Source organism: Rhamphochromis longiceps, linkage group LG8 (genome assembly GCF_057381845.1).
Source record: "Rhamphochromis longiceps isolate RC_006_pf linkage group LG8, R_longiceps_female_GT1.1, whole genome shotgun sequence".
NCBI lineage: Eukaryota > Metazoa > Chordata > Actinopteri > Cichliformes > Cichlidae > Rhamphochromis > Rhamphochromis longiceps.
Genome location: NC_140564.1, coordinates 19,912,407 through 19,973,354, shown reverse-complemented (window position 1 = coordinate 19,973,354; position 60,948 = coordinate 19,912,407). Strand labels below are relative to the sequence as shown.

The 60,948-nt window shown below is 40.3% G+C and overlaps 1 protein-coding gene and 1 pseudogene across 2 annotated transcripts; both read right to left on the bottom strand.

Annotated features, from left to right (window-relative positions):
- Nucleotides 1-1,086: 1,086 nt before the first annotated feature.
- On the bottom strand, nt 1,087-30,307 carry LOC146663573 (alpha-tectorin-like; annotated as a pseudogene). Its single transcript, XR_014913115.1, has 25 exons — nt 30,286-30,307; nt 29,979-30,094; nt 29,526-29,801; nt 29,003-29,098; nt 28,738-28,903; nt 26,277-26,677; nt 25,612-26,191; nt 24,929-25,512; nt 24,267-24,811; nt 23,576-24,174; nt 23,276-23,433; nt 22,725-23,125; nt 22,371-22,567; nt 19,950-20,345; nt 19,569-19,852; nt 19,219-19,493; nt 19,012-19,131; nt 18,658-18,842; nt 18,409-18,569; nt 17,634-17,885; nt 17,360-17,519; nt 17,166-17,259; nt 15,502-15,673; nt 15,331-15,390; nt 1,087-1,426 (listed from the first exon to the last, which is right to left on the bottom strand). The product of XR_014913115.1 is annotated as an alpha-tectorin-like (transcript).
- Nucleotides 30,308-38,859: 8,552 nt separating this feature from the next.
- On the bottom strand, nt 38,860-54,802 carry LOC146663572 (alpha-tectorin-like). Its single transcript, XM_085416412.1, has 24 exons — nt 54,757-54,802; nt 54,616-54,639; nt 53,827-53,942; nt 48,846-49,124; nt 48,650-48,745; nt 48,341-48,506; nt 47,690-48,090; nt 47,024-47,600; nt 46,349-46,932; nt 44,978-45,530; nt 44,287-44,885; nt 43,707-43,864; nt 43,079-43,479; nt 42,716-42,912; nt 42,142-42,537; nt 41,771-42,054; nt 41,236-41,513; nt 40,998-41,117; nt 40,677-40,861; nt 40,391-40,551; nt 39,852-40,103; nt 39,521-39,680; nt 39,316-39,418; nt 38,860-39,218 (listed from the first exon to the last, which is right to left on the bottom strand). Exons 1-24 carry the CDS (start codon nt 54,800-54,802, stop codon nt 39,088-39,090), a joined length of 6,267 nt encoding a protein of 2,088 aa, XP_085272538.1. The 3' UTR covers nt 38,860-39,087.
- Nucleotides 54,803-60,948: the final 6,146 nt, after the last annotated feature.

The following is a 60,948-nucleotide window of genomic DNA, read 5'->3' as shown; positions in this document are numbered from 1 at the left end:
TGACAGATGGTCTACAATGGAGTTCATGGTCAACTCAGAGAGTACAAGGTGTCCAAGTCATGTGGCTGCAAAACAAGCCCAAATCATCACCCCCACCACTACTGTGCTTGTATTTTGGTTAGTGCTGTCAGCGTTAATCTCGTTAAAATGACGTTAACGCCACAACTGCATTGACGCGGCAAATCTCCGTTAGCGAGTTAACTCAGATCACCCCGTGTGTGGGGCTGCACGGCGTCTACGCGTAGATTTGCTGCATTAATGCGGTTATGGCGTTAACGCCATTTTGTTAAATGTGGCACTGTTGATTATGGCCAAACATGGCCTTTTTTCATTTTTCTTGCCAACCAGAAAAGTCATACTTGTTCCGTGTTTCTCTAATTCTACTTTAACTTTATGAAGTTTCTAATTTAACATAATTTATTAAGTTGATCATTTAACATACTAACTAAGGCCTATAGTGTCTGGTGTTTGGGATTTTTGCAGTGTACCTGAGCACACACAGTCTGACCTTGGGATGAATTTGCTGGCACGTCTACTTCTGAATAGATTGTTGCATTGTGTTAACACACACCTGAATCCTCCATACCAGCAAACAGCCACAACCTCTGCTTTTACAGTGGTGCTCACTCTTGCAGATGATCATTTAATCAAGTGCATTTCATTAGCAGCACCTGGCTGCCCCTTACCATTTAACTGCTGTGGAAAGAGACTGCACAGAGTTCTGTGTAAAATGTTCTTTTTCCCTTGACTGCACAACAGACGTGAGCTACAGGGAAATTTTCGGCCATTTTTCACTGGACACCTTTTAGCAGTCCCAGTTTAAAGTTACTAGTGTTGAACTCCTATTTATCAAATGCTGTGTTACAAGTTCTAGAGCTGTATATTTGTACATTTAAGCCATCATCTAAATGGTAATGGGATGAAATAGAATAGTATAGTAAACACATCTGTTAGCCACAAGGCATTGACAAGACTGTGAGGGAAGAAGCAGCCCTATCTCATCTTTTATTGGTTTGATTTTAACGTTAGATATAGACACTTTTTTTTCTTCAAAATAATAGATCTGAATTCACTTGTAGTTAACTTTTAATAATATGTAACTTTTTGAGTAGTAAGTAGGAAGTAGTGGAGCCAGTTTTCAAGGTGCAAAGCATACAAGCCAATCCGAATGGCGTTCCAGGACATGTCAGCGATTCCCAGGCTCTGATTCCTGAAGGCCAGGTCCTGGAAGCTCCGCAGGTCCGGCGTTTTGGATAACGTCTGAGTGTAGTCCGATATTGCTCGAGTGACGGGGTCTCGCACCACCTCTATGAGCTTGGTGTCTTGGGACATGGTAGAAATCCGGTGTGGTGTCTCTTTTGTCACAAAGTAGCTCGGTGTCTTCTCCATTGTGATTTGGCTTTCAAGAGTTCTTGGCATTAAACCTCTGAATGAAAGATGAAAACACAGAATAGACGTTTCTCATTTACATTCATGTTTTTTTTTTGTTTTTTTTTAATGGACACTTTCTCAGTGTCCATTAAAAATTATATTGAAATAATGTTGTTAAAGCCTTAAATGAATGTTAAGACATCCTCTCCTCCATATCATAGTTTGATAATCAGGATGCTGATACAAATTTATATAGATTTACAGAGGACTGTGACAAAAAAATGACATAATAAAAATGCAGAGACATTTGTTTACCCTCTGGGCTTTTCTCTTGTTCAGTACGAGCCTTGACCTTTTCAGCTGAGTTTAACCAAGAGGGTCATTGCGTCTGTCTGGCACACAAAACAGCAGATACACTGGCTTTTAGGCCCATTCCTCTCAATCCCATTCTCCGCTTTCCATTCCAGATTTCTACAGAGGCAACAGTTGAGTGTCAAGTTCATCTGCGGTATCAGCTGTCTTGAATTGGAGTCAGATCAAAGTGGGACGGTGAAAAGAGTGAGATCCACACCTTATCTCCCAAACATACAATGCAGCTAAGGAGCAAACCTCTCTCTCCCGGGAGCTGTAATGGGAGCGGGAGTTTACCCCCGTGTGCCGCAGCCATTTGGGCCCATCCAATGGCACTACAGGAGAGGACAGCATGCAGTGAGGGCAAAGGCAACCAATCACTAATCCTGGTAGCAGGGTCACACGCATGACTTTAAGTGACCTCAAAACTCTGAATCTTTGCATGCATATGTTCTGTCTTATCCAAATACATGGACTGATTAATTGCACCACACCTTAAAAGAACTGCATTCACTCAGTCTTTGTCAGTGTCAGACTAGTGTTCTTATCAAGTCTACAATGGAGAACTGCCCCCACCCCCCGAAACCTAGAGCAAATCGAATTTGGACCGATCCGCTGCCCAATTTATCTCAAATCCTCGCTGATGCAGATCTAATTTCATCCTCTTAGTACCACAAACAGGAAGAAGAAGCAAGTCGATAAACAGCCCATGGTCACTGTTGGAGGGAGTGAAGTGTGTTGGAGTGGGGCGAGACGGAGGAAAGCAAACATGGTGACACAGTGGAAAAAGAAAGCAGGAGCGTTGTCATTATCCTTCATCAAGTCCATCACTCACTCCATGAGCTTCTGGCCTAATTCCTGCTGTAAACTTAATTATCAAAGTATGTAGGCAAATTAGCTAAAAGCATTTTAAATAAATGGAAAATGCCCAGAAAACTGTATATAATGTGTTTAAATGACTTGAAATTTTGAAAGAGTATTTTAATTTTTAACACCACACACATATTCTTAAAGTTAAATTGACTGTGATTAACTGTTTTTACATTTAGATATATTTCAATATTTTACACCTATTAAAACCTATTCACCTATTAAACCTAATTAAGGTTTTTAATGAAATTTTTTTTTATGACAAATCAGAAAGATTTCATTGCCTAGGAACAATTTGATTTATGGCGAGAGAATGATAAAGGTAAACTTTAAATATTTACACATATGGAAACCTAATTTATATACATTTGAAAGACGTAGAAATACATATAAATATGTTCTCTCTTTTTAGTTCCTGTCAGTATTCTTGCTGCAGCATTTCAAATCAGCTCAAGGCTTTTCAGGGAGCTTTCAGGACAGCCTGAAAATAACGAATTATGATAGTCCAGCCTAGAAGTAATAAATGCATGAACTAGTTTTTCGCCGTGATTCTGAGACAGGATGTTTCTAATTTTAGAGAATTTTTTGAGATAAAAGAAAGTAGTCTTTTCTATTTCTTAAATTTGCGTATTGAAGGACATATTCTGGTCAAAAACAACTCCAGGATTCCTCACAGTGTTACCTGTGTCATACCATCCATCGGACTAGATAACATATTTGTAAGATCTTTGTGGCCGATTACAATAACATCAGTTTTATCTGAATTTAGAAGTAGAAAATTAGAGGTGATGTGGGTCTTTATGCCTTTAGGATGTTCCTGCAGTTTGGCTAATTGGTGTGTGTTATCCGGCTTTATGGATAGATAACATTAGGTATCATCTGCATAGCAGTGAAAATGTATGCTATGCCTTCTAATGATGCTGCCTAGGGAAGCATGTATAATGTAAACAGAACTGGCCCTAGTACATAACCATGTGGGACTCCATAATTAATCTTAATGTGTGAAGAGAACTCTCCATTTACATGAACAAATTGGAGACTAATAGGTAGATATGATTCAAACCACTGTAGTGCGGTACCTGTAATACCTACAGCATGCACTAATCGCTTTAATAATCGCTGTAATAAAATATAATGGTCAGCAGAATCGAACACTGCACTGAGGTCTAACAGGACAAGCACAGAGATGAGTCCACTGTCAGAGGCCATAAGATCATTTCTAACCTTCACTAAAGCTGTTTTTGCACCTTGATGAGCTCTGAAATCTGACTGAAGCTCTTTAAATTAGCCATTCCTCTGCAGATGATCTGTTAGCTGTTTTACAACTACTCTTTCAAGGATTTTTGAGATAAAAGGAAGATGAGAAATATGCCTATAATTAGCTAACATAGCAGCATCAAGCTTGTGCCGGTTTAGCATGTACATTTTATAAGCTAAACCTAACTGCTACTCACCCTCTTAGTTTCTGTGGAAGCAGTAGGAGTGTACTTAGTTTTTGACATTATTGTAGCTGCTTTCCCCCCCAAGTAGCTAATGTTAGAATGCTTGTTGTCTAATAGAATTAATACTAATGATCTTAACTAACTATAAAAAGTACAACAAACTCTCTGACAAATGAAGTCAGTTAGTTCACTTTGTTGGAGAGCAGGTGGGGTTTCTGACCTGCACTGCAGCTAGTCACATGACTTAATCAAAATATTTTGCCTTCACTTTTGGGAAGCTGTCATACAAATAAGCTATTCATACTGCTTTTACCCACTAAGGATACAATTCCAGCAGCCAGATGCAATGATGTAGAACTGCTGTCCAAGTACTGAACATTACTGGGATATAGAACACTGAGGTGCATCAAAAAGCAAGATGTGAGAAGATGTGGGAGTAGGTAGGAGTTTCTCAAAGAAAAAAAAATAGAAATTTTACACTAAAAGATTTAATTTATTACTATTGGTGACACCGAAAGGTAATGCCCTATAAAAAATGTTTAAATCTTTAGCAAGACACAAATTGGTACAGGTTTAAACTGTAAAGGACGCAGTCATGAGTTGACAGCAAAACCAGATGGTAAGTGGAAGCCCTCTGGTAAACCCCTGATCTAATATTTCAAATGAAAGCCTGGTGGAAACGGCTTGTCATAGACAAAATAATTTACAGTCATTACATTTTCTGTCTAATGGATTTTTGTAACATTCATCAGTAGATGAACATGACATGATGTAATAGTGGAACAACAGTAGGAAAGACCGGGCCTCGGGGGCTTGGGTCCTGGTTGGTGTGTTGCCGGGGTTGTGGGCGGGTGGGTGCATGGGGGCCCAGCCCTGGAGCAGGGTGCCGCCGGCGCGTCGAGCCACCTGGGGGGCTCTTCAACTGGTGGGGGAGATTGTCACATCTTGCAGGAGCTTTCCTCTCCTCAGGAGCTCCCTCTGCAGGAGGGGGAGATACAGGAGAGGTGGAGGAAGATCTCAGCCTGGGTGTTTATTGTCTTATGTAGTCTGGAAGATGAGTGGATGGTGGGGTGGGTGCAGTTTTCTCTGTGGTGGGGTTGGGTGGACTGTCCCGGGCTCTGTGGGGCCGGGCGGCGCTGCTGCACTGGGCCCGGTCTGGATGGGCCTGGGCCCCCTTTCCCTGGCGGGTCGCGGAGTATGGGGGTGCCTACTGGGGTCAGCGGGGGAGCTGGCCCCAGGGAGGGGTCACTTGCCCCTCCCTTCCTTCCCTCCCCATCTCCAGCTGCCTCCCTCTTCCCGCTCCACCACAACCACCCACACATGCAGGGCCTTGGAGTAGGGGTATGTCACCAGGGTGCAGAGGAGGCTACCCCCCCTCTGTCCCCTTCTGGCTGCCTCTGCCTCAATTTTATCCCACAACTTAGACATTCACATTACTCACACTCTCATTACACATACATATAGGATCTTGGGGGTGGGCACGATACACGGAGTCCAAAGTACCATCAGGGTGTACACCCCACCCCTGGCATCGTTGCCCACCTCTCAATTTTAAATACACGTAGACATTGAGGGCTAGCAGGAGGGACCATGCGCTTACCTGCTGCTCTCTGGCAGGTAGCTCCAAGCCCTCCTGGGTTTTAAATGCACCTTAGAACACACATGCATCAACATTACAATGAGCGGGTGGAGGGAGGTTCGGAGTCTTCTCTCACCCCCGTTCTCTGCGACCTGCTGGAGCAGGGGGGCTAGGACTAGGAGGAGGAGTTGGCCGTCCGACTGCGGTCTGGAGTGTGGAGCCTTCCTGCTGCTGCGGAGTCGGGGCGGTCTGCCTCCCCCCACCGCAGGGAAAAGGGAAACACCACCTGGGTCTGGGTGCAGTTCCCCCCTCCAGGGGCGGGGGCACCTAGACCCGGTTTGTAGAGTACGCTTGGGGAGTGTGATCGTGTGTACAACGTCTCTTTATGTCTGTCTCCACGTTGGTTGAGTGTGGAGTAAGTGCATATGAGAGCATGAGGGTGGGAATGGATGTTTGTATCTGTGTGTGCCTGTATGTCTGTGTCTATATGTCAGGTTGGGTGTCAGGCGCCACCTCTCTGGGGACACCTCAGGCCCTCCAAGGTTTGGAGGCCTATCTCCCCCTACCACCACTTCCCCTGCCAGTGGCGGACCCCCTCAGACATCGGTGCGTTGGTGGTTCTTTGTGTCCGGGGATGGGCGTCCAGGTACACACCGGCTCACTCCTTGGCGGCCGCTTATCGGGGCCTGGAGCCTGGGGCTCGCTCGGGCCACTTCGGAGGTGGGGTGCCCCCGGCCTCTCGGCCTGGGGCTCGGTCACTCAGGCGCAGCTGGCTGCCGGCGGAGCTCACGGGCGCGTCACTGCAACTCCCCCTGGCTTCTGCTCCGCGGCTGCTGAGTGAGCCCTCATCTGGGACTCTCCTCAGCTCTTACTGGGACAGTGGCGCAGCTGCCCCTCTGTTGGTCTTCCTTGGTCTCTTGTGTTCTGGGGGCCTCTGGATGTCTGGAGTTTTGATCTCCTCCACACCTGCTTCACGCCCTGGAGGACGGGGCTGTGGCCCCCCCACACCCTCTAGCAGATTATTACATGAAGGAACCTTTTAAAAAAACAAAAAACAAGCGCGTCCATGCTCACAGGTGTACACACGGGTGATCACACCCACAAACTACACCCTTTTTGGCTCCTACCTCAAAGCACACTGTGTTCTGTTGATCTTATGTGCTGCACAATAATGTTTAACATTTAGTATTTACTGTCATATTCCCATATATCATTGTGATGTTGTTTATTCTATTACTCTTGTTCTCTTCTGCTTGCTTTCTTTTTTCTTTCTCAGCAGGTGATCCAGGTGATTGATATATGCATTTTTTTTCTCTGCCCGTTCTGTTGGTTTTTGTCTTTTGCCCTTCTCCCCCGTCCCTCTTCTCAGCTGTTTCTCTTTCCCTCTTTCTTTCTCCCCTTCTTTCCCCCAGTCAAGTCTGTCCCGTATTCATTAAGTGAAAATAAAATAAACAATAAAAGGTGAATCAAATGGACCATTACGGCAAGGCTGGGATGGTCAGTTTGGTAAAGTAAATCCGTTGGGCATCTTTCTTTGCCTTTAGACAACAATTCTGATGGCAAAAGAGCCAAACGGGACAGGCCAAAAAGAAAAAAAAAAAAAAAAAAAAAAAAAAGGAAAGAAAGGCAAGTAAACAATGACTAGTTTGCGTTTTGGTGATATTTGCTTTTTTATGTTTGAGTTATATTTGGACATGATATTGTTAATAAAGAAGAGTGCTGGGAAATACTATAAAAATATCATTACACACTTGTGACTAATTTTCAGGACAGTAAAGATGTCATAGTAAATCTACAGATAACACAGCATGGATAAAGTCACGGTATATATATTTTACTTTACAAAGCGTTGATTTTTCACACATGGTTTGCTCCATCGAGTTTCATGACTTCAGTCCCAGGACTGTCCAGCCTTCTCAGGAGTATAGAGTTCACCGGCGAAACCTAATTACTCTGGGTAGAAACAGGCGGATATTTCTTTTACAAGAAAGGTTTTTCCAAAACAAAAAGTTTCTAAACAAGAAGAAAACTACAACTTCCTCTAATTTCTGATTGGACAGAAGCATGCACAGAGCTTCCAAATGAAATATTTTTGTTTATTTATCTGGAACACGTTAACAACAAATTGGAATATTTATTCAGAATCAAACAAATTGATAAAAAGTTAAGAGCCATATGAGCATACTTGTTGCAAGAATTTTGGAAACTACAAATATGAAAACCAAAAATGGGTCAAAGTGCCCAAACAGACTCCAGAACAGATGTAATTATTCTGTGAGCTACGGTGCATGAGTTGTCACTGCTAGTGCCATGAAAGGAGGTCAAACATCAGATGAGACCCTAGCCGACCCCTCCAACACACCACGCAGGGGATTTAACAAGGGAATCCAATTTACTCCCACTGAGCCCACTGCAACTTGTAAAAGTCAACAAGCTGTCACTCATATTTTCCTTCATCTCTCATCCACGGGCTCTTTTCCTCTCACCATCTCACTTGCACTTCACTTGCATTTCCTGCAGGAAGTCTTAATTGGTTTAAATACAGAAATAAATGCACACTCCTCTGTTTTAGCAAAGTCCAACAGCTTCCTTTGTGTGTGTGTGTAGGAACTCTCAAAATCAGGATTGTCAGACTCATCTTACATTGTCAATAACATACAGCCCTCTATGAATTTACGTAGGCCAGATCAGTGAAGCTTCTCTGTGTGTCAGTGTGAAGAAGTAAATTGCACATGTAATCTCTTAGACATATTAATAAATAAAAAAATTTTCAACGGTACGCCTCAGTTTTTCACATGATAAAGAAATGTTGCTGTAGTAAATGTATCTGTTAGTGTAACTCTTCTTAAGTTGTAAGAAATGAATGTGTAAAATTACAGAAAAAGTTGGTGTAGTATTAATAACCATGGGGGAGGTCATTATCAGCACGAAAAACTGTAAAGCCTATTAAAAATATAGTTAAAAGCCCAAAATCTATGCCCTTTTTCAAATGTTCTAAAACTCTGATTGGGGTCTTTCTGCCTGGTCGCTTCTGGCTCACAGGCCTTATGTATGACACCCATGCCCTAGATCAAGGAGAGCCCTTTAAAGTGATTGTATGACAGTTTGCAAATCAAAGATAAGATATGACTCACCACACATGGATGTTGTTAAGTTTGACATATGTAGGTGGGGCTTAATCTGTTCCAAAAACTGCATTTGGTTAATTCGGTTAGGTACAGGGCAGATTGCATAAAGAAAAAGAGGGATAAATGGGCTGCAAAAGAAGATATGAGAACAACCAGGAAAGGATTAAAGAGATTCAAGCATACCAGCAGGATGCATTTTGAGGGCCTGAGACTTAGATATTTAGATTGAGACTGGACTTTTAGCCACTGTCGCCAGCTCTATGCAATATTCTTTTTGAAGGATCACACACATCACCTCAGCCCCACTCATAACCCTTTCTTTCTAATTTTGCTTTAATCACAGCTGCCAGCATGACTTTAAGTTATATTTCAAACTGTGTGTTCTCATTGCCTTCAGATATTTGTAGATACCTGAAATGTAATGCACTTTCAAACCTGTCTTGTTATCCCATAGAAAGTTACATGGTCTGAATAGCCAACGCATTACATTACATTTTATAATACTGAGAGAAAAGAAGAGATGTCTGCCAAATAATGACTGCAGGATATCAGTTCCAGTGCGACCTTTACATTGTTTGTTGTGATTCTTTGTTTTACTCTCTCATTCATGTTCGCTCATTGACTTTAATACCACATAAGCCACACAATTAACCTCCCAGTACTCACTGTCAAAGAAGGAAAGTAGTTATATGAGAAATACAGTTCTTAAGTACCAATCACATGGGCATACTTTTGGTCTATGAGAAGTAATTAACAACATTAGAATTAACAGACATGAAATATGAGCTATAACAGCTCTACACATCTTACCAGGTATTTGACATAATGCTCTTCTTTGAGCACTTGTACCACAACACCAATAATAAATTAAATGTTGTGCATATGTGTTAACCGGTGTTATGTCTGCTGTAGGTGTCATCCCACAACGCTGACGACATATCGGCTAACAATGATACATTTCACCCCCCCCCCCCCATCAAAGCCAGAGGAAGCTTACTGAATCTTCACACTCAGAACAACAAAAGAGGTTCAGCACAAAAGAGAAACCTGACCTCTTGTATCACGGATAGTTTCTTTGATGTGAAACGGAAACCTTCTTGTAGTGACCGTTTGGATTGGATTGTGGTTATTGTTTACTTGTTCCGTGCAAAATTTATTGTGATTCTATAATGGAGTTTCCCTCCTTTGTTACAGTTATATGAAGATGCTTCTTTGTAAATTCAAAAAGTGATTCAAAAGCAGTTTTTATTTTAAAAAAGAAAAGAAGGGCCTGGTTTTTCCAAAGCAAAACTGTCAGTCAACCCAGACTGTATTCTGATCCAGTGTACAAGACATATTTCACACATACATTTCTAAGTCATTATTTCAGTCCTTGCTAATGATGAATAACACAAGATAAATCATTATGTAATGGTATTAAAACGACCCTGAATGACCTGAAGGTAAAACTCATGAACTGGAAACAGAAACATATGTTTTTGATCAGGTGCTGCCCTCCAGTGTTGCAAAGACAAATGGCAGCTATTACAAACGAGTGCTCAGAGCAAATAAGAAGCATTTTCACAGATGTCAGATATTCAGTAACTTCCACTTTTCAAACCATCACTATTTCTCTGTGTATTTAAAAAAAGTCTTCTGATTCTATTTTTGGTTCTTTTACTTATCAAATTTATACTAAGTTATTATATGACTGCTGAGTTTGTTGTGTGTGCATTAACTTGATTTCTCTAGATCAGAATATTTGCAGTCAGCAAGCAGACTATCAGGGTCACCAGAGATGTCAAGAGTCCTGGAGAGCTGCTTGCTTTCATTCTTCTTTCTGTAAGAAAACAACCAAGATCGACAGTGAATTCAAATTTGGTTCATGAATCCAATTATCACAATCCCCTGATTACGCAGCTGTATTATCTACAAGACTGCCAGTGTTGTAAACATGTTACCTGTGTTCAATACTAGCAGTCCTAATGTGAATGCCTTCACTGTCATGGTAGGAAATAGCCCTCACAACTCTTGCTTGGTAACCTGGGTAGCAATGCTGTGGAAACTGATTTCAGCAGATGAAGGAATCCAGTAAAGTAATGTAAGGGATTACTATTGCAAAATAGTAATTGGATTACTGATACTTTCCCATAAGCACAGTGTGTTACTAAACTGTGAATTTGTTTGTGAGACTTTTTCATTTGATTTAATTTAATATGATTGATTATGCAGAAAATATTGAAATGGGCTGAAAGATCTATTGCTTTATTGTGTAACTAAGTAATAAGTAAGTAACTAATGACTTTAAAAAATAAGTAATCAGTAAAGTAATGGGATTACTTTGCTGAGAACTAATCAGCAATTGGTAACTAATTACTTTTTCCACAGTGTGAATGCAAATACTTACAGGTGGCAGTGCAGACAGATGGATGACACGTTGGTGTTAGTGATGTTGTCATGCGTTGTGTGGAGGCGAGGAAGAAGGAACCCAAACGCAGGACTCGCAGGTAGGTGAAGACTGGTGAAGGTTTATTATAAGGAGTGGATGAACAGAACAGAGGTAGGAAATGGCTGGCTGGCTGGACGACTGACTGAAGGACTGACTGAAAGACTGAATGGCTGGCTGACTGAATGCAGGCGGAAACAACAACATAACATCAATGACACGACAACGATCGGATGGAACTGAGGACTTAAATACACGCTGGGTGATGAATGATTAGAAACTGGTGATTACGCAGCTGAACTTAGTCTGACTAATGATACATGGAAATAACTGGAACACAATACGCAGGCGGTATGCTGGCACAGAAAACATAGATGTGAAAATAAACTGAACATGACAAAACGGAAAACACTGGGTCAACGACCCAGGAACCCTGACAGATGTCTGATCAGAGCTACAGCATCTTGCACTTGCTCAATAATAAAAAATAAAAAAAAAATTCCAGGTAAGATATCAGATTTAGACATAATATTTACACTGTTCAAACAACAAAGAGTGCTGGGGGATGAGGCGGGATTAATTCCAGTATTGTGTCAATATGGTAATGGTACCCTAATATATTAAAGAACCAAACTGACAAGCAAAAATCAAACACGCAGCCATTGAAATATGGTGCCGGGCCTATCTCCTTAGCAGAAACTGAAGGGCCCACCAAATCATCATTTGGATTTCCATTGGAATTTCCACAAAGTCCACATATTTTTTCTCAGTGTTGATGACAACAGTTAACAACGATCGTTGTGTTAGTTTCATAAGGATAAATAGTAAATAAATGGGTTACGTAGATTTGATTATCCTGGTTTTTAAAGCATGTCAAATAAAAATGAGTGTAGCTTTGATGGGTGGGAAGTGTACCTGTCATTTGGTGGTACACAAATAAACACTGCACTGTATCCATTATAAGTGACACTGTAGCTGAAAATAGTGCTGACAAGTATTCGAGGTCCTGTTGAATAGATAGACACATTGCCTTCATTCAAGACCATAGGTAAATTTCTAGTTACTCCATTCACGAAGAGAAAAGAAAAAAAGAAAGAAAAGAAAATCAGAGGTTAGTTTTTGCGCTTAATTGTTATTTTTTTCTTTCACAGCAGTAAAAAATATCCCTAAAATATATGTAGCTGCCATTTACTTGATAAATCTGAAATTAAATTATTCATAACAATGATCTAATGAGCAATATCATTAACTAATACTACTACCAAACAGTCATCTGAGTTTATTGTTAGTTAAATAACAATAAGTCCTTTGTGAATCCACTCAGGACTACAGTGATAATCTCATAAAGTAGCAATCGTGACAACTACATTTAATATTATTGCACACTGTGTATCAGTATGAAATGTGACAATTATATAACATGACAGTTGTTGTGCATCCTTTCAAACAGAAGCTACATTTTTGTCATGTCACAAATGTTGTATTGTTTTATTACTTATATTTTATAGTTTTATGTTATTTTATTTTTTTTAGATTTCTTCTTAGTTTTATGGGCGTATTATTTTCAGGGTTTATGATACAATAACTTCTTGTTATTGTTCAGGAAGAGAAGGAAAACACCCTGGACCTGTAAAAGCTGGACATTTTATCAAAATGCAAGCGCTATCTTCCTTGTCTTGTTCTCAGATAAAGTCATTATGTCATAAAGGTTCCAGTTTTCCTGTAAATGAATTGGTGCAGGGGTGGCTGACATTTCATTGTGATAAGTTATTGCACACTGTGTATCATACTCAACTGTGACTCTAGCAGTTATCACTGATATGTAGAGTTTCTTCTTAAACAGAAGATATAGTTTATCATGTCACCAATGTTGCATTTCTTAACTGTTATGTTTAGAAGCTTCTGCTGATTTAACTGTTTCTAATTTATAACATAAGAATTAAAAACAATAATGCTGTGCAATTGTTGTGTCTCAAAAGACCCAGGTGGGTCCGTCAGTGAAGGTAAATGGATGAATAGTTGGTAAAAGTGAACATCCTGAAGGAGAATCGGGCCTCAGTGGAGATGCCGTTCTGAATCAGCTCTACTGTTCCATCAGCTTCATTGGGACCCCTGGAAGACATTTAAATATCCCAGATTATAAAGCAAAGTAGCAAAATTCATTATGAGGAAGAATTGGTGGAAAACCGAGGAGAGGTCTGTCTGGGTCTGACTCTTTCAAGTTTTTAATAAAGAATGCTAAGACAAGGTGAAGTTGCAAAAATTCTCTTACTCTGCAGTAATAAGATGGGCGGACAAGGTAATTTGGCATGTTGACTGGCGTGGCCCAGCAGGAGTCCAGAACAGTGGAGATCAGATGCTGATCCACTCTTCCTGTTCGCACCTCGACATATAACCTCTGATCTATTTCCATTTCTATGTTTGTGCCACAGCTGAAGGGGAAACAGAAGCCAGGGTCATGGAAGGGGATCATTCAAATGTGCTACTGTCCATGGCAGTTGTAATCTTCTTCCTAATGATGCTACAAAAAACAACAATAATAATAACAATACTACAAGTGAGTTGATTACCAAATGATTGTAAATAAGTTTCACCTCAAGAGCTTCTCAATAATAAAAATGTAACATTTTAACACTGAATCCAGTTCACTTCCTTTTCTACAGGTGTAAACTACGAGCTTACAATGTAGTGCGTTATCTCAGACGGAGCATGGCACGTTGTACTTTTAGTGAGGATGAGAACAGCAGCATTTAGCTGTGAATGCTGTGATAGCTGCAGATATTTACAATTTCTTATTTATGTACTTTATCTTTTAGCTATATCTGTTCTTAGTAACTTTGTTCTTATATTCCCTTTTATTGTTGTATAATTAGTGCCCTTAACCTGATGACATATGTGGTACTTTGTTAATAGTCTTTTATTTATTGTCTTAATTTTCCTGTTTTTATTGTAAAGCACTTTGGTGTACCACTGGTCTTTTAAATGTGCTATACAAATAAAGTTGTATTGTATTGTATTGTATTTAACATGCATGAACATCATAATATGTAGCACTGATGTCTGACAACCCCCACCCCTCTCAGAAAACTGCAGCTTTTTTAACAAATAGTAAATGGACCGGTAGTTGCATCTTTTACTCAGTTAGGCACTCAAATCTGTTTCTGTTTCATTCACCCAATCACCCACACATTAATTCATTCATACAGCACATTTTATCGATGCCTATGTGCTTTCAAACATTCACAGGCTCAGACAACAGTGGATGCATGAGGAGTAACTTGGGATTTAGTATCTTGCCCAAGGATACTTTGGGATGTGGAGTGGAGGAATCTGGGATTCAATAGCCTTCCAACTGTTGGAAAACCCATGCAACCACTTGAGCCACACCCTCCCTAAAAACTCCTTGCTGGTGGTCTCTCCCCTTCTGCTATGTAGTCTAGCAACCATACAGTGTTCCACACATTTTACCCACTTTGAGTTACTCGTATAGTACTCCATGAGACATTGACATTGTAAACAAAAATATGCATTCAAACTAGAAAGAGCTAAAATAATGTATGTTTGAAGTAGTGTATGTGTAAGTGTAAAGAGCTTCAAAGTGACGTGTCACTGTAATAATAATTGCAATTTTTAGTAATGCCCTAATGTAAAGTGTTACTGTACAGTTACAATTATGCCACTGCTTGTGTTGCAGAGGTTTTGCAATTACAGTTCAACCAAAAGCTGAAGACCACTTGAAAATGGCAAAAAAAAAAAAACTTTTAACAAGTCTTAACAAATGTGTTGTCTCATTCCCATTTCTTCTTGTTGCATGTTGAAGCTCAACTTGGAACCTTGTTAAGATCCAACCATGCAAAGTATGATTTTTTTTGTGCCATTTTTCAAGTAGTCTTAAGCTTTTGATTGTGGCTGTATCTTCGAGACAGACGGATAGAAACAAACAATTAAAACAATGTTTTGTTTCTTTGTTTCTTTGCTCCAGTTTGAGGATTTGTGTTTGTGTAGCAGAGGAGGAAAATGCTGAAGTTATTTATGAAATTTCAAAAGATAATTACTTTTATTTTTACTTTGTTTTTTAGTTTTTTTGTAACAACCCCAACACTGGTACTAAAAAAGCCAACTTGACAAAATATTGTATATAATACACAAGAGATGTTTTGTTACCTTTCTATGGGGTTGATGCCCACAGCCATAGACAGGGCCAGATTCAGGGGGTATTCACAGCTGAAACGCAAAATAGTACAAGTTGAATATGTTCAATAAGAGTGAATATCCATAATATTTTTGTCTGAGTGCTGTCCCACAAAGATGGTTGTCATTTTCAAAGTGGAAAACCAGTCGTCCATCCTCAGGAGTACTACGCCGATCATACTCTGTACTGTCCAGCTGTTAACAGGGGTTGGACTCCTCTGCAGAAGGACTCCTCTACTCCCGTTGCCTCCAGGAGGGGAAACGATGAAAAGAGAGTCCATTTTCCAGCTTCTTGCCTTCCCTGTCGTGTGATCTACTGTTGCAACCGACAACACAGCACGTACAAAGCATAGCTGACGCTTCCGTGTGCTTTGCTTGGCCTACTGTCATGGCGGGAGGGGGCGTGGAATCAAATCTGTTATAGAAATGATTCAGTTCATTTATGTATTGTGATTCTAAAATGGAGTTTTCCTCCTTTGTTACAGTTACATGAAGAGCCCTCTTTGTAAATTGAAAAAGTGACTGTCACGGATTCAAATATTGGAAAACCAAAATAACAACACTGGTCCGGCTGGGTTGAGTCAAACGATGATTTTAATGTACACGCGTGGGAGATGGACACCGTACGCAGACAGCATCAGATCTCAAAATGGTGGAGCATTGATCAAACTCTTATAGCCTCTAGTGGCCCCCACCTAATCATAAAAGCCTAAACATTCACATGCTTTCTCTCACACGGCGCCTAAGCTACGACCTTGGCTCCCTGTTTATCTGCTCCTGCTGAGATGGGGCAGAAAACCTCTCCGGTATGCTCTGTTCTCTTCTAATCAGACAAATAAGGCGATGACTTTCTGCGAACAGTATTTCTTATAACTCAGCAGTATAATGCATCATAAAACAATATGATTCATTCACAATAAATCAGCAGTCTAATGTAATGCAAATCAGTTTAACAAATGTAATAGTTATCACCTTCTTCTAATTCAGGAGAATAATGCAAACTAAAACTACATAATAATTCACAATCTTTAATTAGGGGTCTAACATGGCATAGGTAATATTATAATCCCACATGACTCAAAAGCAATGTAGTAACATTTTTATTTTTTAAAAAAAAGAAACAGAAAAAGAAAGCAAGACCATCAATCAACTCAGACTGTATTTTGACACAGTTTACAAGGCATTAATATTTCAAACATACATTTATTTTTCATTATTTTTATATTTGCTAATGAATGGATGAATACCACAAAATAAATCATGATGTAACGATGTTAAAACAATCCTGAATGACCTGAAGGTAAAACTCATGAACTGGAAACAGAAGCATACAAATATGTTTTTGATCAGATGCTGCCCTCCAGTGTTGCAAAGAAAAACTGCAGAAATTACAAATAGGAGTGCTCAGAGCAAATAAGAAGTATTTTAATAGATGTCAAATATTCAGTAACATCCACTTTTCAAACCATCACTATTCCTCTGTGCATATAAAAAAGTCTTCTGATTCTATTTTCAGTGCTTTTATTTATCAAATCTATACTAAGTTATTATATGATTGCTGAGTTTGCTGTAATTTGTGCATCAACTTGATTTCTCTAGATCAGAATATTTGCAGTCAGCAAACAGATTATCAGGGTCACCAGAGATGTCAAGAGGCCTGGAGAGCTGCTTGCTTTCATTCTTCTTTCTGTTAGAAAACAACCAAAATCTACAGTGAATTGAAACTTGGCTCATGAATCCAATTGTCACAATCCACTGATTATACAGCTGTATCATCTACAAGACTGCCAATGTTGTACAAATGTTACCTGTGTTCAATACTAGCGGTCCCAATGAGATGCCTTCACTGTCATGGTAGGAAATATCCCTCACCACTCTTGCATGGTAACCTGGGTAGCAATGCTGTGGAAAGCAGAGTGATTTCAGCAGATGAAGGAATCCAATAAGTGGTATGAAAGATTTTTTCCCAGTGTTAATACAAATCGTTATAAATAGTACGTACAGCTGTGCAGTTATTGTGTCTCAAAAGACACAGGTGGACCTGGCAGTGCAGGTAGATAGATGAAAAGTTGGTAAAGGTGAACATCCTGAATGAGAAACGGGCTACGGTGGAGACGCCGTTCTGAAGCAGCTCTACTGTGCCATCTGCTGGATTAGGACACCTAGGTAACAGCATAATGTGAAAGTTGCAGTGTTAATGTGCAAACAACTTAGTTATGATAAGAAGATGATTAAGTTCACCCATCAGAAAAGAAAAGTTAAGGCAATGTCTTTACTGTGTGGTGATCAGATCCCAGCGCACGGGGTAGCTGGCATCATTAACAGGCGTTGCCCAGCAAGAGTCCAGGATAGTGGAGATCTGCCGCTCATCGATTCCCTGCGTCTGAACCTCAATGTATAACCTCTCATCTAATTCCATTTCTAAATTTCTGTTTCTGGTCAAAGGGAAGTGGAAGCCAGGGTCCCGGTAGGGTATCATCCTCAAATGATAATGGCCCAGACCAGATGGAAGTCTCTTGTTCACAATGCTACAGGAAAACATGATAAAACAAGATGTTTTCAGGATTTGGAATTCATAAAGCGGTCAGGTGTGTGTGCAGTTTGTAGCAAAATATATACATAAATATGTAACACAAATGAGGGAAATACACAATTAATGCATTAATAGAAAAGCACTCTAACTCTTAAGTAAATTTATTATAAACAGCAGTACAAAGATAGGGTGATACAGCCTAGAAGAAATTACATATAAAAGTGTTCAACCACCAATTAGAACATATTGCAGATAGTAATTGGAAATGATCAAAACAAATTAAGGTGACAGAGTGGGTGTACAAAAAAATGAGCACATTAGAATAATGTTTTTATTAAACAAAGACAGGGTAAAATTATGGTGATTCACATGGTCATTTAGTCATGAAGACAATCAAACACTGAGATTTCTATAAAGCTCAGCGAGCTATGTACCTTTGAAAAAGTAGCAACCACAATGTCATATAACCAAAAAGAAAAAAAAAAAAAATGTAAGCCAGATGGTGTTGTGGTTATCACCTCTCTACAGGGTTGATGCCAACATCCATAGACAGTGCCTGGGTCAGAGCATAGTCACAGGAGAAGTGCAGGTGGATGCTCTTCTCACGACTTATGAGGCCATCATGAGGGTCCACATCCCCGCTGATGGTGTTCTCATAACTGAAGTGGGTCCCGTTGCTCTTAAGAGTAAGAAGACAAAACATTTTAAGCATATTTTCAAAAATTAAAAATGCTGCCCAGAAGATTCATTCAATGTACTAATTGTACCCTCAGCATTGTCCCACAAAGCTGGTCATCATTGTTGAAGTGGAAAACCAGTCGACCCTCCTCAAGAGTCCCGTTGCAGGATTCATCTCGAAGATGGAGGGCATCAGAGTGGAAGCCGGCCTCAAACAGCTGACAGCGGGACAGAGATATGGTGCCAGAACTACTGACACAAGTGATGGACGAGTCTAAGAAGGAGAGAGAAACACAATCTGACCCATTATGGCATGATTTTTTTAAAGCTGAGTCATCAATACTGATTTGAAAGACATTTGTTGACTTGACTGCTTAATATAAAGGCTGACTAATGCAATAAATACACTACAGATACTGCTGAAGGTTTTAGTTAGCCCGCACCGTAGCTCTCATTGTTTGGCCGATGGTGGTGCTCATCACAGAAGCAGCCATAGACACCGTCCTTCTCACCACACCACTCGTGCTCTGTGCAGTCCAGCTTTTCACAGGGGTCTGACTCATCTGCAGACACAGAGAAAGGATCATCAGTGATGAATGGCAATGATTTAAATTTTTATTAAATGTCTAATTTGAGCAGTGCAAACATACCACAATGCAAAGCAGAGCGCCAGTCAGGGATGTCTAGCCCTAGAACAGAGCAGGTTTTCTCATAGGCGGAGACAGCGGAACACAGCATGCCATTGGCTGGAGTGTAGAGGCAGAGGTCGTAGACACAGGAAGAGAAAAATGGCTGGGAGTCAGAGTGCAGGTGGCAGGTGCTGAATGGGCCGGTGGTGTTGGTGATGACACTGCAGAGTTGGGAATATTCTTCTCTAAAGGTACAGTCATTCAGTCCATCATCATCTTCATCAGTGGAGCCACATCTGGAAAAGACAAATCATACTGCCATCAGCTACTGCCTTGTTGAAGCATCAATAGTGATTTCCATTGCAACTCACCCTGGTTGGCTGGTGGGTGACTTCCAGCTGTGTCCAAAATAATTATCATTTTGTGCCAGTGTGCCATTGGGTAAGACTTTGTCATCTGAAGGATCATTGTTAGAGTTTCCACACATCCCTGTGACTCTGTCATGACGGTTTTGGCCCAGTCTGACCAGTAAAGTGCTCTGACCATCAAACTGGACTAGCAAGTCAGAGGCATCAACCACTATGTAGCTTCCCTGCCTTACCACCTGAGCTAAGATTCCCATTGTGGTGGGAAGAGAAGCATCATTTCCATTTACCTGAGAGGACAAGAGATGCAATAAGTGTGTGTTGTTACTTTTGTGCAGATTAGACAAAGTAGAATGCTGTTCATCTTAAAAGTGATAGATAGTTTACCGTTACTCTTTTATTGGGTCCGATCCTGATGTACACACTTTCTGGATGATTTGAGAGGTATATGTCCACTGCTGACACAAATGACACACGGTTGTTTCCACGGTGATTGTTGGTGGCTATCACCTGAAACTGTGTTTCATTGGTGCCATGGTTTGTGCTCTCAGCGATGATGTAGGAGCAAGTTCCCTGGAAATGAGCCACTGCTCCATCAAAGGTGATGTAGTGTGGATCCCCCCACACAGTGCAGGTGGACATGGCATCATAACAGCCCAGCTGGCCGTCTCTGATGGAGCACTGCTGTTCAGGAGTGCAAGACGAGGCAGAACATCGCAGGTCATTTGGAGCGTGACATTCACATCTCTGGGAGCAACCGTCTGTCCAGAAGGACTCGCCAGCCTGTGAACCACACCACACCAAATCATAGCCAAATTGATACAACAAATATAGTTCTTAAAATACCATTTTGAAGTTTTTTTTTCATTAATTGTAGGTGATTTAGTGCAGTAATTGCTAGATCACTGCAAACTGCAACTAATAATATAATAAATATTGCGACAGAGCAACTAGTCGTATCTTTTGATCTTTCTCCCACAGAAAGGACAGATGCTAAATGCTGCAACTTCAATAACTGTGTGGAAAAGAGCTGCATGGAAAAAAGTATTTAATTGTTCTGATGTAGCTGTATAATCTTCAACTGATTGTTTAATGCATTCATTTATTTAGGGACTGGTTTTTATTTTATTTTTTATTTTTAATCTTCAGTTTAAAGAGTTAGAGCATCATTCTGCCTGTATAGCTAAATATTAATTATTTTCTTGGTGTAATATAAAATAGTCATAATAGGTATGCTGAATATATGATACCCTTGTGATATTATTCTGTTATTATATGTTACCTTATATATGTAATCAAAGTAGTTGAATTAGAATACTGCTGTAGATCATATTATACCCTTTAAAATAGAGTGTGTGATCTGTATGTAGTTTAGTTCTCATTATACTTTTGAGTTAACAGAACATATTCACATATTAGTTCATTAGATAAATGTGCATCACTCTGTATCCTTGATCTGCTGGGAATGTGTTACACTGTTTTCTTGACATGCTTAATTGTTGAATCATGAAGAGAAGGTTGTAAGCAGGAGACTCTGTGTCTAAAGACAGGGGAGATAGATAGACCACATTCCACACCCCCACCTTACAGAAAGCAGAGAAACAACTGCCGAGGTCATAACTTAGGCGCTGTAACAGAGAAAAAATGTGATGTTTTGGCTTTTACGACTAGCTGGGGGCCACTAGAGACTATAAAAAGCTGAGCAACCCGTCACCATTTTGAGACATGTGCCTGACCCTCTGGTAGCATCTCTCCCGTCCGGACGTTGTAATGCTCTTATTGTTGAATTGTATGGAAATAAATGATTGTTGATTGAGCATTTATACACCGAGTATTGTCCTTCCTTCAGCCCAAAGATTCAAAGAATTGGGAGAATTCAACACCCTATAAAGACATTGTGGTCCTAAGATTTCAGTTATATGAAACTATAAATTGTAGTTTTGCATTTTGCAACCCCTATTATTTGCTATTTCACAGAAACTACGACGTTTCCAGGTATTCATCATGCTTCCTGAAATTTTTTATATGGTTTGGATTTTTTTGGTCATTAACATGGAACTAACATGTTTTATATTTTGCAACCCTGATTTCTGGTTATTAGACCTAAACTACCACATGTTTCCAAGTAATCATTAATTTTCTTAAAGATTATTCATATGGAATTAAAAAGAAACAGACAGTTTTGCATTTTTTCAGCTTGATTCTTGGTTATTGAACAGAAACCAACATTGATTCCTGGTAAGATAGCAGATTTAAACATAATATTTACAGTGTTACTGTTGTCTACCAAAAAAGAATGTTGGTGAATGAGGCAGGATTCATTCCAGCATTATGGTAATATGGTAATGGTATCCTAATACATTAAAACCTAAAATCCTATTAGTATCTTATTACCCAATTATTATGAGGTTAGCATATATGAAATGTGTTTTATTGCTAGTGATTGTGACTATACTATTACTGTACTTTTGACTCATGTACACACATTTATATCCATATTATCACTTATAATTTATTATCTGTTATTAATTAGAGTTAAACGTAATAGTGCTCAGTAGATCACAAATATTTGTTATGTCTCTATTTTTATCTTCTTATCTCCACCTTGTTACCTCAATATTACCACATTATTACTGAGCTGTAATAGACTCTGTTGTTTGTTTAATATATATTTCTGAATTTTAAGCTGTCACAGTCCAAACCACTTCACGAAACTTTCTAAATGTAAGAAGGGAAAGTCTGCTGATTCTGCTGATTTGAAGGGAATTACTTCAAAGAGTATTTACTATTGACTTTAATATGTCTTACATCATAGTAGAATCCATCATACTGGCAGCCACAGCTTTCCACTGGGACACACCTGGTCCCACTCTTGATGAAGCCTTCATCACAGAAACATCCCTCAGAGCAGAACTGCTCACAGGTTTCATCAATGCTACTGGCACAGGTGTGGCCACAGTCAGTACCGCACAGCTCATAATGGCTGTTGGCTGGACAGTCCAGTGCTTAATAAGTGAGAAACGTGACAAATGGCACTAGTCAGACATACCACTTTTAATGTAATACAATCTGGATATAATGAGTGTTGTCAAATTAGTTAAGTGGTGAGCAAATTTCTTGTAAATTTAAATATAAATATAATAAAACAACATGTTGACTCACTGCAGGTGGTGTTCTCTCTCCAGGGATAGATTCGAACATTAGCAGACTGACAGGCACTGACATATGATTCAATGGCACTGCACAAGAGATCGTGGCCTTGATTTCCTGACAAACATACATCAAACACGCAGTCGTTGAAATATGGCGCCGGGTCCACCTCCTCGTGGCAGAAACTGAAGGGCCCATCAGCTGCCTGTATCACCTCACACTGATCTCTAGCAGGCTGTTCATTGGCACACTGTGGACAGGAGGAGCCACAGCCATCATTGCACGTGTAGTTGCCTGGAACCTTCCAGGCTCTCCCAAACTCATCTGGAGATGTGACTATCGTTCCAGATGGTGTGTGAAAGTCATCATTTGGATTTCCATTGAAATTTCCACAAAGTCCACATATTTTTTCTCTGTTGATGACAACAGTTAGCAATAGTCCTTGTGTTAGTTTCATAAGGATAAATTATTAGTAAATAAATTATTTATATAGCTGGGATTATCCTGTTTTTTAAAGCATGTCAAACAATAATTACTGCAGCTTTGATGGGTGGGAATTGTACCTGTAATTTGGTGGTACGGAGATAAACACTGCACTATATCCATTATAGGTAACACTCAAGCCGAAATTAGTGCTGACAAGTATACGAGATCCTGTTGCATAGATAGACACATTACCTTCATTCAAGACAATAGGTAAATTTCTAGTTACTCCATTCACCTAGAAGAGATATGCAAAGAAAATCAGTGGGTAGTTTTTCTACTTTTTAATTGTTATTTTTTTCTTTCACATTTACATTTACTTCATACACCTGAAATTGTTCATAACAATCATTGAATGAGAACTATCACTAACTACTTACTTGTACCAAACCTCTTCTGTCCCTTGACATATGCACGTCGTAGCCCCAGACATTCACAAAAACTTCAGCTACTATTGAAAGTGGACGCCCATTCAATGCCTCATTCTTAGCTTCCACGGAAAACTGATTGAGCTCATCAGTGGCATTACAGAGGGTCACCAGAACATAGCGACAGGTTCCTTGAAAGTCATAGGCCCTACGATCAAAGGTTATGTAGTGAGGGTCTCCAGAGGCAGAGCAGGTGCCATGAGGGTTGGGATGGCAGCCAAACTCGCCCTCCACCACACGGCAGGACTCCTGGGGCCCACAGGAGTTGGGAGTACAGTGGACGTTCCCTGTAGTGCCGTTACAGGTACACAAGCTCTGACATTCTTCACCATCCCAGAACTGCTCACCACCTTGGTGATAGCGTCCTTGGTGATAGCATCCACAAGATGTTGGTGGAACGCACTGGTCACCATTGAGGATAAAACCATTGTTACACTGACAGCCCTCCTGGCACACAGTATCACAGGTGAAGGGGAAAGAGAGGCTGGGGCAAGCAGAAGGACAAGAGGTTCCACAGAGTTCATAATGGCTGTTTGATGGGCAGGTTAGTGCTGGAGAAAAACAAACAGCTTAACATATGAAAGCATTTTTAAACATTTGGAGATCATGGCTAGAATTAATTCAAAAGCAGTTGAATGCTTACCACAGCCAGTTGCATTTCTCCATTGTCCTAAGGCAACACCCTTCTGTTGACACATTAGTGCATAATCTCGTAGGACGCCACACAGAGTTGATGCTGGATTGTTAGAGCCCCCTATGATCTCCACACATACACCCACCTGCTGGCTCGGGTCAACCACAGACCAACAGGGTACAAATGGCCCATCTGGTGAGCTGAGAATGCCACAGTACTCAGTAGAATTGTAATTAGTTGTAGAATTTTGGTTCATGCTTTCCACACAGTGAGCAGCCAGAGAGCCAACTGTCTCCAAAATCCTGAGAACTGTTGATCAGGACACCGTTGGGTGTGCGGAAGTCATCATGTGGATGACCATTGTAATTACCACAGAGTCCACCCAGTGAACCGCTGTAGACACCAGGAGCAGTGACACGGACAAAGTGAGGCCAGACTGTCTGCACAGTTACACCAAAGGAGGTGCGAATGATGACACTGTAAATGCTGCTGTGGAAGATCTGGATTCGGTTGGATGTAGTGCTGAAAGGTAGCCTGATCAGCTGACCATTAACCTGCGGGATCATCCAGTTTTTTGCAGTTAACAAGACTTAAACAGTATTGTGTCCGTGTACACATAAATAAATATTAAAGGAAGAACATAATTTTAAGTAAGTGTTCCATTCACTTACCTTCACTTTACTGTTCCTTGCCATCTCAATAGATACGTGTATCCCCTCTGCTTCAAAATGCAGAATTCGTGCAAAACCTTGCTGGCCTCTTGGCACTTTTTCTGCTGTCACCATGAAGTGTGGGTGACTGGACAGTCCCATAACTTTGGCAAGTGTCAATCGACACGCCCCAGGATATTGGTATGTCAGTCCATCAAATGTCTGATATGACCCTGGGCCTCTGATCCAGCATGTTTCATAGCTATTTGGTCTGCATCCTCTTTCTCCATCCTCCACCCTGCATGATTCAAGTGGGCCACAACCATGAGATTGGCAAGTCATGGAGCCATAACTGCAGCTACAACGTCTCCCACAGTCTTCGTCTAGTATTACAGTTTGTCCAGAGCGGTAGTAACGGCCCTCAAAGCTGCAGCCACACTCAGCATGAGGGACGCAGACCCCACCACTGAGGATGTAGCCTGAATCACAGATGCAGCTTTCCTGGGGAGGTAGAGGGCAGTTATGGGTAGAGTTGGGATTAACACAGGTAGGTGGACATCCTGTGCCTTCAGACTCAAAGTGGCTGTTGGCTGGACATGGGATTTCTAGGAATAAGAGAACAACATCGATATTTACATCAGTGGAATTTTAATACAATGATATTTTGAAATAATGCAAAAAAAAAAAAAAAGTGATTAACATACCACAAAAGCCAGGTGTCCTCCAACTTGGTAGCTGAATACCACTTTGTTGACACTGACTTGCATACACGGTTAAAGCTTGACATAGAATAGGTCGGTACCCTCCTCCTACACACAGATCATACACACAACTGTCCACAAAGGACTGTGGAGGAAGTTGCTGATGGCAAGCAGTGAAAGGTCCAGAACTACTGCTGAGGATACCACAGTGGTCAGTGTTGCTGTACAATGCTGTCTCTTCTACAGTGCAAACAGTACAGTCCAGACCTCCGCACTGTGGCCCACAGCCAGGCTCATCATCCCCAGATGCTTGCCAGCTGTTAGCAAAAACCACATCAGAGCTCACAACCTCACCGTCACGAGTTTGAAAGTCATCTCTACGAATGCCATTGAAGTTTCCACAAACTTCCCTACACTTACCATTCTGGTAAGTGTAGGGCAAGCTGATCTGAACATGATGAATTGTGTCATAAGACACCACTAAACCAAAGTCAGTGCTGACAAACACAGAAAAACCTGACTCATAAACCTGCACGGTGCCACTGCTAAGGGAGAATGGAGTGGATGCAAAGTTCCCATTAACCTGTAAAAAACCAGCAAATATATCAAGTGAGAAAAGTATATCTGGTCATAAAGTGTAGAATTTATCCAGAATCAAAATGACCAACCTTAGCCTGACCACGGCGTCCTTTGACAAGCTCAATTGTGTCATTGTAGACATGCACTTTCACCAGTCGTGTCCAAGAGACTTGAGTACTGCCTCTGTGCTCATTTTTGCCTTCTACTCTGTAGTAGGGCCGTCCACTATTACATTGCTCAGAGAGAACATACGTGCAAGTGCCTTGAAAGTGAAACACTGTGTTATCAAAGGTGTAGTAATGGGGATCACCACTTATGGTGCAGGTTCCTCTTGGCACTGTCTGACAGGAGAACTGGAAGGAAGCTGGCTTGCAGATCTGTGAAAAGGAGCACGGCTCATTGCGGCACTGCAGGCCTGTTGAGGTACATGTGCACTTCTGTGCACAGGTCCTGTCACTCCAGAATGAAGCACCCAGCTGCACTAATTCACCTTAAAAAGAGTAAAAGGGAATGTCCCTTATTCCCAGTGTAAAATTTCCAGACATTTACATTCATAAAGCTTTAGGAAAAAACTTTCACACCTTAAATTTTTTCATATTGTGTCAAATAACAACAGTAATTGCCTCAAGGCACTTTATATGAGTAAAGTTCCCAAAATAACAGCAGGTAAATCCCAACTGTTTTACAGCCCCTACCAGCATTAAGATAAGATGGATCCTCATTATACACGAGGAGAAGGATTTTAAGTTTGATTCTGGATTTAACAGGGAGAATTATGTTCTGTCTTTTTACTCCCTATCCGTACTGCAGCATTTTGGATCAACTTAAAGCTTTTCAGTGAGTTTTGGGGACAACCTGATAATCACAGTAGTGCAGCCTTCAAGTAATAAATGCATGAACTAATTTTTTAGCATCACTCTGAAATAGGATGTTTATAATTTTAGAGATACTGCATAAATGCAAAAAAAAAAAAGAAAAAAAAAGCAATCCTGAATATGTGTTAAATATAAGCAGTGAAGGACATAACCTGGTCAAAAACAAAATTTCTGTTAGTGTTAAGGCCAAGGTAATCCCATCCAGAGTATGCATCTGGTTACACATCATGTTTGTAAGATTTTCATGGCTGAGTGCAATCAACTTAGTTTGATCTGAATTTAGAAGCAGGAAGTTGAAGGTTACCTGTGTTTTTATGTCTTTAAGACGTTCCCACAGTTTCGTCGTTTGGCTTCATTGACAGAGCTGGAGATCATCTGCATAGCAGTTAAAATATACGCAATGCCTTTGAAAGATACTGCCTAGGAGAACCATGTATAATGTACACAGAACTGGTCCTAGCACAGAATCCTGTGGAACTCCATAATTAACCTTAGTGTGAAGACAACTCCCGGTTTACATGAGCCAACTGGAGTCTATTAGATAGACATGATTCAAACAAGAGCTTAATTGCTATGGCCTGCTCTAATCTCTGCAATAAAATACTGTTGTTATTAATCACTCCGCTGAGGTCTAGCAGCACAAGTACAGATATGAGACCACTGTCAGAGGCCATCTGCAACTTTCACTAAAGCTGTTTCCGTACTGTGATGAGCTGTAAATCCTCGATGAAATATATGACAATGCACTGTGATTAAGCAGACTAAACACATGCAATAACAATAATATGTGTAAAATGGGGATGGGAAATACAAGTGTAAATTATTATTCTGTGAAATAATTATTCAAAAACAGTTCCAGGAGCAATGGTGTGTGATGTGCATGACAATTGTGTCTCTTCTGTATATAGGTCAGCTCTCATTGCACAACATCAACCTACTTAGATAAAGAACAGGTACTTAGCTTACTGGTGTAGTGCCAAGTCCATCTTTCTTGCTTCAACAACAAGTTGACCTTCACCTAACCCAGTGATTCCTGGCCACCAAAGTACAAATGGTGTAGGATTCATATTTACATATTTAAGGCTCCAGCTGTAATGTACTGAGAAACCTCATCCATTTCATTTTTCGTTGTCTGCTTTGCATGCATTGTTTATGCTGAAATATGGAACTTTTCAAACACCAGTGCAGACGCCACTAAATCAAATCCGTTATCAGTGGACATATCCTGAGCGAGGGAGATAGTTCCTTATGCAGTTAAGTACCAAAATGAAGAAGTTATAACTGTGATAAGTAATCTGTGTGTCCATGTGAATCTTGCCTTAGGATAAGTCACCTTGTTGGGAACAGCTTCTCTCTCTAGCATTTGTTATTCTTTGCATGCCATATGTTGCCATTCAAAATCTTTCAAAACCTCTGAATTCATGGGTTAAACATCCTTTAAGCAGGTAGGACGAATGTTTTTAAGCATCCAACTAACAATTTGAAATTCCTTCATTAGTTCTTGATTCCAACAACAGTCACTTTAACGTTAATAACCTCAACCTCATTGCTTTACTGTACTCTTAATGCACTGTGATTAGAATTCTTGCCTTGCCTTTCACAGATGCACATCACTATAATGTTATATAACACAAAGGCTGCAGAAGCAGTTGCCTCCTGTATCCTGCAGTCTTACCATTAAAAGTGCAGCCTGTTGATCCATGGTCTGTCCGGAAGGCCCAGCGACCTGGTTCATTGACGTTGCTGCCAAGGCGAAAATTTGAGTTACTCCCTGATGCAGCACTGGTGAATGATCCAGGGAGGACATAATAGTGAGTGGAGTCGATTGTATCATAACCAGCCTGCAAATGTGAGTCACAAAAATATGATTATTGCATTTAGAAATAATGAATGTTTTTTCATTAGTAAATATGCAGAGTATTGACTATAGTAGGTCTGACCTGAATTCTCAGTGTTGTTGAGGCTATTATACCGTAGTTCATCAGCACAAATGAATAGTGGCCTCCAGAGATCAGCACAGCTTGGACAGTAGTGCGCTGGAAAATATGAATTCAGTTATTATATGTTCTGTTTGATCAGTGTTCTGCTGGATTTACACCTAATTTTGTTATGATACACTTTTCATGTATCACTTTATCAAATGTATTAGTTCATAAGACATTAAGTTGTGCTTCGGTTAGAATGATCTAGATTTCAGATAAATACTATTAACTACCTTAGTTTGTTAGTATGAAATGCTTTATGTAATCTTCTGGTATCACTTTAAAAAAAAAAAAAAAGCTCAGTATTCAAAAATAATCTTTGTATGAAATATATCACATGAATTTATGTCTTTATGTCTGGAAGGTGACACTAGATTACACTAACCTACTGTTCCTGAGTTAGTAAAGTAGGCAACAGACTTTCACGTACACATCACACATAAGCACATAATTTGATTCCAAATTTTGGAAGCTGACTTACTGTTCCACTTGTGGGATAATAGGCCACCTCAAACCAAGTTGCAACAAAGACCCAGTTGGCATTAAAGTTCAGTCCTGGAAAGTATTGATTGATGTCTTGTGTAGCTTGCTGGAGAACACTGCCACTGGTGTATTGTTTGTAGTAGATCTGACCATTTCCTCTGTTGTCTAAATCTGTCCAGAATGGAGCAATGATGTCTCTGATATGTTGTGGGAACCTCTGACTTGTAAAGTCCCTTAGTGGACCAGTAAATGTTAGGTGTCCATTATGATTGACCTGAAAAAAATAGAAAAGAAAAAGATTTCCTGTCACAACATCTAGATGAACAGATTTGGATTTTGTTTTGCAAACCACATTTTATATTGTAATTAGTGGCAGGAAGTTTAATTAGACAGCTAAATATTTTTATGGTACAAATGTAGTAAATGAATTGTTCCTGTTAATTTTACATACATAAATGCTGTTATATGTCCTCCCAAAATAGAAAAAAGGTCTTAGCAGGGTAATCGGTGGAGAACTTCCATCATCTACCGCAGAGCTTACAGTTCCAGATGTTGGGTAAAGAGGTCCTAATAAGCAATTAGGTAGATCATGACAAAAAGATAGAAAAGGCCTGTATGGTTAATATTCTGCAAACATAAATATAAAACATATTCATCACAGGCTTTCAGTCTTTACTCCTCTGTGAAATGTGAGGCTGATATAAATTGAGGATAAAGCATTAAAAGTCAAATCTTTAGAGTTTTGAAAAGATACTTACTGACAGCCTGAGCAGTCACTACACCTGTTACGGTTGGAAGGAGGACTCAAGCGCAGGACTCCGGTACTGATGCTTACAAGAAGAGTTTATTTACAAGTCACCAGGTGTATATACAAGAATGTGCAGGGGGGTGTTATATACAGCTGAGTGGGGGAAGAAGGGGTCTCCAGGGAAGTCCAAGGGAAAGCATACGTTCTTCAGAATATCCACTCACACGATCACAGGTTCACACTCCAACACTGCCACACGGGAAACACACGGGGAAAAATCCAAGAGGTTCTGTAGACAGGGAGACAGGGTTAAGGACGATGCACAGAGGAAAACACTCTTCACTAAACTTGCTGTAGCTTTGACTTTACTAACGCGTGGTAGACAACGATCCAGCGACGAACAGCAGTCACCTCCTGGCTTAAATGCTGCTCCCCTTAATGAGACACCTGGGTCTCATCTCCCGAGGGCGTGGACCAAGGGCATGAACCCACAGTGAGTTCCGCCCCGGCGAGAGAGAAGAGGAAGAGAAACAGAGAGGGCTGATCAGCGTGCAGCTGATCCGCCTGGCCGTGACAACACCTGTACATGAAACAAAACACGGATAAATAAAATTATGACAAGTTTTTTAAGATTGTAAGATTTTATTTCTGATCCAAAAAATTCAAGTCATCACTTGGGCAAAAATAAACACACCATAAAATGGATTAAAGGAACATAAATACAATTACTAACCTGTCATTCCCAAAAACAGCACAAAAAACACGATTTGACCCGCCATTTTGTCAAATCAGATCTCTTCATTAAAAAGGGAAAAAAAAAAATTAATTTATAACCTAAGTGCAGAGCTAAATTCAGATGAATCTGTTGAATCTTGATGTAATATTAGTTGTGAGTCTCTCATGCTCATTTGAGACTGCAGGGGACACACAAGGCTTTATATAGTTGGGGATATTTACCTAGGAAATGTAATCAAATACTCCATCAAAGGATATTTAGAGAAGAATGATGTCAGTTACCGTCACCATGGTTAATAGTCAAGCAGTAACTTTAACAACGATAGATACAGATCTCAGACAAAGGGTTTACTGCTGACACAGTAAATCATTCTCAAACTATTAGTGATGATAAACACAGTGTTTACAGTCAGGAAGAGGGAGTGAAGGAAGAAAAAATGTTTTTTCCTCATTAAATTTGGTGCATGAAGAAAATCGAGAAGCTCTGGCATCTTCTTGTCCATGTTGACTATACAAAACAGAAACTCCAGCTGTAGTGTTTGTAACTGCAGCTATTCTGTAATGTCAGATATTTCTCATTTTACTTGAGGAAAATTTCATCCAAATAACAGCAGAGGCAAAAGCTGCTGCACCCAGGCAGTCAACACTTGCGGGTTACAAAAAATGAATGTTAACACTTATTAAATTCTTAGAATCAATTGTGGGTGGACTGATGTCTGATATCACCTCACATTTCTTCTTCTGCACCTCCTTATATAGAGATGACCCTTTTGCAGGCAAGACTCACACTGCCAATACCTGCCCTGTCAAGGATCTGGTTCATCAACCCAGCATTTTAAGTTATTCTGTATTTGGTTCTTTCTTTGGTTTATTGTTATGTTTAATAAGTTTATACAGTTTAGTCTTGAGTTTAGTTCTTTTTCATGTTTCTGAGGTCATTTGTATTTCTGGTTTATGTTTTCTTGTCTTTGTCTCCTATTTATGTGTCCTATGAGAGTCCATCATGTCCTCTGTGTATGTTTTCCGGTTTGTGTCTCTCGCCCTTTGTGTCGTAGTGGTCTGTCTGTGTTTCATTTCCCTCTCTGTCGCTCTCCATGTCTTAGTCATGTCTTTGTGTTTTGTCTCTATCTGTTCCCATGTTCCCCTCCTTATGTTTTTTGTCTCTGCAGTCTGGTGTGGACTCTCGTTCTCCTTTCCTCGTGTCAAGTTCCTACATCTTAGTCATGGTCTCAGTGTTACTTCCTGTTTTTGTTTTTTTACAGTCTCGTCCTGCGTTCAGTGTATTCAGTTTTACTTCCCCTGTGTCATCATGTCTAATTCATTCCTGCTGTGTTCCTAATATGTTTCCACTGACCGTGTCTTTCCTCATGTGTATATATTGTGTCAGCTTCCCCTTTTCCCTTGTTTATATGTCTCCATGCCTCAAGTGTTTGGGGATTTCCAGGTGTTCCAAGTTTAATGAATTTACTTTTCCCAGTTTAGGTTTTTGTGATTACTTTCTGTTTAGTTGGTTTTCTTGTTTGTTTAATATTTTTTAAAAATCTAGTTTTGCCTCTTCTCATCTGCATTTTGGATCCTCTGACATTGCAGATCGTGACATGCCCATGTTTTGGACTGCATTTGAGGGCCACATCAACATCAACATAACAGGTTTGGGTCCAGAGAGCATTGTTTAAACACCAGTGCTCATCATGCTCATTCCTGTATAACTACAGTCTACTAATCTTCTGACGGACGCTTTCAGAAGGATAATATGTTTTCATAATCGGGGTTTCCAGTGGTTTAATGTTTACATGACAGGGGTCAGAAACACAATGTACTTGGAGCAGAAAACATTTTTTATTGTCCAGGAAGGAGAATGAAAATACCCAGGATTGGTGGAAGCTGAACATTCGATCAAACTCCTAGTGTTATCAAGCCAAGCCTTTTTTTGTTTCTAGATAAAGTTTTCATGTCTTAAATGTGCCACTGGATCCTCAGACAAAAGAGCACAGGCGTCGTTTATGATCAGTATGAATCAACATTTTACCACTGACATGTTCACTGTGTCAGGGTTCCTGGGTCGATGACCCAGTGTTTTCAGTTTTGTCACATTTAGGTTATGTTGCCACATCAATGTTCTCATTTCCTGTTTTTTCCCCGTGTCAGCTTGTCTCTTGTGTCATTAGTCAGATTATGTTCAGCCCTGTACTCACCTGTTTCCAATCATTGTCATCGTTCAACCTGTGTATGTAAGTTCCTCGGTTTCACCAGTTCTTTGTCGTGTCATTGATGTTGATTTTGATGTTCGTGTGATGTTGTCCTTCCCGTGTGTTCCCTCAGTTCAGTCAGCCATTCAGTGATCCAGCCAGTCAGTGTCCGTTCACCCTCTTTTCATCTGCTCCTTATAATAAACCTTCACCAGTCTTCACTTACCCGTGAGTCCTGCGTTTGGGTTCCTTCTTCCTCGCCTCCACACAACGCCTGACACACTGATTGTGAAACGTGACAGCAGAGATGGCACACTGTGTGTAAAATTCCAAAAGTGAAAATCCTTTCCTTATGAATTAATGCATGTGTAAAGTGTAGTAAATTTCTATGTCATTTGATACACAAAGAGGTGTTTAGGAGGGTTATAGAGTTAGTTATGTACCCATTTGGTGGTCACATGTTTTGATATTTACATGTTTGCACATTTGAATGTTCACACCTGCACTTTCAAACCAGTAATAAGTATGTGTTGAATCTACCTCATTGTTTTCCCTGCATTTATCCGAATATAGGATTTCCTGGCTTCTGAGTGGCCAGTGAAGTCTCATGAGGGCCAGATACAGGAAGTGTTTTTGTTGTTGAGGTGTGCGGTTTGGCCTGTCAGCTGTGGTTGGATGGGAAACACACTCAAATCAAAACACTTGTTGTTTTGATTTGCTACATAAATAAATTTGAATTGAATTACATTAAATTACAAACTCTAACTCCTGGAAAACTGAAATTGCCATTTTAAAGGCTTTTAACATTTAAAGTATTTTATAATACAAAGAATGGTGGATTTTCCCTTCTGTCGAACAAGATGACATTTTTAGTGTCTTTGTAAGCTTTGTAAGCGGCTGCATACTAACTTTTACTTGTCTTTTGATTTATTTTGTTTTTTTCTTTTATTTTGTTGTAAAGAACTTCAGGGTCTCTAGGATGGGAAACAAGTCTCCTTCAGTTACTGCACTCAAGCAGATGGATAACAATTTAAGGTAAAATAGCACAAAATCCTGATCCTGTTTCAAAACATAACCCATGAAACGTCCTGATGCACGCTCAATCATCCAGGTAAGTAAATGCCCAAAAGTTGATTCTGTTCATCTGGATGTAGCGTCTTCAGTGGGAGAAACGTTTTGTCACTCATCCAAGTATTCAAGATACCATAAGTAAAAAACAAAAATGTGGGCCTTGTGCAGGTTGCGCGGCTCCTTTTGGGTACATTCCTCCTTTCATTCTTTCATTTTCATTTACTGAGAAATAAAACTAATATCAATCACATATTAATCATAAACAATTTATCAGAATAAACAATAGCTTTGATAGGAATAACATGAAATGTCCTGGCAGCAATGATGACAATGGGATGTGGATAATAATTGTTTCTCTTATGTATTTAGGTCAGCAATTATTGCACAGCATTAGCCTACTTAGAGTAAGAACAGGTTTAAAGCTGTGTGCAGGCTCAACCTATTCATTACTCCACCATCAAGTTGGCTTTCACCCAACCCAATCATTCCTGGCTTCCAGTCAAAGTTCACCCAGTGCAGTATTTACACATCTACAGTTCCAGCACTCATATAATTAAGATAAGATAAGATAAGATAAGACAAGATAAGATAAGATAAGATACCTTTATTAGTCCCACAAGTGGGAAATTTAATGTTAAGGCTGCCGACCTATTGCATGCAATGGCAGCGCCATCTTACCCTCCGACCATACATACATTACACAAAAACATCACATGGGGAAGACAATTAGAAACTGAACGTGACATTGGTTGCTTCACTTGCAGTGCTTGTGTTGAAATCCTGAGAAAAGTTCATGTGCTAGCCAGCCACGTGATCTTATCAATGGAAATATCACGAGAGAGTGCGACAGATAACTGTTAAACATAATCACAATGTTGTAAATGAACAAACTAAGTAAAAGGAAATTTGTCAGGCAAACACACTGCCCAATATTCACATGGATCTGTGGATTCACATAAGTCATTGTGAATCTTGCCTTCAAATCACTGCCACTTTTCTGTTAAAGTATTATGAATGCCACAATCAAAACCTCTTCATGGGCAAAGCATCATTTAAGCAGGTGGGTCTAATGTTTTTACTCCTGTAACTGTAATCCAAGTTGATTTTCCCGGTATTTTCCTTTCCTTCATGAGTTCTTGATTCTAATAATTAACCATAGTAAGAATTTGTGGCCTGAATTTGTGGTGACAGCCCAATTTTTGTTGAGCAGGGAAGGAGGAAAAATGTCTTATAATAAATGCTATCAAGCCAAGCCTCGTCTTATTCTTAAATATGTCATTATGTCTGTCAGGTTTATATTGTCGATTGTCATTTATGCTTAGAAATATCTACTCATATATGCTTAGAAGTATATAATCATTTGTAGATTGAAAGAATGTCTCATCCTAGGAGGTCTGTAACAACTCTGTGTAGCATGAAGAGGGGGGTGCGTTCACTCCTCTCCAGAGTGTTCTGGCATAGATCACACACCTCTTGGGATCATGAGCAAGGTTTTATCTTTTCTTGCTGATATATGGTATAGCAAACACATCTATATCTGTTTTACTCTAAATGCCTTTTGTTTAGATGAACTGCTGGACTTCCAGACCACACACACACTTACACAACGCACAGGCAAGGTACTCTTTGTGTGTATGTAGACGTCATATGTTAATGAACCTATGTATATTCATGTAACCTCAATAAAAGAGCAGTGTTACGGGGGAGCGGACGAGAGCGACTGGGGTCAAGTGAAGGAACGGCGTTTGTCCAGTTCTCTCCCGTGCACGAGAAACAAAAACAACTTTGCCTACTCGTCTTGCTTTGCTGTGTAGTTAAATTGTCTTGAACGTTCCAGCGAATAGGTTTAAGCTACAATGTCTTAAAGGTAACGCTTGCAACAAACAAGCACAGATGCGCTTAACAATCAATGAGCAACGATTAAAGCTATGTTATTTGGGAGATCATTCCTACTGTCAGTTTAGAATCATAAGAACAAATGTTTTAACAGATGAGTCACTGATTTGTGGAATTGTGACAGCAAAGATTGCATATTGTATACAAATAGCTTTACTCCAAAAATAAACATGGATAAAAATCCATAACAGTATTGCGGGTTGCAGCTTATGCGCCGAGTGGCAGTTCAGAGTACCCAGCCTTCTTAGAGTCCCTGGGGGGGGTGCTGGAGGGTGCTCCACCTGGAGACTCTGTTGTCCTGCTGGGAGACTTCAATGCTCACGTGGGTAACGACAGCGAGACCTGGAGGGGCGTGATTGGGAGGAACGGCCTCCCTGATCTGAACCCGAGCAGTGCTCTGTTATTGGACTTCTGTGCTAATCACAGTTTGGCCATAACGAACACCCTGCAAGGTGGTTGGTGCCTGCCGTGGTGGTAATCCCCGAACCAAATGGTGGACACCAGAGGTGAAGGGAGCCACCAGGCTGAAGAAGGAGTCCTATCGGGCTTGGTTAGCCTGTGGGACTCCGGAGGCAGCCGACAGGTATCGACAGGCCAAGCGGAATGCGGCTCGGGCAGTGGCTGAAGCAAAAACTCGGGTGTGGGAGGAGTTCGGAGAGGCCATGGAAAAAGACTTTCGGACTGCCTCGAAGAGATTCTGGCAAACCGTCAGACGCCTCAGGAGGGGAAAGCGGTGCTCCACCTGCACTGTGTATAGTGCTGGCGGAGCGCTGCTGACGTCGACTGAGAAAATTGTCAGGCGGTGGAAGGAATACTTCGAGGACCTCCTTAATCCCACTGACACGTCTTCCGAGGAGGAAGCAGAGTCTGGGGATGAGGGGAATGACCCGCCAATTTCTGGGGGCGAGGTCACTGAGGCAGTTAAACAACTCCTTGGTGGCAGAGCCCCTGGTGTTGATGAGGTCCCCCCCGAGTTCCTGAAGGCTCTGGACGTTGTAGGGCTGTCCTGGTTGACACGCCTCTGCAATGTTGCGTGGAGATCAGGGGCAGTACCTGTGGACTGGCAGACCGGGGTGGTGGTCCCCATCTTTAAGAAAGGGGACCGGAGGGTGTGTTCCAACTACAGGGGATCACACTCCTCAGCCTCCCTGGGAAAGTCTATGCCAGGGTGCTGGAAAGGAGAGTTCGTCCGTTAGTCGAACCTCGGATACAGGAGGAACAATGCGGTTTTCGTCCTGGTCGCGGAACACTGGACCAGCTCTTTATCCTCTCCAGGATACTTGAGGGTGCATGGGAGTTTGCCCAACCAGTCTACATGTGTTTTGTGGACTTGGAGAAGGCATTCGACCGTGTCCCTCGGGGTGTCCTGTGGGAGGTGTTGCGGGAATATGGGGTGTCTGGCCCATTGCTACGGGCCATTCGATCCCTATACAACCGTTGCAAGAGCTTGGTTCGCATTGCCGGCAATAAGTCGGACTCGTTCCTGGTGGGTGATGGGCTCCGCCAGGGCTGCCCTTTGTCTCCGGTTCTGTTCATAATTTTTATGGGCAGGATTTCTAGGCGCAGCCAAGTGGCGGAGGGCTTTCGCTTTGGTGGCCTCAGAATCACATCTCTGATTTTTGCAGATGATGTGGTTCTGTTGGCTTCATCGGGTGAGGGCCTCCAGCTCGCACTGGAACGGTTCGCAGCCGAGTGTGAAGCAGCGGGAATGAGGATCAGCACCTCCAAATCTGAGGCCATGGTTCTCAGCCGGAAAAGGGTGGAGTGCCCACTCCGGGTCGGGGATGAGTTCCTGCCCCAAGTGGAGGAGTTCAAGTATCTCGGGGTCTTGTTCGCGAGTGATGGGAGAAGGGAGCCGGAGATCGACAGACAGATTGGGGCTGCAGCTGCAGTAATGCGGACGCTGCACCGGTCATCGGCCATCCGGGAGGGGCTCAGAGTAGAGCAGCTGCTGCTCCACATCGAAAGGAGCCAGCTGAGGTGGTTCGGGCATCTGACAAGGATGCCCCCTGGGCGCCTCCTGGGTGAGGTATTCCAGGCATGTCCCACCGGGAGGAGGCCCCGGCGCAGACCCAGGACACGCTGGAGAGATTATATCTCTCGGCTGGCCTGGGAACGCCTTGGTATTCCCCCGGATAAGCTGGAGGAGGTGGCTGGGGAGAGGGAGGTCTGGGCCTCTTTGCTTAGGCTGCTGCCCCCGCGACCTGGCCCCGGACAAAGCGGATGGATGGGTTGCAGCTGGGTGCTAAAGATCAACTTGGCCTTCTACTTCAATAACAGAATGACTAAGTGAGATTTTATTCAGCAACACATTTTACTGTATGATCTTACTGGAGATAAAAAATAGACATTGTTCATAATCAGATTTTTATTACATATTATGAATGATTTGTGATACATTTAGGCGATTATTCATTAACTTTTATTTCAACTGATAAAACGAAGCAAAAATAGTAATCATGTTATGATATTAAATTGTAGCTCAAACAGTAGGTACCCAGTTTATTGTACTTCACTTTGTACTATCACTTTATTTTGTAAATCCAAAGTAGTGTTGGTTGCGTTTCTGAGAGACAAGTATATGTGCACTAAATACTTTATTTAATCCTTGATTTGCCCTTGATTATACATTATTTTAATTATGATGTAGATTTAATTATAAAAATCTCACACAGAAACCAAGAACAAGTTAATCTTATCAACAAACAGTGAATGCAACAAGGTTAAAACTTTAATATCACACATATTTTATCCCATTTAGATTTAAAGCCAACTTACTGCAAACCTTACCACAACTAAAGAAACACTCCTCAAGAAAGACAAAGACAACACTCCGATGAAAAATACCATTTAGAAGTGACTGAATAATGAATGATTTTCAAAATATGGATCATTTTTGATCTCCAGAGTTTTGGCGGTTTCTAGACTGGAATTTTGGGAGCAAATCGTTTGACCAGCAGGGTTACCAGCATGCTGGCTAGGATCAAACTGGCCAGCAGGGCCAGCAGAGGTGTCACCTGGCTTTGGCCACTGTTTAATTGCATCACTGGGTCTGCAAGAGAAGAACCAAAGTTTACATTTACTTTATCCGTGAACTTTATGTGATCAATAAGAGTGCAAGGTGAAGAGACATGAGAGCTTCAATGTACCTCTGCTACCTGGCCTTGAAACAAGCGGTCCAAGTGAGATGGATGAAGTGTCATGGAAGGATATATCCCTCCGAACTCGCCTGTGGTAACCCGGGTAACAGCGCTGAGAGAAAAAAAATGTTTATAGGCTTCTGCAGATTTAACAGTTTTTAAATTTATTAGGTAAGAATGAAAACCAATAAGAATTTAAAACAGTGGTACGTACAGCTGTGCAATTGTTGTGTCTCAAAAGACACAGGTGGACATTGCAGTGAAGGTAAATGGATGAATAGTTGGTAAAAGTAAACATCCTGAAGGAGAATCGGGCCTCAGTAGAGATGCCGTTCTGAATCAGCTCTACCGTTCCATCGGCTTCATTGGGACACCTGGAAGACAGGCAGACGTTTAAATATCCCACATTATAAAGCAAAGCAGCAGAATTCATTATGAGGAAGAATTGGTGGAGAAAAACCGAGGAGAGGTCTGTCTGGGTCTGATTCTTTCAAGTTTTTAATAAAGTATACTAAGACAAGGTGACACTGCAAACGTGCTCTTACTCTGCAGTAATAAGATCCCAGCGGACGGGGTAATTTGGCATGTTGACTGGTGTGGCCCAGCAGGAGTCCAAAATAGTGGAGATCTGGCTTTGATCCACTCCTTCTGTTCTCACCGCCACATATAACCTCTGATCTATTTCCATTTGTATGTTTGTGTCACTCCTGAATGGGAAGCGGAAGCCAGGGTCCTGGAAGGGGATCATTCTCATGCTGTACTGTCCTTGACCGGTCGCAATCTTCTTCCTAATGATGCTACAAAAAACATAATAATACTACAAATGAGTTCATTATTAAATGATGAACATTATTAACATGCATGAACATCAAAAAGTGTAATGTTAATGTGCGGCAAAAATGACGTTCTCATTTTCATGTTTTTATTTTGTCTTATTGTCAGTATTGTGATCTTAAAGCACTATCTTCTATCAAAATAAGTTCCCAAAAGATGCCTGAAGTGCACATTTAATTACATAAAACACTGGAATATGTAAAAATCTAATCTAAGTATTGTATATAATGCATAGGAGATGTATTGTTACCTTTCTACAGGATTGATGCCCACGGCCATAGACAGGGCCTGATTCAGGGGGTATTCGCAGCAGAAACGCAGATTGATGCTCCTCTGGCGGCTGATAAGACTTCCATGAGGATCCACAAAACCCTGGACGATGTTCTCATACATGAAATGTGTTCCGTTGCTCTAAAATTAAAAAAACAAAACATTACAAATTGAATATGATGTCATTTATAATATAAATGACAAAACATGACATGTACAGTATAATAACAGTGACTATCCATAATATTTTGGTTTTATAACTGTACCCTGAGTGCTGTCCCACACAGATGGTTGTCATTGTCAAAGTGGAAAACCAGTCGACCATACTCAAGAGTCCCATTGCAGGATTCATCTCGGAGATGGAGGGCATCAGAGTGAAAGCCAGCCTCAAATAGCTGACAACGGGACACGGACATGGTGCCTGAACTACTGGCACAAGTGATGGTTGAGTCTGTTAATATAAGTTTAAAAAGAAGAATAAGAAAACAAATAACTAACAAATCCCATTTTTCTTGTACAAACTGCACTGCAGTACCATTGCCAATGACCCAAAAATAAAACAAGGTTTAAATAGGAGCTTCCTTCACCATAGCTTTCACTGTTGCCTCGGTCATGGTGTTCATCACAGAAGCAGCCATAGACACCGTCCTTCTTACCACACCACTCGTACTCTGTGCAGTCCAGCTGTTCACATGGGTCTGACTCCTCTGCAGAAGAAGAGTGACAGGAGTACAATAAAACAAAGCCAATCTTTCAAGAAAAACCTGTTAAGCTCTATCAAAAGACATCAAAAAGACATCACTTAATTATCCAGCACAAACTTACCACACAGTAAACCAGAGCGCCAGTCAGGGATGTCTAGCCCTAGAACAGAGCAGGTTTTCTCATAGGCTGAGACAGCAGAACACAGCATGCCATTGGCTGGAGTGTAGAGGCAGAGGTCATAGACACAGGAAGTGAAAAATGGCTCGGGGTCAGAGTGCAGGTGACAGGCTCTGAATGGTCCGGTGGTGTTGGTGATGACACTGCAGAGTTGGGAGTATTCTTCTCTAAAGGTGCAGTCATTCAGTCCATCACCACTTCTTTGATCAGTAGACCCACATCTGGAAAAGACATTATATGTTTAACACTTTGGGAAATTTTGTGTACTTTGGTAAAATGTCCTGTACATCTACACTCCCAATTCACACTCAACACAACGGTACATTTATTATTTTTACTGGGATGTAATATATATGCTGTTGTCCTTAAATGTCCATAAAATCTTCTCATTCAAAGCAAGACATTATGTTATATGAGTTGATGAAGGTCAACAAGACTCTATTTTTGGAATATCCTAAAGAAGTTCCAAACAGCTCACCCTGGTTGGCTTCTTGTTGACTTCCAGCTCTGTCCAAAGTCATTGTCATTTTGTGCCAGTGTGCCATTGGGTGAGACTTTGTCATCCCCAGAGTCGCCATTGAAGTTTCCACACATACCTGTGACTCTGTTTTGACGGTTTTGGGCGATTCTTACCAACAAAGTACTCTGGCCATCAAACTGGACCGCCAGGTCAAGTGCATCGACAACTATGTAGCTGCCTTCCCTTACCACCTGAGCTAAAGTTCTTGCAGAGGTGGGAAGAGACACTTCTCCACTATTTACCTAGAAGAACAAGCGTTATGAGAGACATGCAAAGTACCTGCTGTGAAGGTGTTCATATGAGCGAAACATAGAAAGCTTAGTATTTACCGTTACTCTTTTATTGGGTCCGATCCTGATGTGCACACTTTCTGGATGATTTGAGAGGTATATGTCCACTGCAGACACAAATGACACACGGTTGTTTCCACGGTGATTGTTGGTGGCTATCACCTGAAACTGGGTTTCATTGGTGCCATGGTTTGTGCTCTCAGCGATGATGTAGGAGCAAGTTCCCTGGAAATGAGCCACTGCTCCATCAAAGGTGATGTAGTGTGGATCCCCCCACACTGTGCAGGTGGACATGGCATCGTAACAGCCCAGCTGGCCGTCTCTGATGGAGCACTGTTGTGCAGGAGTGCAAGACGAGGCAGAACATCGCAGGTCATTTGGAGCGTGACATTCACATCTCTGTGAGCAACCGTCTGTCCAGAAGGACTCGCCAGCCTGTGTGAGAGAATGTAACAAAAAGAGGAAGAATAACCGCAGTTTATAGTAAAGCCTACCATGTATTTACTGTTGCCAAGCTGTCATTGTTAATAATCTGCTCAACTCATTTATGCAATTAAAACCTTTAAACTATATCCCTCTTTTATATAGCTCTATGGTTCTTTGTAGAACTTACATTATAGTAGAATCCATTATACTGGCAGCCACAGCGTTCCACTGGGACACAACTGGTTCCACTCCTGCGGTAGCCTTCGTCACAGAAACATCCCTCAGAGCAAGCCCGTTCACAGGTGGTATCATTACTGCTGGCACAGGTGTGGCCACAGTCAGTACCACACAGCTCATAATGGCTGTTGGCTGGACAGTCCAGTGCTAAAAAATCAAGAAAGCAAAAGATGGATGTCAGGTGGTTAAAAAAAACAGTCATGAAACTTAGACACCATATTTCAACACACTTACAAAAACAACAACAAAAAAGAAGCATTTTATTTTCTTGTGCTTGATACTATATCAGCAACACAATGGCAGGTTCACTCACCGCAGGTGGTATTTTGTCTCCAAGGGTAGATTCGAACATTAGCAGACTGACAGGCTCTAACATATGTTTCAAGAGCCCTGCAAAGGAGGTCATGACCTCGATTTCCTGCCACACACACGTCAAACACACAGTCGTTGAAATATGGTGCACGGTCCACCTTATCATGGCAGAAACTGAAGGGGCCATCAGCTGCCTGGATCACCTCACATTGATCTCTAGCGGGCTGTTCATTGGGACATCTCGGACATGATGAGCCGCATCCATCACTGCAGGTGTAGTTTCCCGGGACCTTCCAGGCTCTCCCAAACTCATCTGGAGATGCGACTGTTATTCCAGATGGGGTGTAGAAGTCATCATTTGAATTTCCATTGAAGTTTCCACAAAGTCCACATGTTTTTCCCCTTTTGATGAGAACAGTAAGATAAAACAGATTCATTGGTTTTACTGTGGGGAGGATTATCAATCTTATGGGACACCCCAAAAGACCATTCTGAGCCAAATAAAATCCTGTACATTCGAATTATGTTATAAAAGTGTGGTAGTGCACAACTATGAACACTTTTAAAGGTGTGAGTGTGTGAGTAATTGCAACACCAGCTGATTTTGAGCGAAGATGAATGGCAGATACCTGTAATTTGGAGGCACAGTGATAGAAACTGTACTCCATCCATCGTATATGACGCTTAAGCCAAAATCAGTGCGGACAATTGTTCGAGATCCACTGGCAAAGATAGATACTTGACTTCCATTCAAGAGAATTGGTACATTCTGTGTTATTCCATTTACCTGGGACATTGGAAGAACAATTTAGGAAAGCCAAAAATATTTAATTTTATTCATATGCCCTTTATCCGTAGTCATATGTCAGCACTAAACAAATGTAATAGCAGCACAATGACCAACAGCAATTATTTACCAAGGGTCTCTCACATTTGGTTATTTTTTATTACTGTCCCTACAAGTGTAAGTGATAGCTCATTGTTAAAAATAAACTCAGTGAGGCTCTCTAGTGAAGAAATTGAAGTTTCCAGACTACTTTCTCTTTAACATTCCTTTACAGCAATTTTTTGTTGTCCATTTTCTAACAATACTTTGCAGTTAAGTGGAGATCTCTCTCATGGTAGGTTCATCTGCAACTGTCTGTGGCTTTAAATTTTTCTTTTTAAAATGTAAAATATGAGTAATTGTTCAGAAACAGTTCCGCTCACCTCTACCATACCCCTGTTGTATCTTGACATGTGCACATGATAGCCCCACACATTCACGAAAACTTCTGCTGTGACTGAAACTGGCAACCCATTCAATGCCTCATTCTTAGCTTCCACAGAAAACTGATTCAGCTCATCAGTGGCATTACAAAGGGTCACCAGAACATAGCGACATGTTCCTTGGAAGTCATAGGCCTTACGATCAAAGGTGAAATAGTGAGGGTCTCCAGAGGCAGAGCAGGTGCCATGAGGGTTGGGATGGCAGCCAAACCCGCCCTCCACCACACGGCAGGACTCCTGGGGCCCACAGGAGTTGGGAGTACAGTGGACGTTCCCTGTATTTCCGTTACAGGTACACAAGCTCTGACATTGTTCACCATCCCAGAACTGCTCACCACTTTCGCGATAGCGTCCTTGATGATAGCATCCACAAGATGTTGGTGGAACACACTGGTCACCATTGAGGATAAAACCACTGTTACACTGACAGCCTTCCTGGCACACACTATCACAGGTGAAGGGGAAAGAGAGGCTGGGGCAAGCAGAAGGACAAGAGGTTCCACAGAGTTCATAATGGCTGTTTGATGGGCAGGTTAGTGCTGGAGAAGAACAAACAGGTTAACATATGAAAGCATTTTTAAACATTTGGAGATCGTGGCTAGAATTAATTCAAAAACAGTTGAATGCTTACCACAGCCAGTTGCATTTCTCCATTGTCCTAAGGCAACACCCTTCTGTTGACACATTAGTGCATAATCTCGTAGGACGTCACACAGAGTTGATGCTGGATTGTTAGAGCCCCCCATGATCTCCACACATACATCCACCTGCTGCCTTGGGTCAACCACAGACCAACAGGGTACAAATGGCCCATCTGGTGATCTGAGAATGCCACAGTACTGACTAGAATTAAAATCGGTCCTAGGATCATGACCTCTGCTTTCCACACAGTGAGCAGCCAGAGAGCCAACTCGCCAGCTGTCTCCAAAGTCCTGAGAACTGTTGACCAGGACACCGTTGGGTGTGCGGAAGTCATCATGCGGACGACCATTGTAGTTACCACAGAGTCCACCCAGTGAACCGCTGTAGACACCAGGAGCAGTGACACGGACAAAGTGAGGCCAGACTGTCTGCACAGTTACACCAAAGGAGGTGCGAATGATGACACTGCGCAGGTTGCTGTAGAAAATTTGGATTCCATTGGACCCAGCACTGAAAGGCAGCCTGATCACCTGACCAGCCACCTAAAAGGCATTAAAATAGTCAGTCATAATAATTATAATAACACTTTTAAGTAAAGACCATTTTGTTAATGATGTTTCCATCTGTCATTTCCCAATAAGTCCTAAGCTTGGTACTTATTGTAGAATGTAGTAGATAATATTTTTTTTTACCAAACAACCAGTTTGGAGCTATTATATTAGATCATTTTTATTTGTAACAATTTCCAGATTGACTCTTAGAGCTAACTGGTCTTCTTTAATGCAGCTCCAAAACTCTGCAACAGTCTTTTCTGTCTATCTTACATCCTGACTGTTTTAATTTATTATGCTTTAAAGTGCCAATTGTTTCAAATGCTTCAATATACACCACTATAATCAACATCTGTTGTATTTACTATACTGTCGTACTATAAAAATGTCATACTATAATGATCATATGGCAGCCTGTGATGTGATGGTCTGTTTAAATGAAGGAGTATATCAGTAGGACAAATTGATAGTTAGTTAAATAACATTATACTAAATTAAAAAGTAAAAGTGAATATAAAATGAATAATTTTGGTACACTATAAAGGAATTCATTCTTATAGGGGAAAAAAGCAACTCAAAGCTAAGTGACAGTATTTAAAGGTAACCTTTCCTATTTCAGATTTTCTGGTGTAATATTCTGCTTACAATGAAAACAACAATGTAGAATAATGTCCGCATAAGTACAGAGTGATCTCTACTTAATGATTCCCTATTATTAGTAGCTTATCTGCTTGTGTCAACTTTTTTTTGTGTCTTTCATTATGACACATTAATCTACAATGACTTTCAATTGTATTTCTGTCATTTACCTGAACTTTGCCGTTTATTTCCATCTCAATTGAGACCTGTGTCCCCTCTGCCTCAAACTTTAGCACATTGGAAAAGCCTTGCTGGTTTCTTGGCACTTTTTCTGCTGTCACCGTGAAGTTTGGGTGACTGGACAGTCCCATAACTTTGGCAAGTGTCAATTGACACGCCCCAGGATATTGGTATGTCAGTCCATCAAATGTCTGATATGACCCTGGGCCTCTGATCCAGCATGTTTCATAGCTATTTGGTCTGCATCCTCTTTCTCCATCCTCCACCCTGCATGATTCAAATGGCCCACAACCATGAGAGTTGCAAGTCATGGAGCCATAACTGCAGCTACAACGTCTCCCACAGTTTTCATCTAGTATTACAGTTTGTCCAGAGCGGTAGTAACGGCCCTCAAAGCTGCAGCCACACTCGGCATGAGGGACGCAGACCCCACCACTGAGGATGTAGCCTGAATCACAGATGCAGCTTTCTTGCACAGGGAGAGGACAGTTGTGGGTGGAGTTGGGATTGAGACAAGTAGCTGGACATCCTGTGCCTTCAGACTCAAAGTGGCTGTTGACTGGGCATGGGATTTCTAGAAAGAAGAGGAAAAATTAGATTTTAGCATCTGTGGCATTTTAATAAAATTATATTTTGAAATAATTTTTAAAAATTTGTTAATATACCACAAAAGCCGGTTCTCCTCCAGCTTTGCAGCCGAATATTATTTTGTTGACACTGACTTGCATACACACTTAGGGCTTGACAGAGAATAGGTTGGTACCCTCCTCCTACACACAGATCATACAGACAACTGTCCGCAAAGGACTGTGGAGGAAGTTGCTGATGGCAAGCAGCAAAAGGTCCAGAACTACTGCTGAGGATACCACAGTGGTCAGTGTTGCTGTACAATGCTGTCTGTTGTGCAGTGCAGCCAGCACAGGCCAGACCTCCACACTGTGCCTCACAACCAGGCTCATCATCCCCTGATGCTCTCCAGCTGTTAGCAAAAACCACATCAGAGCTCACAAGCTGGCCCTGGCGTGTGCGAAAGTCATCTTGAGGTTGATTGTTGAAGTTTCCACAAAGACCGCATGTTGTATTCTGATAAGTGTAGGTCAAGCTGATCTGGACATAATGATTTGTGTCATAAGACACCACTAAACCAAAGTCAGTGCTGACGACCACAGAAAAACCTGACTCATAAACCTGCACGGTGCCATTGCTAAGGGAGAATGGAGTGGATGCAAAGTTCCCATTAACCTGTAAAAACACCAGCATACAGAAAGAGTAAAACACACATGTCACAAACACATATCACCGTAAGTTTAAACTTGATTCTTATTCCATACCTTTGCCTGACCACGACGTCCTTTGACAAGCTCAATTGTGTCATTGTAGACATGCACTTTCACCAGTCGTGTCCAAGAGACTCGAGTACTGCCTCTGTGCTCATTTTTGCCTTCTACTCTGTAGTAGGGCAGTCCACTATTACATTGCTCAGAGAGAACATAGGTGCAAGTGCCCTGAAAGTGGAACACTCGGTTATCAAAGGTGTAGTAATGGGGATCACCACTTATGGTGCAAGTGCGTCTCTGCACTGTCTGGCAAGAAAACTGGAAGGAAGTTTGCTGGCAGATCTGTGAAAAGGAGCACGGCTGGTTGCGGCACTGCAGGCCTGCTGAGGTGCATGTGCACTTCTGTGCACAGGTCCTGTCACTCCAGAAGGAATCACCAAGCTGCACTGGTAAACCTTTGAAACAATAGAAAAATGAATACTTTACATTTTTTTACTTCAACTTGAAGAGATTCTTACTACTCAAACAGTGTTCATTTTTAAATTTTAGGATTCATTTTTGTTTATTGTTTTCACAGAGTGAAGATCAAAAAATGAAGGGCTAGAGAGGAGGATTGTCATTTAATATAATAACATTCTTCTCATAGAATTCTCGTAGAATTTTGATCAGCTGGCTATGATGATCGTTCTCTAGTTCAGATCTTACTGTTGAAAGTACAGCCTCTTGATCCATGGTCTGTCCTGAAGGCCCAGCGACCGGGCACATGGACATTGCTGCTGAGACGGAAATTTGAGAACTGTCCTGTTGCGTTTCCTGAGAATGATCCAGGGATGGAAAAATGGTGAACAGAATTGACTGTGTCATATCCAGCCTGAAAATGACATGTCACACTGTTAAAAATAATTGCATGGTTATTTTGTATTTACATATCCCTGCATTTAACTTAAAGTAAGAGATGGCCACAAAAACTAAAAATATATGTTTTTACTATATTATATTTTAAATGGTACCAACCTGTATAGAATATGCTGTGTAGGCTATTTGCCCATAGTTCATCAACACAAATGAGTACTGGCCACCCGATATCAGGACAGCTTGGACTGTTGTTTGCTGAAAACAAGCAACTTCTTGTTTTTAAAGTATATATATTCATAGGTATTATAACCCTATGCTTCATATTGATTGCATAATTTAGTAAGAGGTGACTTACTGTTCCACTCGTTGGAAAATAGGCAACCTGATACCAAGTTGCAACAAAGACCCAGTTTGCATTAAAATTGAGTCCTGGAAAGTATTGATTAATGTCCTGTGTAGCTTGCTGGAGAACACTGCCGCTGGTGTATTGGTTGTAGTAGATCTGACCATTTCCTCTGTTGTCTAAATCTGTCCAGAATGGAGCGATGATGTCTCTGGATCCATACATTGGAAACAGTTGCGGGGTGTAGCTAGACCATGATGCATCAAAGGTCAGATGCCCATTGTGGTTTACCTAGAAAATAAAAACATTCTTGTAAGTCAAAACCAGTATAAATTAGGTATCAACTGTAGGCACTTCAGACACAGGTGTTGATCACTTGTTATTAAAATGGTGGATCTGATATCACTGTGTTGGTCTTGTTCCTGCATCATCATAGTAATTATGGTCCAGGATCAATATTACAACTGACCAGTCACGTTGTTGTAATATTATGTCTTTGTAAGGAAATGTAAGGATGTGTATGTAATGTAAGGAAAAACATTTTAATAAATACATTGTCAGGGTTAAGCTTGCTGTTGGCCAAATTTATGTTACTTGCTGATTTGCAAGTGATAGTTTTTAATAGCATTAGCCAGATTCTTGACTAATGCGAACTCAATTTTCAGACATGCTCATGATCAGTTGCGATGTTGGCCCTGGACGAGCATTATTATGATGATATAGGAACAGCACCAACACAGGGATATCAAATTGTACCATTCAAACCTATACTATACCTGTAGCGTAGTATAAATAAATAGAGGAAACAATAATTACTCACTGATGGGGTAATGAGCCAGATTCACAAATATAAACAAAATACTTTTAATATCAACTTTTAAAAGTTGATATTTAAGTACTCTATACCTAGTTTGCAACTATAAGGATAATGTTAGCTTTGTGCTAGCCATTTCTCATATTTATACTAGTTTAGTTAGCTGGAGATAAAATACCATTGCTCGTTTTCTGACTCATCCATATTCCAGTATAAGAGATTGCTTACTGTTAAAATGCTTTAGTTCAATGCCCAGAACAAACATGAGCTAATTTGGCAAAAACTGGAATTTTACTTATTAGTGACACAGTGCAAACTGTTTGAGCTGATTTTGCCCATAGATTACATGTAAAAGATAAATGGCCACACTGCAAAGCCTTAGCGGATAGTTCTGACCACTACTATCTATGTGTTATAAACCAGCTGATGATAAAGGGGTCTATCTGAGAAAGTAGATCCACCCTAAGATAAACATTACAGATCTGCATTAGGATCTGCTTGTGCCCAGGTGAAGTAAATTTCATCATTAGCTGGTGATCGCAAAGTTCTATGCAGAAGACCAATACCCTGTCAATTTTTTGTGACCACATGAACTCATCAATGTAAACACAATGGTTCACTTAACCAACTTTGTCTCCTACAGACAGAATTCAAAGACGTGTACCAGAAATAATGTCTAATTTTTATCTAAAGAATACTAGGAGTTTTCTTTCTTTCTTTTGTTTAACCTTTATTAGGAGAAAATCGTTTTGCCTAACAATCAGACACCAGCAGCCCATGCTGATATTTGGGGAATCTTTATTCAACTATTAAATATAATAATATTTAATAATATAATTTATAGCAACAAAACTTTCATTATGTATGATGTATTCTGATGTCATTGTGTTGCTAGCAACTGTCTAATAACAGTTTAAAATTATTCATTTCAGATGTTTATGTACCTACAGTACCTTAGAAAAGCATCATTTTCATTTCCCAACAATAACATCTAATTTATATTCACAAAAATTATACATGATGTATCATTCCATGTACTATTTTACAAAGTCAAGAACAATTATTTGGGGCGGGAGTTTGTTTGTTTTTTGCCTGTCCCATTTGGTTCTTTAGACATCAAAATTTCAGTCTGAAGGCCAACAAAGATACCCTACAGATTTACTTTAACAAGTCGATCATCACGGCCCTGCCATAGTGGTCCATTTGATCCATCGTTGTTGTTATTATTTATTTATTTTATTATATTTTTAGTTGTTAAAGATGGGACAGACATGGCTGGGGGATAGGAAAGGGAGGAAGGAAAAGAAAAAAGCTATAGCCCTGCCCCCTAGGGCATGAAGCAGGCATGGAGGAGATCCAGGCCCCAGAGTGCGAGAGCCCAAGGAGGACCATTGGAGGGGCATCCATGTCACCCTCCTTGGAAAAGCTGAGGAGACCCCCAGACAAGGGGTCACCCAGCAGCCACAGAGCAGAAGCCAGAGGGGGCTGCAGTGACGTGCCCGCGGGCTCTGCCGGCAGCCAGCTGTGCCAGAGTGAATCAAGCCGCAGGCCCAGAGGCCTGAGGGCCCCCAACCCCTAAGAAGGACGTGACTGAGCCCCGGGCACCCAGTCCCAGATACCTAGAACCACCAACACACCGACGCCTGGAGGCATCAGCTACCGGCATGGAGTGTGACGAGTGGAGATAGGCCTCCTTCCCAGAGAGGTGGAGTCTAAGTCCCGACTCCCGACCTGACATATAGACTAGAGATGGACCGATCCGATATTACGTATCGGTATCGGTCCGATACTGACCTAAATTACTGGATCGGATATCGGAGAAAAATAAAAAATGTAATCCGATCCATTAAATATCACGAAAGCACCTCACAAAACTTGCAACACGCCGTAACTCACCTCAGAACGTTAGCACGTCGGAGCAGTATGCATCATGTGATAGAGCGGCTGTGGCATGCGGGACCTGTCGGTGGTCTGGATAGCATTTGGAGCTTCGCTAGCAACCCGGCATTTCATCTCCGACAAAGTTATCCCCGAGAGAAGTAAAGCAAGTGTGTAAGTCCATCTCTGAATGTAAAGCATTCCTGCGTTAAGCTTAACAAGCGACTGCCTCTCCTGCTGCTACTTCAATCATGAAACTGCTTAATGATCAGCTGATCGGCATTTCTGTCGCGAGTCCGTCTCTCTTGTTTGTTTTTGGCCCACTTTGCACCAGAAAGAGGAAACCAGCGGCTGAACAACAGCAGCACGTTTAAGCTTGATAAGCTGTTGTTAGAATTTATTTAATATTACTTTCTACACCAGGATCTTTTTCTACGTAGCTGACGCTGGTAACTGTGCAGGGGCGGATCTAGCAAAGTTTAGCCAGGGGGGCCGATAGGGCATTAACAGGGAAAAGGGGGCACAAAGACATACTTTTCTTTCTTATTCTCATTTAAAATTTCTAGCTTTTAATAAGTAATTATCTGACACCCAAAGTTTTAATTTGATGTAAAAGGAATAGAAGTCAATTACTGTATATAGTGACTATTAAGTCTAATATATATACCCTAGTAAGCTATAGTACTTTTTTCCTTTGGGAAGGTACCATCTGTGCAGTCTGCAATTTTGTTGAAGAAAGATGTTGAATCTATTTAATATTTCTTGAAAAATAATTGATTTCTGTGCATTTTTTTTCACACTGCATCAAATTAAGGTTGATTACGTCGATTAAGCATCATGAGGTGGAGCGTGAGGGGTGGTTCCCTATTTTTTATTTATTTATTTTTGTTGTTGCTGGGAGTTGGAACCCTATTAGTTAAGTTGCTTAATATTTACGCTAAGTACTCTTTAAAATACCAGAATAGGGAGGATGGTGTAGGTTTAAGTTTATTAGATTGATCAGTATTGCTGATTTTTTGCATACAGGTATAACAGAATAGCTTTAGTGTAGTTGTTGTTTTAAACTTGAGTATGAACTTATACAAAATGCAGCAAGATATTTTAAAAAACAGTTTTGTTGATTAAAAAACACTATATCGGATTCATATCGGTATCGGCAGATATCCAAATTTATGATATCGGTATCGGACATAAAAAAGTGGTATCGTGCCATCTCTAATATAGACACAGACATACAGGCACACACAGACACAAACATCCATTCCCTCCCTCATGCACACGTACCAATACTCAGCACTCACCTAATGTGAAGACAAACACTAATGGACACTGTACACACAATCACAACCCCCAACCATACTCTATATCCCAGGTCCAGGTGCCCTCGCCCCACAGGGGGAAACCGCACCATCTTGCACAGTTCAAGTCTGAAATTCCAGTGTGTAATTAAAATATTTTAGCATGACAACTGACTAAGAAAAAAATCAACATGAGATTTTTGTGGAGTGAAGTCGAGTACAAGGAAGCAAGGTTAATGTACACTGCAGTCATGTATAATTAACTGTATGCAACAACAAACTCTGACAGCACTTTAATAGTGTCTTTAATAGTGACTAAGAATCGTTAACAATTTGGTAACCTATTGTGATTCATAAAGTAAGCTTTTGGTGGAAAGGAATGACACCCTGCATTAACTTGCTACCTGATGTGGGGATATGCAGAGGTGGCAGAAATACCAAACAGTGTTTGGTCTCCACACGTGGCAAAAGCTGAAAGATGTTCAAAGAGTGACCTGATGCACACATAGGTATATATGCACACATTAACATGTGGGACTCTTACTAAATAGCTGCCTTTGTCAAACTCTGTGAGTTGTCCCCTGGTGGTCATTAGAAAAAACATATATTTAAGGAACATATTGCGAGCATTGACTTCACTTTCAGACCCAAAAGCTACATCCAGCCATCTTTTTTTGCAGTCTACGATAAATCATCACTGCTGTACAGCTACATTTTCCTTGTAAGTAATTATTGGTCCTACATTCCACCACACAGAAGCATTCAACTATTTTTATGTATTTTGGTACTGGATGAAAATGACAAGTCGGCAAGTAATTTTGAAATTGAACATACATTATTACTTTCATAACAGTGAATTTTCTTTTCTTTTTCTTTTTCATTTCATTTTCTTTTTTAAGCATGTACAATTCAGCTCTGTGGTTGTAACTGATTTGTCACTGCATTTAAAATGCAGATGTATAAAACAAAGATGTTTGAGTTTTCCAAAACATAATTTACTTACATAAATCTGATTATACGACTGTCCAAAATACAGGAAAGCACGCTGTAGGACAATAAGAGGAGAACTTCCATCGTCTGAAGCAGTGCTTGTTGTTCCAGATATTGGATAGAGGGTACCTTAAAAGAGTAAAAAAGGGATTTGCCCCATTATGCTGCAGTTTAAACACTGTATCCTACAGATACAGTGTCTTAATAAATACAACCCCAATTCCAAAAAAGTTACTGTCAAAAAGGTAACTAAAAACACATTGAAGTTATTTGCAAAACTCAGAAACTTCAATGTATTTGAAATTAAACACACAAACAGTTTGAACTTAGAACTGTACCATTAAAAAAATATATTGGTTCATTTCAAATTTGATGGCAGCAACAAATCTTATAAAAGCTGTGATTCTAAAAAGGAAAACATGAAGGAACACTTTGCAAATCGTTGTTTAGATTCCAATTCCATTACTTTATTTTGGAATTGGGGTTGTACAGCATGAAGAACCAGAATAAATCCTTTTGAAAGCATTTTGGCCTGTCATAGCAGGAAGAGTAAATCAGAACACAAAAACAGAACACTATAGAACTAAAAAACAACAACCAATAAGGAGGTTGTGGCCTCAGACTGAACTCAGATCAGATTATTCAAAAGCCACCTGATGAGATAACTCTTATATTAAAATAATGTGCAGCTAAAATTATTTTGATGCCAGAGGAAAAAGTTTGGATTACTGTTAGTGTTTTCTGATAGATCTTCAAGAGAATGTTAATAAATTATAGAGAGGTGATCAAAGCTTTCACTTACTTGTTGTCTGAGGACTCACATGACCTATCACAATAAGCACGTGTTTGAATACAAATCTTAGAATCCTCACATCGTTAAACAGCAATAATCTAATCAATACAACAACAATAAATCATTAGGCTGATTTTATTTAATACTCACCTATAATCACCAAAAGCAGCAAAAACAATAGGGTTTGACCCGCCATAACTCAAAATCAAACCTGCAGAATGAATATACATAAATAAAAAAGTGGGTATGCAACATGTATATGTACACAATTTGTTAAGTAGCTTATAGAACAGAAGATGTTTTAAATTGTTTAAATGTTGATGTGCACTGAAATACTCTCAGCTAATAATATAGGCATTACTGTGCGATATCAGTGAAATCTAAACATGGTGTAATGGCTATCTTTGTTTCTTCTTGGAGTTCTCTATTTCTCTTATATCTAAAATAAGAGTCTGGATGGACAAGAGGCTGTTTTATGCGTCGGTTTGTGCAACAACGACGGTAAAACCATCGCGTCAATTCAACATTCACTTGTTTTATTTTTCACAAACAAAAGCATCATATCCCTTTCAGGCTTTTCAAAATAAAACATGTAATAACTATAAATGGCGCTAACACATGGCTTTATAAATTTCAGCATACACATAATATAATAGCACATAATAATAATATAAAACAATCCCAGAGAAGTCTGAAAATAATTTTTAGTTTAACCTCCTAAGACCCGAACTCTTCCATGGTGTGCATTTTTAAATTCTCTTTGATATTTGGGCATATTGGGGCCAGATGAATGTAAAAACAAAGAATTACCAGATTTATTTTTTTTTACCTTATTTTTGTTTTCAAGAAAAATAAAAGCCACATAGGAGGATATTCGTTTAAAATTTTGATAGAACAGTAGCAGTATAATGTCCTCATAAGTGGATATCAGGCCCATGCAAAATTGAGTATTTTGGTCTAAATAACCCAAAATGTGATGTCCACATATGTGGACGCCAGGTCCTAGGAGGTTAACCGAAATAACTTAATTACCTTGCCACGTCTTCTTTGGCTCATATACATCTCATGTGAAGCAACAGGACTCCCTGCAGCACTGCTTTTGTACTGCCAGCACTGGCAGAGTTCCAGTAAATGTTCTTTGTCTTACCTCTAATGTGCACGAGACACTCACAAAGAACATTGTTTCCTCATAGCAATGAATCATACTTTTAAACATTCATTATAATAATCTCGAGTTATTGTGCACATTAAAAAAGAAGAAAAGGAGATGTAATAATGTAACAAAGGCCTGAGTAAGGAATTGTGGGACAGTATTTGTTTCAGATAGGCTATTCTTAGACAATTCAAATCTATATCGTTTAATCTGTCAAGTAAAAAAAAAAAAATGCAAACAAAACAAAAAAAAGTTCTGTTTTTTCTTTTTGTTACTTTTTTTTATTGGTGTCAGTAACAAGTTGCGCTTCAAATGCCATCTGGAGGTCTTAAAACTATTGCAGAGACTGGTCTACATAGTTTTGGTTTTGTTTTCTTGGTTTTAAAATACCACATCTTCTATGGGAAATCTGATTTCAACACAATGTCTGAGAACAAAAAAAAAACAACAAAACAACATCAGTCATGCAGAACAGAAAACAAAACAGAAAGGTGTGCCTAACCATAGCACTTACGTCTATGTCAAGGTTGTTAACTAAAACTAAACTAAAACTAGATATGAGCAAACATTTAGTTAACTAAAATAAAAACAAACACTAGACTCCAAAATGTTTGCAAAATAACTGAAATAATACATGGAGTTGAAAACTAACTATAAAAAATATATATAGGGAGAGAGGAAGTTGTATTATTTGTTGCTTTTGTAAAAATTCTATCAAAAGGCTTTCATTGACATGTTTATCGAGACTCTGAATGTCACTACTATCAAAAGGTTCTGTATTTGCATTGTAACATTTTCCTAAATGTTGCCTCTGACATATACCATACATACAGTAATCATTAAAAAGACTAAAACTGATGCTGACAGTAATAACAACTAAAATTAAACATTTTCATACAATAAACGAGTACGTGACCTGACTTGAAAAAATTTCAAAACAGAATTAAAATAAAAACTAATTAGAATATACAAAATTAGAATACCTCTGATCTATGTACATGTAGTTCAGTATTTCCTTTTTCCTCTTTATGAAAGTGTATAACCGACCACTTTTATAACTAATCCCTTTACGGTTTTTTGTTTGTCTTTTTTTATTTTGTTTAGGTTACTGAGTTTATTTAGAATCCTAGAGTGGGTCATAACTCTTAATGCACAAAATTTTAATTACCTGATGCACTTAAAGAACAGGGCAAGCAAGTAGTGAATTAGAAGTGTTTAACATTTGTTTTGTTTTAAATGCTGCTCTAGCTTTGTGCGTGCGTGTGTGTGTGTGTGTGTGTGTGTGTGTGTGTGTGTGTGTGTGTGTGTGTGTGTGTGTGTGTGTGTGTGTGTGTGTGTGTGTGTGTGATTCAAGTATAGTTCAAAAGTTTTGAACTGTACTTGTGGGGACCAGCAGGCACTTGTGGGGTCCAAATGCCAGTCCTCATGAATTTGAAGGACTTTTTGATTGGTTTAGGGTAAGGCTTAACTGATTGAAAAATGTTTGTTTTCTCTTTGATCTCTTTTTATTAGAATAAGCAGTTATAATCATTTTCTTATACATATTGCATATTGTGCTCATGAAAGAGTTGATGCTCAGTCTATTCAAGGTCTTAAGCTTCGTTTGGCGCGTTGTCCCGACGATCTATTGTGTAAGTGACTTGGAGCAATAGAAGGTTAAACCGCATACACGCTTACAAACACAAATGCTTTAAACATAGGCCAGGCCAAGGGCCTGGAAATCATTTAGCTTCCAACTGCATTTGAGCTTGCCTAGCAACAAGTGACAGAAGTAGAGTCAAGAAATTGTAAGTCCCCAGGAATCATAATGGAAGAATGTGATAGAAAGAGGAACATCTCTGTCTGTTTTTATGCTGATATGGTGATGGTGTATATCTTACCCTGGGTGTGTTTAATAAAATGAAAAGTGTTGCTCACACACATAAGGAACATTAAGATTAAGTAAAGGTTAAGTAAAGTTAATATAAAGGATAGAGCCCAGAACATGATATTTTGAACCAACTTTGAATAATTAAGAGAACAATAGATGAACACAGTAGATTATTGAGGTGTAGCAGAGAGAGGCGTTTTGTTTTGTTTCCTGTACAGGAGATTTCAGGACAACAGCGACCGCAAGGGTTGGCGAGAATGAAGCAAGCCCCAGACCGAACAGAACCAACTAGAGGAGGGGGACCCAGAAAAGAAGCACAGAGCACAGAGAACCACATGTGTTGTTTAAGAGACTAAAAGTTCGTTAGACACAGGTTAAATGTGAGCATAAGAGTAATGATGCGAGTGGAAAAAAAAAACATTAATTTCAGTGATGTTACAGGAAATCTAAAGGTCAACATAAAGTCATTCAAAATGTCCATTTGAAAACTATTATTTTGATCTTCTATCAAAACCCAGTATTCGTAATAAAACACACAGGCAGGTCATGTGTTGTAGTTTACCATACAACCATGGTAAAAAGAAAATACAACGTCTTTATATTGTGAAGTTTTATGCATGATCTCAAAGTAACAATAGTTTTAAAAAGACCTGGCCCTTAACAGGTCTTAAAATGAAGTAAATATAACCTTAGATGAACAACAATATATGACATATCACACCGTCTCATTATTTATTTAACAAAACAATATGTCATCATGAGCAGTTGTGCTGTAAAAAATAAAGCATCCTTACTGCTTGCACGTGAGTATGATGGTAATATCAGCCAGCTAATAAAATGCACTTTATTAATTCATTATCAGCAAGTCTATACAAATAGTTTTCATTTGCATGTTACAACAATGAAATGAGCTGCACTTCAGTTTGGGAGGAGAAGGCCATTAAAAAAGTTTATTAATCTACAGAGAAAGAAGAGAAAGATTATTCACAAGTTCAAGACAGCTGCCAAACTTCCCAGGAGTGGGTATCCCAGCAAATTTATCCTAAAAGTCAGGCTTCGCAAAGCTCTGAGAAACTGCAGAAGGTTGTTTGTAAGGGTAGTCAGGAGAAAGCCTCTTCTCTCTACAAAGAACATGGCAACATGGTTTAAATTTGTAGTTGAATCTGAATAAACCACAAGACCTAAACACAAGAGACCAAGATGGAAATATTTGGCTATAATGCGCAATGCCACATTTGGCTAAATCCAAACTCAGCACATCACAGCATGCCTCATCGCGACTGTCAAGCACGATGATGTAGACCATGCCTATTCAACTACGAAGTTAGTTGGGCCAGATTTTCAAACCGAGGAATTTATCTGGGCCAGATATTTTTTTTGAAGCCAGTAAGCAGCAGATCATGATCAGTTTCAAACCCACACAACTGTACTGAAAAACAAGTATTTTTTTTATTCCTTTTCCCCTATAGATCTGGTGGTGACCTCTCACAAATGCACACCAAAAGGTCCATTTAAAAAAAAGGGAGCTATAACTAAACTATTTTTTGCACATTTGAAATAATAATAACAAAAAACATTTTGATAATTCCCTTTCAAATTAAAATAAATATTTCACTGACCACTCACTTTTCCTGCCATGGATGGAGCCCCATCGGTCACAAGTATACAGACACGCTTCATATCCAGACCATTTTCCTCAAAAAGAGCTTAAATCTTCTCAAACATCATTTCGCCAGCTGTGTGTCCCTCTAACGGTAGTAAGCAATCAATTTCCCATCCAAAAAACGGACATATACGCACAACTGTGCATTATCAGTTCTGTCTGTGATCTCCTGCTATAGACATTACATCAGTTTTCTTCAGGTCATCTAACAGCATTTCAAACTCGTCTGACGCCAGAACTTCAATTCTACGAATATTTGAACTGTCCTACAGGGGTACGTTTTTAATAGCAGATGTCACACTCACTTTTCACCGCATCCACCACGGCCAGCATGCAGTATTTCATTGTTTCAGAATCTGTGAAAGGCCTTTTCTTCTTCGCCAAGAAGCAAACACGAAGGGAAGATGCTGCAGCTCTCTCTTGGGCTGTACAGGACCCTCACCATGGTAGTACAACTCCGGTTGTAAGATTATTAAACTCGGTAAAATGAATAAGTATTTGTCAGTCCAGGCAGGGTTAAACCGACAGTTTTCATTGTCAATTTTGCGCTTTTGGAGTGAGAAAGACATGCTGTTGTCGCATCATATATTACGATGATTGTTTAATATGTTTACATCACGGTGCATTGTGGGTTAAATATTGCTAGGCTACTAGGAGTGTTGCATTCACAGTCTACACTACGCTGTAGGAATTTTTAATTTTTAAAAATTAATTAATGAATTCATTTTTTGCGTTTTCTCTGTGTTTCTGCCAATCAAGGCAGGGCCACTTGCAGGTTGCTTCTGGGCCGCATTTGGCCCGCGGGCCGCCATTTGAATAGGCTTGATGTAGACACTTTGCGGTCACTGAATTAACCATAAATTCCTCTGTGTACCACAAAAGTTCCAGAGTAGATCGAGGTGATTTGACAACTGTACTGACTTGTAACAGGATTTTAAAGTATGCATATTTTTTTCTTAATTCTTAATGTTTAATTTTACCTTGGTGTGTAGTGCCCTCGTTCCTGTGGGGTGTCTCAGCATGTTTAAGCTGCGACATCACACAGGAATAAGGTGGCTTACCAAACTGAAACTTGCATTTTGATACAACTAGATGGTAAATGGCCTGTATTTATATAGCGCTTTACTAGTCCTTAAGGACCCCAAAGCGCTTTACATATCCAGTCATCCAACTACACACATATAGAGTCTCGTAAATTAATTTTGCACAATTGTGATTCCTTCATGTTGGCACAATTTGCTGAGACAGACACAAAGGCTTGACAGATGCTGAAAACCACATCTGATGTTCCTGTTTGTGCTGCTGGTAAAAATTATAACGTACACTAACTACTGAAAGCGTTAGTCACAGATTACAGACCAGCTTCATAGTATCAGTGTTGCCATGCCTGATGGAAGCAACACAAAATCAGTGGCATTGTGCTGTACAGGCCCAATTAGAATTATTAGAATTCATTAGAATTATTCTATATATAGATATAATAATTAGATAATTAAATAGATGGGTTGGTATTATAAATATAGTTGTGTATCTTTTAGATGTAGATAAAAACATGCTTGACCAAAGAGCAGGAAATAAGCGAGTACAAGATCGCTGTATCTAAAAGTGTCAGCTGAGTGCAAAGTAAGGCTTATAGGTTCAAGTTCAAGTCTTCTG

What these genes read in the sequence shown, in the direction of transcription:
- LOC146663572 (XM_085416412.1), bottom strand. Translation starts at nt 54,802, where the DNA reads ATGGCGGGTCAAACCCTATTGTTTTTGCTGCTTTTGGTGATTATAG. An exon ending in GCTGCTTTTGGTGATTATAG is followed by an intron (nt 54,640 to 54,756) that starts GTGAGTATTAAA and finishes TTATTGTGATAG; the next exon opens with GTCATGTGAGTCCTCAGACA. An exon ending in TGGGATCTTATTACTGCAGA is followed by an intron (nt 39,681 to 39,851) that starts GTAAGAGCACGT and finishes CCTGTCTTCCAG; the next exon opens with GTGTCCCAATGAAGCCGATG.